The following is a 70,184-nucleotide window of genomic DNA, read 5'->3' on the forward strand; positions in this document are numbered from 1 at the left end:
ATGCAGTGGCGTGCACAGACATTTTGGGGGACAGGTGCTCAGTGAAAAATAAGGGCACTTTATGCGGCATGTAGAACTGACGGCTGCCTTATTATGGCAGTGTGAGATTTAAAAAATAAATAAACATTACAGGCACATGTTGAACGTTATATGCTATTGTTTTATTTCCCACAGAGCTGCTCCCCTGGGCTGCCTGCTGTAGCTCCCTTTCTTTTTCCCTTCTTATCCTCTCCTTTCTAGGCATTATGCTGCAATTGGTAAATAAAAAGAGACCAACAATATGAATAAGACTGTTTGGTTATATTTCAACAAGGCACAGGGCTACTTTTTCTGCAGGCAATTGGGTATAGCCTGTTTGTCATTTAGCAAATACATTACTGCAAGTGTTAATTATGTAGGCCTAGCCTAATGTAAACCTACACAATAGCCTACTAAATATTCATCTTAAGTAAGTATACAGATAGATTCACATGCTGTAGGATACCAATGACAAACTCTACTGGTGGTCATCATCATGTCATATCTATTACTGATTTTGGGTAGCGTCTAGCTTGTGAGCAGCCGATAATTTATGCCCAGCTGTGTGGCGTTGAGACCGGCTACTTCACAACAGAGACAAATAAATGCAAGTTGCAGCTTGGCAACTGAGGCGCGTTCACACTGCTTTTATTTTGAAAATTGACCGGATTGTCTCGTGTTTCTTTGTGTGAAAAAAACGAACTTTCAAAAGGGCACTTGCTTGGTCCAGAGGGCAAGGGCAGGTGCTTTAGCACCACCTAGTGTCTACCTGTGCACGCCACTGGCATTATGTTTTTGTCTTGTTAAGGTCGCAAATGAGAGAATGCGGTTTTTGTTTTCTTTATTGATTGATAGTTTTGACTTTATTGAGTTGGTTGAACTGACACATGATTATTAATGTGGGTGTGTACATGTATCGTGATTGGGTGTTCAATAAATCACCTTGAGTGAGCACAGCTGCGGCTGTGTGTTGCAAGTCAGTAATGTTGCTGCGTCTACTCTGTCAACAAGTACTGATAACTGCAGTAAAAGTACTGATAACTACTGTAAGAGTACTGATAACTGCAGTAAGAGTACTGATAACTACTGTAAGAGTACTGGTAACTGCAGTAAGAGTACTGATAACTACTGTAAGAGTACTGATAACTGCAGTAAGAGTACTGATAACTGCAGTAAGAGTACTGATAACTACTGTAAGAGTACTGATAACTACTGTAAGAGTACTGATAACTGCAGTAAGAGTACTGATAACTGCAGTAAGAGTACTGATAACTACTGTAAGAGTACTGATAACTGCAGTAAGAGTACTGATAACTGCAGTAAGAGTACTGATAACTGCAGTAAGAGTACTGATAACTACTGTAAGAGTACTGATTACTGCAGTAAGAGTACTGATAACTGCAGTAAGAGTACTGATAACTACTGTAAGAGTACTGATAACTGCAGTAAGAGTACTGATAACTGCAGTAAGAGTACTGATAACTACTGTAAGAGTACTGATAACTGCAGTAAGTGTACTGATAACTACTGTAAGAGTACTGATAACTGCAGTAAGAGTACTGATAACTACTGCAAGAGTACTGATAACTTCAGTAAGAGTACTGATAACTACTGTAAGAGTACTGATAACTGCAGTAAGAGTACTGATAACTACTGTAAGTGTACTGATAACTACTGTAAGAGTACTGATAACTGCAGTAAGTGCCATTCTGGTACCAATGGAAAGCGCGTGGCCACAAATGGGGGCGTAGCCGAACTTTCAACGAAAGAGCACCTAAGGGGAAAAATGAGCACCTGATTGTTTCAGATCAAAGGGTTCCCAACGTCCAATCACAATCAAACCGGTATGGGCGGACTTAGCATACCTGAAATAGGGGGGGTAGTCGAACTTTCAAGTCCCTCACTTATTCACAGCAAAATGAGCAAGCATTTCAAGCATTTCAAGGGTGGCATTTACCCCCTTATTCCCTAACCCTAACCCTCTCATTCTCTACCCAAAGAACTCTAAACTGGAACCCTGCACTCACCCAATCTAACAAAAGAAAGCTTGGAATATAAACTTACTACCCCTCCTCAACTCGGACACAACATCACATATACCTCTTTGTCCTTTTATTAAAAAAACACACACAGCCGAGGGGATATTGAATTACATGCGCCGGCCCGTACCTTGCCGTGGTTCTCCATTCAACTGCGAAGCCGTTGGGCGACGCGGGGAGTTCCATGTGAATTTCAAAAACCTAACCCAAACAAATACGCCAGAGAGCTAAACATGATTTCTGCCGTGTTTGCGTTTTGAAATGTTTTTTTTACATGAAGCTTAAGCTAAGTTACTACTCATTCTATTTCACATATTCATACAATGATGCTAGAGGAGCCACACGGCACACAAGAATAGGAGCCAGACGGCCAATGGCCGTTGGCGCAGCACCGCGCCGACGGACAAAGGGGGCAATGTGGGGTTAAGTATCTTGCCCAAGGACACTTCGGCTGACTGGAGGAGCCGTTATTCGAACTGCTGATCTTACGATTGGGGGACGATCCCATTACCTCTGAGCCACATCCACCCCACCGCAATTGACTGATGACATGACGGCTGTGTCTGTGTGTATTAGGCTATCTGTCTTTCATAGAGAACCGATGTTAGATGCATGATATGCATATGTCACAGGGTGTAGTGTGTCTGTGTGTGTGTGTGTGTGCGCATGTGTACGTGTGTCTCAGGGAGACGCTGATTGGCGCAGCGAGCCCAAGCCACCTCCATCCAGGTGATTGAGGGAATGCGAACCAGGTGTGCGACAGGTAGAAAAATAGGAGGAGAGACGTCAAAAGGAGCGGGGAGGAGCAGACGGGAAGACGGGGAACTCGAGAGAACCACCGGGTTTCAACCAGCCTACGGCTATGGAGACGGGGAGAAGAGAACTCGAGAGAACCACAGGGTTTCAACCAGCCTACGGCTATGGAGACGGGGGAAGAGAACTCGAGAGAACCACAGGGTTTCAACCAGCTTACGGCTATGGAGACGGGGAGAAGAGAACTCGAGAGAACCACAGGGTTTCAACCAGCCTACGGCTATGGAGACGGGGAGAAGAGAACTCAAGAGAACCACAGGGTTTCAACCAGCCTACGGCCGGATCGACTGAACCCAAGAACGAGAAGAAGCTCGGTAGCTCGACTGCACCGGGAAGGAGCAGCACGGAGCGACCATGGGTGCCCGGCTGTACGGAGAGGGGGACGCGCTACGTGGGAAAAGCGGAGGGATGAATGTGCGCTTTGGTCTACCACTAATTACGCCAACTCGCCAAACTGCTGATTGGGTCGCAAGACTTTATGTACCGTATACCGAAACAAAAAAAGGGAAGGCCACTAGTTATTTGCATGTTTATTTTGGTATATTCTATTTTGGGATTTTCCCAAATAAAGTTTGTGTAATTTTATTGTCATTTATTATTTCAAGCATGTGATTTATTTTGGTTTTACTAGTTGGCCACCCTCCTTTCTCTCTTGTGCCCGCTAGAGCAAGACGCTGCACGTGGCAGTAGACACCAGGCCCACGGTAGTAAAGGCCACGCCAGATTGGACTTTTAGGCACCTTGCATATTGGACCCTGGGACATTGTTCACCCTATCGGTTTAGGGTTAGGGTTTTAGTTTTGTTTTACATTATATTTTTACTGTTTTTATAATGTATTTGTTCTCTTTTAAAATATAACTTGTCTCCTGTCAATTGGTGTCTGTGTGTTGTTTGAGTCAGTAAATCTCCACAGTAGAATTTTTAATTTTTAGTAGGCCTAGTTTAGTTTTTCTTAAAGAAATCTTAACGAGCCACCCTCACGGGTGTGACACATATCATGCATGCATACATACAGACACTTGGATATTTCACATGATGCATACAACAAACTTCCGTAATGTGATGCGGATTATAAATTTAAATAGCACACACAGACATTTTGGACAATGTGTTTATTAAGGGGAATCACCAAGCGGTTACCATCACCACGGCACCCTACAGGGTTTTCAAAATAAAAGCCCCAGAACGTAAGTACATCTTAAGAGGCAATAATGCTATTGGCATTATAAAGATATACACATACAGATTGAAAGTCATCAAGGCAGTGTATTTACAGCTTTTCAACACACCTTCAAATATTCCACATCATTGATAAAATATTGGTAATATTCAACTCTTCAAGGAAATTAATCTGAAAACCATTTCTTCTATTTTACTTTCCTTGCTCACATTAAAGCCAGAAGTGCAGTGTATCATTACGTTTCAAAAACAATCATCCTAAAACCCATCCTAAAATGAAATTAAGAAAATATTTATACAAACACTGTGTACAGTAAAAATATATGCAATCATCTGAAAGTAGTAAGACTACATTACACACTTGCTGTATACATACTTTTGCATACCCCTATAAATTACAATAGTATCTCATTTTGATGACTTATATCATGTGATGGATTATGCTTTGATGATACTCATGCTTGAGATGTTATATGACCGCGTTCTGTGTTGCATAGCAGACCCATTGCACTGTGTTGGCATAACATGCAATGCAACTACAATGCACCACAGCTCTAGCCAGCATTTCCACTCTCACTTGGTACATTCGTTAGATCGTTGATCAAGCTGTCGATTTTCAGCTGTATTGCTGGTTTGAGTGATTGAATGATCCACTCAATTTGACCACTGACATGTGCGTGATAAGGCTCTGCAGTCCAACCACCCGGTGTACTAACCAAATACTTGTGGAGAGGGCAATTGCACAGCTCCTCAAGGTGAGAAGATTCTTAACGGTCCAACAGCTCTGCTAAGTCTTCTGCAACCGTAATGATATTAGGTTAATGTGATGCTTGCCAAGGTATGAGCAATGTGTCTAAATTCAGCACACTGAATACACACAATAGCACTACACAATCTTACACCAGCAACCAGCACATGGTGCATCAGTAAAACAGGATTGTTATCACAATTACCACCAGATTTCTGTCTACAGATAAAATGCAACCTAATAAATATAATACACTTCTAGATAAACCTATTCAATGAAAAATTATTTTTCAGTGATCTACTTGAAAACATTAAAGTGACCATTTACCTCTTGATGGGAAATCCACAAGCTCTTTTGACCAATACGACTTTAAAGAGATAACAAAGTCTAATTTTAAATCCGCACATGCTGAGTCAAACGGGGGATCCTGTGCACTAGTGTATTCCAGTCCACTGTCCAACAGACACACCCCTCTTTCTCTTTTTGACCGGGAAAACGCTCCAGTGACTGAAGCTGAGTGTGTGGGGCCATGTTGTGGGATGAGGTGATTCCTGAGGACCAATGGGGAAGCCCCTGGTGTGGGGCCTATGGGCCTCCAGAGGGTTTACTGCAGGTCAGCTTCAGCTATTACCATCTGAAGAGGGAGCCAGGCAAAGGATGGTATGGCAAGAGGAGGAATTGAAGTGGAGGCAGCACATAGTAGTGCAGCGAGTCCTGATTACATGCTGCAGGAAATAAGAGGTTGCAAATGAAGACAAAAAACAAGGATCAGGACACACTGCTAAGGTTTTATTAGAGTTCATGCATAAGTTAAACAACACAAAGAGAAATGAGGCAACTCAGAAAAGTAGCAGTCACACAGCACAGCCTCCCTTATCAGCATTATCCAGTGGTATACAAAGACTGAATTGTTCCTTTAAAGAACAGGTCTGAGATGACTGGAAAACTCCCGAATACACCAACATTCGGTTCCGAATCACCGAAAGAGCTCTCACAGACATAAACCGGTTGATCCTGGACGGTATCAGGATAGTACCAATATGTATTCTTTAAAACACATATTTGTCAGCTTCTTTTCCCCCCTCATCAACTGAGAGAAAAAGTGTCTGCGTTACAGAACAGGTGACACACACACACACACACACACACACACACACACACACACACACACACACACACACACACACACACACACACACACACGGTGAACACTAAAACAAGGTAACGGAAAGAGAGGGGACTTTCCCTTCAAAAATGTGCAATGCTGATGCTTTGTCAAAAGTGTCCAAAATAAGTGACTCATGTCTGCTTTGTCATGTCCTTACCAGTCACAGTGAAACTACTGAAATATGTATCCTTCATGAGATAAATGGGAGAACTGTTGTGATCCTCTTATAGTTACGAATCAGTGATGGACTGCAATTAATTATATGTCCATATTTTTTTTTTTACCATATGGACAGATTCAACCAACAAGAATGTCCACATAATAAATACAACATAAGAAACATAACCAGCAGCAATGTATAAAAAGGGAAATCTGAACTCCAACAACAAAAACACACACACACACTATGATGCCAAATTATCATTCTGTTCCTCAACATTTCCCATTTTCCCTTTGCACAATAACATGATTTAAAATACTGATCTGAAGAAGAAGAAAAATAGCTCTGAATAAATTATTTCTACACTTCTGCTCAGTTATTTCCAAACAATTACCATTAATTACATCTGGTTTAGTGTTAGCTGATTTACAGAACAGGTTAAAAATGTAATGCGCCTGTCAAAGTGCACGCTCGTTTTAAGCTTGTCGCAATTGTGTTTGTGAAGATGTCAGCATAAAGAAATGAAGGAGAAAATGCACAAATATAATGCGTAAACAGCTTTTGTGGTGTGACATTGAATTTGCAATACATCCCTGGATCTTAAGCTGTGAGTTGTTCAATCAACGGCGGGACTGGATCATGTATAGACATCCCGATTATCAGAGAAATGTCCTTCTACATCCAGCAGAAAGCACAATTTTGGTCCTCTAAACTCAATTTGATAAGGCAAATCATACAGCACACAATCTACTCAAAAGTGACTTAAAATCTACAGTCAATGAGTAAAAACTCACCAATGACAGCATGTGTTCTGCTAGCATTAAGACCAACTCTGACTGGGATTCTGTTCAAAGTAATATTTCCATTCCAAGTATGTGTCCAGTCAAAAGCGGCTTACATAATCATATAATTAGACAGCATTTTTTCAGCAGATGGAATTAACTACCTGCAAAAACTCAAACAGCAGATTTAGATGAAGACAATCTCAGCAAAAATAATCTCAATAACAACTGGGGATACGTTTGACAAAGAAAAGTTTACATCTGATTTAGAGGGTAAAGAACGCATTTGTTGATTTGGTTCGCAATCATGCAATCACAAAACCTATATTCCCTTCTTCTTCTCCTTCCTTTTTAATTTGTTTTTGCGGATTATCAGATGTGTAGTATTCCCTTTTCTTGTGAAAAAGTGAGGTGAGGTACATCCCTATTGTCAGAGGAGCTGGAAGATAAACCCTTTTCAGAAAAAAACTACATTAAAGCAATATCTCTTTTATACATCTGTAGCTTAAATATACACCTAATAAATAGACTAATAAACTTGCCATTTGCCATTTACAGATTTACAATTCAACTCAGACTGACTTGCGATGCTGCTGCCTGTAATGGGCATTTCCCCGCAGCAACAACCAAAACAAACGTTTCTGTTGGGGTTTCTTTCAACGTAAAAACTTAAATGATCAAGTATGACGGTGTGAATGCATGCATCGAGGGTTTTGGGTAAGAAATTGATTTAATACATATGACAAGGACAGCAGCACTCTTTTTATTTTATAAAATGTTCTATTTTAGGATTAGCTGCATCATGAAGCTCTGCAGTCCACAACAGGCAGAGGGATATTCTTCGCACATAAAGAAGAACGAACAAGCGGGCTGCCTCAGCCTCTAACACCGATCATTATGCGAGTTAGATCATCGACTGGCTTGTCAAAATTGGCCACTCGTTTGGTATTGCCTTTCCTCTTGAGAAATGAATGAACAGCATGAATATCTCCCATATTTAAGGAGAGCATGTACAAATCTCTGTAGTGTAAAGGAATAGTGTTGAATCGTAACGGAGGAGGGGTGATTTAGTGTCAGGTCAGTCTGTCCTCGAGTGATGCTGCTCAGCTGGTTGGGCCTTAGGCTGGGGGATCAGAGGTCGAGAGGTTGAAGGTCTACATGGCGAACAAAGTGTCCTCCGGCCTGTCTGGCTTCTTGCGGCTGGGCGTGCCTTGCGCCGCACCCACCTCTCCACTGGGGGGTGATGGTAAGCTGGGGACCATCTCTGCAGCTTTGGCTCTCTCCTCAAGGAACTTGTCGAACTCTGGAAGCATCGGATCATGGGAAGAAAACAAACAGGAGGAAAATAATGTGAATTTGAAAGGAGATGTGGTTGAAACGTAGCTGGAAAAAGAAGGAAATCTACTGAGAGGAATATTACAGGAAAGGAGATTTATGACTTACCTTCACTTGTCACGCCTTCTTCACCTTCATCTCCTTTCTGTAGTTAAACAAAGCCAAATATGTCAAAACCAGGAGATGTTTCTGCTCAACCTAATCCACTGCAAACCACCACAAACCAAGTAAAGTTCTAACCATGTGCATGTGCATTGTCTTTTTAAACATACTCACCGGTTTCATTATATAACAAGGAGCCACTGACTTGTTTTTACCACTCACCCAAAATTGTGCAAATAATTTTGGAAATAATGATGCACTTTTTTTTGATGCCCATTTATAGAAAATACTATATACAAAACAAAAACAAACAAACAAACAATCGACCAGTTGCTCCCCAACCAAAAACCTGGATAAAACCACTCAATAATGCAACACAATCTCATACATTAATGTAAAATGAGCATTCATTCTTGTAATGCTTCATGGGTTAGCCCTAACCCTAACCAGATAGACAGATTATAGACAGTAGTGTGACTGTTAGTGGTAGGAAAGCATGACCTCACACTGTATGCCACAACACATATCTACATTCAAAAACTCATGCTCATTTTACACAATTTTGTCATGTCAGGTTGTCCCAACAACACACCCTTATTAAGTCAAAGTGAACGAGGATATTAATGCATGATTGGTCAAAAGTGAGGAAATATAAGACAAATGTGTGACTTCCTGAGATAAGGGAATACACCAGAATGAAAAAGGAAAGAGAAAGCGATAGAGAACTGCAGGCAGAAATAAAAATCATGATGGGCTCACCACATCAGTACTTAGCCACTCCTCTATGTCATCCATTACAGAGGACTGGCCTCCGACAACCTATGGGGCAGCGTCAAGATCGCCGCAGGTGGCCGGGGGGGTGGGGGGGCAACAGCAGAAAATATGACTTAAATATAACCCAAATGCAACTTAAAGTAATGAGTGAAGAATAAAATTATAATAAAGAAATGAAGAAATGGAATGGAGTTTAATATTTGTGGATTGTGTGGCACAGCACACTAAGTGATGATAGTGAGTCACATTGATATCGAGGAGAATCCGCTTTTACATATAAAAAACACTGATTACATCACACAAGCCCATTAAGAAGGCAATAAGATGAAGATGAACACAGCGAGCAGCAGCACATCCAAGTTCAGCATTTGACAGTCCCTCCAGGAAGTTTTTCTCACAATCGCAACTATTAACAAAAATTCAACCAATCCCCACAAATTTTGCGCAGACTTGCAATTTTGTCCAATCCCTGTACCTTTTCTGCAAATTTGAAACATCATCACTGAAGCCATCGCTTGACTGGCACTTTTCTCAAACACGCCTGGAGAAAAGCTACAGACACGACAACAGACCATGCCAGAGGCTGCTGCATGCAGATCTGTTGCAAGTGCTGAATCAAACAAGGTGAGTTCAGATGGAGAGAGCATAAAGCAATAATACAATAAGCATTACAATTTTAAAAACAGTGTGTGCTACAGTGGAATGGGTAACTTTTGATCTTTACTAACAAGTTATTTTTTTCCTTAAGATTTGTGTAGATTCTGTTTCCACTTAAACTGCAGTCAACATTCCACTCTCTAAAAGTGACCCTGCAATGCAAAGTTCCCTCAGGGCAAATGTAATGGAAGAGCCATTCCTGGATTTCACCAGATTTCAGATTATTATTTTTAGCAAGTACTGAAATCCTGAGCTTTTTTGGTAAGATTACATAGAACACACTAAATACAGTTGCAACTATTTTTGTACATTCACTTGCTCCTGCGTGTTTTTGAAAAAATAAACTTTCACCGCAACTTTTTAAAAGAAAAAAACTGCTGCAAAATCAGGCATTGTAGGCAGCAACAATCACCAAAAAGCCAGCGAAATCCTGGAGGGACTGATTTGAGCATTTCACACAGTCGATCACCCACAGAGCAGATAAAACAAACTGGTCAGCTACATTTGACTGCCATTCATTCCCTTTCCAGCTCGACATTGCAGTAGAGTGAAAGCAGGGTTAAAGCTGCATGTCGCACATGCAAACACACACTCCAAATGTTCTTTGAGTGGTTAAGAAAACACTGACTGAAAATTAAAGCCAGACTGGACATAAACGCCTAAACTCACCGCTCCTGCAGTCGGCTGTTGGACATCCAAAGTGGGAGGAAGATCCTCAGAGGTGTTGTTGTCTTCTGCTGGCATGCTGAGACAAGAGGTAGAAATGGCCTTTCAGAATTCTGTTTTGCCTAATTTTTCATATTTGAAAACATGGCTTAAGCTGAACAGCCAATTAATTGATAGAAAGACAATTTATCTGCAAAATGAATGTGAAGTAAACCATGCATTTCTAATGTGTCCTTACGGGTTGCATGGTTCAGGTAGAGCTCCAGTCCTGGTCTGAGCAAACACATCAAAGTCATCCTGGCCAAGTGGAGGCTTACAGCTAGACAGAGAACTCAAGGTACTGCTCACGCTGTCAGCGCCCATGTCTGGAGGGAAAAACAGTTGATGTCCAAAGCATAATTCCTCTGATATGACCAAGCTAATGGAATACTATTCCAATATTCATGTTCCAATGATGGTGCTCAAATAGAGGTCAAATGCAGAATCCACTGGGGACAAAGTCAAGTCGACAATGTTGTGATGCAGTGAAAAATGATGAATTATGTTTATTCACTTTCTTGACAAAAGTTTGAATGTAAAATCAACACCACTTCTATTAAGCTATGGCGCTTGAGCTGGAAGTCAGCTAAACATACAAACTGGAAGCAGAAGCTAACCAGGTGCTGTGCAACATTCAAAGTTTGGGCCACCAACGCCTCGAAAGCTTAGTAATGACCAGGTTGTATCTGGAAATGTCAAAATGACACGTTATGGTTTTGTAGTGGCTTCCTCACGTCTCTGCTGGTCTCACACTGATATCAGGGCTAGGCACAGTTTTGCACTTTTGGACTGACCCAGGCTAGCAGTGTTTCCCTCTCTTTCCAGTCTTATTGGTAAGCTAACCTAATTGATTCCAATATAGCAATAGCACAGTCATGAACGTGGTATCGGACTTTTATATAATTCTCAGTAAGAAGGTGAACATACTACTACTACCCCTTGTGATCTCAGAGTGAGCGCTTAGCTTATGTCTGAGATAGTGTATACGTACCAAGGCCAGCCAGGCGGGAGGCCAAGGTGGCCGGGGAGGAGGGCCTTCCTGCGGGGGCAGTGATGGGGGGAGGCAAGCTGGTTGGGACTGCGTTCGGCATGTTGCTGACCACCGCTGGGGAACCTGGGCCGAGGTCTATAAGGTTGTCCTCTGTAGCCTCACTCAGGACCTGGTGAAGAAGATGATGAGACACTCTATAGCTCTCATTTCCCATAGAAGCTAGGAGAAGGATTCAGGGTTTCTGGCTCATACACAGCAAAATAATCCTTTTGTGGAAGTCTAAGGAAAAGGCAGGGTTAAATACTATAGCGTTCCTTGATTATGTATGAAAAAAATAAAGGCAAAAAAGAGGGTACGCTATGTGATAAGGATGAGTATAATCTTTGAACATGTTGGTTAGCTTCAGGAGAGCATGGAAATGTCTGTAACTGAGGATAGCATGAAATTAAGTCATCTTTGGAAAAAAATGGTTTCTTAAGGGGGACCAAAGAATATTGCTCTTCATTAGAGACATATGCAAATTTTAAAAGCGTTTTTGTGATTGTGTTGTCAATAAACATTGAAAGGTACTGTTATCCATGAAGTCAAAACAATCCCCTTAAGAAGGTAGAAATACAGCAGGGAGGAAGGAGGGAGGACTACATCTTTGGGCTCTGGAGGAGATAATATACCAAGACCAATTTGCAAACAACATGGCAGCAGTTCTAGGGACATTGCAAAGCTTATATCACTGTCAGTCTACTTCCAGGTTGTAGCATATAATTGGCTGTTGGGGCTGCATAGTCAAAACATGCTAAATGGGGGTGACAGATTCAGGTGGAGGTGGGGTCCATATTATTTAGCCATGTTTCAACAGTCGCTGTTGGGTGACATCATTTAGGGTGGTTGACAATATTTTCATACTTGCCTGTGTCAGCTAGCCACAGAAACAGAAGAACAGAAAAGAACAGAAAGGAAGAGACAGTGATTACCATTAACATGCCTGTGGAGGGACACAATGTAATGGCATGATGACTATGGAAGATACAGCATGCCTTATTAACTGGAAACCCAATGAAGAGGTAAGTATGTTCCAAGCGTCCTTGCCTCACACTTTTCATCACATTCCTGGTCCATGTAGATTTTGTTGTATAGCTATAGTATAAGAAAATATGAATATATATATAATATTTATATATAATATTTATATATTATTATATTTATGAAAAGATTATGATGAAGATTTTATTCCCGTGGGTAATGGGGGCGGGACTAGATAAGCCTTGGCTTCTCCCGCTTTCCCTTTCGGCCATGTGTATTGTATTATTTGAACAAAGATGAAGTGTGATGATGACGATTTAATTGACACGCCCAAAATAAACAAATAAACAAACAAATAAATAAATATTTGGATGAGTGAGTGAATACTTTTGGCAATATAGTGGGTGGACGGACGGACGGACAGACAGATGAGATGGAAACAAGAGGAAACGGACACAATGCATGATGTAAACAAAAAAGAAAGACCACTATTGGAAGTGGCAGGCATTTGATGCATATTAAGTGCACCTGTTAAGGGAACATTGCAAGGCAGGAATGTATTTTAGTTCAGACAAAGCCAGAGAAATGGAGGCTGATCAGGAAACAGTGAGGCTTGCGTGTTAGATACAAGTAAAAACAGGAAAATACCAGTAAAATAAAACAATTGCTTCTATGTATTGCTGAAGATAGGCATTCACCAACGCGGTCGGGTCCTTTGGATAATGAAGCCTGAAGCACACCTACTGCTGATTGTATTTAATTCTGGCATGGACAACACAAGTGGAGGTCTAAATACAATCAGCTCAATCCCAGAAAATGCAATTTACTATTACTACAATATTATCACAGTCAATGTTTCCCCCTACTGGAGTTAAATGCAACAGGCCTTCTCTGGCTGTATTGTAGAAAAACAATGTAAAAAGAGAGAATATTCAAAATAATTGACATTTGCTTAGCATATTATGATGAAAGTAAATGCATTTGTGTTGGGTTGGGTTTTCATTTAATTAGGCATGCACACCTGGTAAATCACTGAAAAATAATGGATAGATAACAGTGAAAGAAATGGCAAGGCCAATGTGACATGAAAGTCCACATAATCGAAACTGAAAGGTGCAAACATTAGAGATTCTGAAAACGTGAGCAGAAAATAAACACCACGACATGGAAGAACTAGCTCATCAGTTTGAGACAGTTAATCCAGGAATTTCAAGTGTGATCCATCATGACCACATGAGTTACTAACTGTGGACTCACCCCATTGTTGACACTTTGAGCCAAGGACCTCCCAGACCTGAACCTTTCATACCTGAGGCAAGAAAGGACAACAAGAGAGAAATGACATAGAACACTCTCAAAGTTTACCTAACCAAATCTGTGCAAACATACAGTGATGTCAGTCAAAGGATGAGTTTTGATGAGCATACTTTCGTTTCCTCCAAAAGATGACCAGCATTGTTTCTGTGTGTTCTAACCTTTCGTAGCGTAGGAAAATGTTATTAAGGTCGTCATTGACGTGGAGCAGCTCCTCAGTAACTGCCTCATTGGAAACACAGGAGATGAGCTCCATTATCCTCTGCTGCATGGCTCTACAAGTCCTGTTCAGCTCCTAAACACACATCCACACAGGACAAATAGATGAAACCACACATGCATGCATGGAGGTCTCAGGTTACTGTTCTTAACGATTTGTAAATGTTGTTTAAACAAAAAAAAATACTATTTATTTACACGCACGCACGCACGCACACACACACACACTTCCTTGCCTGTAGTAACTCATAGTCTGAAGCATCCTCCTGTCCCGGGACCATCTCAGTCAACATCTCTGACATCACCTTAGTGTTTCCTCGAACAATGTCTAACTCACTGCGCAGCCGGCAAATCTGGATGTAGTGGAGTGAAATTCATCTACATTATTATTATTAGGCAAACTAGTGTTTATATCCATAGAAATGATTACATTTGCAGCCAATCATAATGCCACTAAAACATGTGTAAAAGTGATTGATTAAAAATGTGCTATGGAGAACAATAAACAGACAAAATGATTATAAATTATATGATAATTAGTAAAATTACAATAAACACATAAACTGCCCAGGTTACTACAGAGCGACTAAATATTTGAACCACATGTTCCGTTTCAGCGAGTTTAAGGCAGTTACATTTTACCTGTTCAGGTGTAGGATTGATGGATCCAGAGGCATGAATGTTGGGGACCTGAGGGGTGGTGTAGGCTGGTGGGACAGCAAGTGGTGTGGCCTGAGGAGTGGGGCTGAACTTATGTAGGGCCGAGTCGCCCTCTGGAGCAGATGCCAACTAGAAGCAACAGAGAACGGGAGACAAAATTACCTGGGAAGATAATCACACTACACTTGGTCTCTCTGTACAAATGCAAGATGCTTCGTATGATGTCCTACTCGTTGAGGTGTATGTATAGGGGACAGGGTCTCCAGGTCTGACATGGGGAATTCGATGCCTTTCCTCTTTAGTTCTTCGTAGATTTGGACCACACCTGTAAGGTCTGGACTGCTCCTGAATGCATCAGCCCATGCCTGTAGAAGTAAAAAAAGAGTTAAAAGGAAAGAGAATGATAGACTGGACTGAAAAAATAAACAATCATCAAAAAGAATGTTTTGGCCATAATTTACATAAATTACAACAGCTAAAACACCTTAAAAAAACAAGTGCATGAGGACTCTGAGGGTGTTCTTTTTCCATTTTCGTTTTCAAGTTGTTTGAAAAGAACAAAAAGCTGATTGCAAATCATTCTCTGACCGAGGCTGGTAAAACTTTGGCTGGGATATATCAACTTAGAATTCCTTTCAACTAAAATGTTGTATGGGTTATTAACTGTGCACACATAGTCACTTTTACAAAGGTACACACATTAATAAACCTGAGAGATGAGACAGGTAGTTAGGGAGTTTCTTAACATGGCCACAGCTTGCTGCCCAACTAGGTATTACACATCTTATTCAACTAAATGTCAACAATACTCTTGCTGTTGCTCTTGAATACATTTTCCACTCCCTTGCTGACCCTCCTAATGATGAGATAAACAGGGAACAGTTACACTCTCCCCATTTCTACCTCACAACTACCGTAAACCTCCCCACTCGTAGCTCCAGTCTGTAACCTTTAGTCACATGCTTATCCTGACAGAAAGAAGAGCAGCCTACATGAGCCGAGCAGTGTTACCCGAGCTATAACAAGTAACTAGAGCTCCTCCTGTCTCAAGCCCTGGATATACTGTACTTTACCCGAGGCTCTGCCTGAGGACAACAGGACTTGTTTTGCACTGTTACACACCCACACGTACTTGACTGAACACCTATGCTGCAAACCCCATGTCACCTCTCATTAAGTGACTCCAATCAGAAACAACACCGGTCTTTCACATTGATGGACACTGTACAGCATTTAAAAAAAGAGAGAATTTAAAGACTCAACACCTGCAAATGACCTATTAAGCTCTATGACATCGACTGACTATGCTAACGTCATACACAACACAAGGCAAAACACCTACACTTGGTGCAGGCAATTTCACCGGTATCGTACCTGAATCAGGGCGAGTACTTTATCTTGAACGATTGTAGGTGGGTTGTTTTTAGGGGAGATGATTTTAACGAGCACGCCATCGACAAAGTCCCTGCTGGTGACCAAAGCATGAAAACGATGACCACAGTTCTTCACACCTGTCTCCAGGACCTGACGGAGGTTGAGAAGAATGGTCAATGGATGGACCTGCATTTATATAGCGCCTTTCTAGGTTACTAGCTACTCAAGGCACTTTACATGGTCACCTTTACCCGAACTAGACTAGGCATAGCATAACATTTTTAATATTGTGTAGCTGCCCGTCTCTGGGCCACTTTTAACTTACCGTTAAGGTCAACATCACTTCCCTATAGTTCTTGTTGCCATTCAGCCTCTTCTTCACTGCTCTAATGGCATCCTTTGGCCTGCACACACACACACACACACACACACACACACACACACACACACACACACACACACACACACACACACACACACACACAGTAAACCAACAGCTTTTTAACAGATTGGTAAAGTAATTTCAAGCAGAACAAATTACCAACAAAATGACCAAGAACTTAATGATCAGGGGACTTTAAGGGGTATTTTATATGGCACCAACAGGATGATGGACACAACAAAAAGGTAAATACCAGATGCCAGTACACGTCAATGATTCTTTGACTTTTCACAATCTCTGTATTGAAAACGTGGCTGTTCAACTCCAAGTTCAAACCCTAACCCTTAACTCTGTTTACAGGCCACTGATATACAGTACACTGCACCAGGCTAGGAGCACCTAAGGCAGTTTACGACCAACTAATCAGACAAGACCTGGACTCCACACACAACCGTCAACATGCAGTACTCGTTTAATGAAGGAATGAGATAAGCAATGAGGCCTTGCATTTATCCACCTCACACAGAGAGAGCTAGGTTTCTTCTTATGGTATGAAATGGATAAAATTGAGAGGAAAGGGGCCGACTCTAGTAGTATATCCTGCTACAGCACTGCAACATGTTAACAGCAGAGGAACAAAGAATAAGCCAGTTAATCAATAACATATATGGATATTCATTGTTTTTTCCCTGGGTACTCACCCATCCTCTGTTTCGTTGATGATGTCACATATTTCCATGTTAAGGGTCCAGTCTTCGTTTTGCAGAGAGCCATCGGTGGCTCTCTCTGGAAAAACACAAGTAGCGTCGGTCAGTTTAGAAAGTAACACAATATAATAACCTGTAAAGCCGCGTCAGTAACACAATATAATAACCTGTAAAGACGCGTCAGTAACACAATATAATAACCTGTAAAGACGCGTCAGTAACGTAATAAATAACCTGTTAAGACGTGTCAGTAACATAATAAAATAACCTGTTAAGACGTGTCAGTAACATAATAAAATAACCTGTTAAGACGCGTCAGTAACATAATATAATAACCTGTAAAGACGCGTCAGTAACGTAATAAATAACCTGTTAAGACGTGTCAGTAACGTAATAAAATAACCTGTTAAGACGCGTCAGTAACATAATAAAATAACCTGTAAAGACGCGTCAGTAACGTAATAAATAACCTGTAAAGACGCGTCAGTAACACAATAAAATAACCTGTAAAGACGTGTAAGTAACGTAATAAATAACCTGTAAAGACGCGTCAGTAACACAATAAAATAACCTGTAAAGACGTGTCAGTAACGTAATAAATAACCTGTAAAGACGCGTCAGTAACGTAATAAATAACCTGTTAAGACGTGTCAGTAACATAATAAAATAACCTGTAAAGACGCGTCAGTAACGTAATAAATAACCTGTAAAGACGCGTCAGTAACACAATAAAATAACCTGTAAAGACGCGTCAGTAACGTAATAAATAACCTGTAAAGACGCGTCAGTAACACAATAAAATAACCTGTAAAGACGTGTCAGTAACGTAATAAATAACCTGTAAAGACGCGTCAGTAACGTAATAAATAACCTGTTAAGACGTGTCAGTAACATAATAAAATAACCTGTAAAGACGCGTCAGTAACGTAATAAATAACCTGTTAAGACGCGTCAGTAACGTAATAAATAACCTGTTAAGACGCGTCAGTAACATAATAAATAACCTGTAAAGACGCGTCAGTAACGTAATAAATAACATGTAAAGACGCGTCAGTAACGTAATAAATAACCTGTTAAGACGCGTCAGTAACGTAATAAATAACATGTAAAGACGCGTCAGTAACGTAATAAATAACCTGTTAAGACGCGTCAGTAACGTAATAAATAACATGTAAAGACGCGTCAGTAACGTAATAAATAACATGTAAAGACGCGTCAGTAACGTAATAAATAACCTGTTAAGACGCGTCAGTAACGTAATAAATAACATGTAAAGACGCGTCAGTAACGTAATAAATAACCTGTTAAGACGCGTCAGTAACGTAATAAATAACCTGTTAAGACGCGTCAGTAACATAATAAAATAACCTGTTAAGACGCGTCAGTGAAACAGAGCAGACACATTATCAAACGAGTGGCGGCTAGCTAACTGTTAACGTTAGCTAACGGTCACGTCTATCACTTGTCCTTAAATATATCAGGAATTGTATTTGTTAATGATCTAACACGGAACTGATAACTGATAAACACAGAAAACGGGCCTTTAGTTTGTTAACGGCACTGCTAGCACAATGACAACAGATGTTACCGTAACTACTGGCTAGCTAGGCGGCTACCAGTCCAGCTGTAGAGAACTCATTTGGAGACGTTAGCACGCTCAGGCTAGCAAGCACGTAAGCGAATATCGCACAACATAGATACATTTCCAGGACATATGCGTCCTTCTTCACGTGATGTCACTTCCTAAACATCTGGTACATACCGACGCAATGCCCCACTGGGGTACTGTAAGGATTTCCCAGAAGGAACTCCATCTTGCTCTACAACAAACAAGTCAATCCATGGAACGATGACTGATACATGAGGAAACGTCCATGACGTTCCGCCCATGAAGCAACGTGATTGGCCGAGAAATCCGGACCTTTAGCGTGATTGGGCAGTTAGAACACCTTCATAAGCGGTGGGCTATTGTAAATAAAAGGTACCAAAGGTTGCATCAAAAATCCCAGAAGACTGTTTTATGGCTCTGGCACTCATTCTGAAGAGAGATGATGCGGACATACAATATGCAAATCGAACAATTAATTTTGACAGCAAAATATATTTACTTGTTTGGGTTTTAATTCACAATATACTTAACTGTTTTTTTGCTTACAATAGGTAGAAAGGACACAGAACACATGAGACACTTACTTTAATTCAAACTGCAAAAGCAACAAAAAACGTTTAGCTTTGTACATGACAATATGATGTCTACTTTTCGTCAAAATTCAACATTTTGTAGCAACCGAACTGTGCAGTGGAGATGATACTGATGAATATGCCTTCTGTTTCCATCACTCAATCTTTCAATTCATTAACCACACTAAAAATGCCAAAAATACATACAACATAGATAATGATGGTCTTGATTACCGAAAAATTATTTTAATGCAGTATGTTTCACCTTTTGCACCTTCTGCAGTGTACTATTACCAAACAGTTTGCAGTAATCAAATTGGGCACACAGAGAATGCAGACATGGAATTAACATTCAGCAGCCTAACAGACACAACATTTGTCACTGTTCTCTTGAAACCATGCACATCGTCCAGAATGTCACGGATGATGAAACTCAGTGAGAGGTGGCACACTTGGCAGCTTCCCCATGATAACACTGCAAAAAGACAGTCGATGTTTTTTTTACTGGAGTGAGTTGACTCTTTAACAGATCGCAGACAAAGCAGCTGTCACTGCTAAACAGAACAAACGGGATGTGTTGCATTTGTCTGAATCAATACAGAAGCATGGACATACTGAGTTGCTTGACGTGTGCCAACTGAGAGTTTAATGTTTGAGCTTATCCTTTTACGTCCTGCAGAAGTTTGCGTTTAACAGTTGAACTCTCCGATGAGAGGTGAACGAAAAGAGCTCCAGCTGCAGTTCGCGCCCTCAGCTCATACATGTCGTAGTCGTGGGCCCACTCCACGTTTCCCCAGTGTTGAATCTGTGCAGGAGCAAAAAACATGTTAGAGAACACCAACAGAGAACATTAAGACTGCCTGCAGGAAAAGCCACATTAGCTTTATTGTCACACTGAAGGAATCTAATTCAACAGCACAAAAAATAAATATGATTTATTATGAGCAAAGCATGTTGTAGAACTTCTGTAAACAAGTTTAATCGAGCCTACGAAGATTAAAGTCCGCTTCTGCGTTGCATTGTACGTGTGCGACCAGTTTAGGATTTATGGGGACTTTGATGAAAAAAGAAGAGGGTTTCCAAATGCTTTTTGAGGGTTTTTTATCATTTACAATTAGCTTCTTTAATGAAGCAAATGCAAACTTTAGGGAAGCAAAGAATCTCTTTGCAAGAGAAGTACCAGGATTTCTGGGAAACGTGGTTAGGAGTAACATGATTACTCAAAATAACCTTGTCACAAAGATAGAGGCCAATTCTCATTGGTTAGGAAAGACATATGCTAAACAACGCCATCAAGAAAAAGGTTGCTGGGGAAACCCTTCTGCTTCTACCTGGTATTCCTCCTCCAGTCTGGAGAGCAGCACAGCTTGTTCCACACTCAGATGTCTGTCTATCATCCCCATCGACAGCACAACAGACTTCAACTGGGTGATCACATACTCAAGCCCTGCACAGGAGAATTCATATTACTGTATCGCTCTGTCCTACTACTATTAAAGCTTATCACAATACTGTTTACCCAGAACACAATTAATATACATATTTACAATTACCACACAACCAAAACAAAAACGGTTACAAAAAACTATAATCTTGTCATCAGAGTATGTATGAAAATATTTAGCACTACAGTTTAATCATCCAAGTCAAGCCTGTTTCAGAAGTCCACAGATGTGTTAAAAGTGCTCAACTTGGATCAGTTTGGAGATGTTTTTACCTGTCAGGGACCAGAAGTTGTAAGAATTCAAGTGTTGCCGGAACACGTCTTTGGTCGCCTCTGGGATCTCAGGACCCAAAATATTGGACGAGGAGCCAATAGTGACATTATATCTGCAAATAGGAAATAGTTAAATATAGAAGTTACATTTACATGGTTATACATCACCATATACTGCTTTATAGTGCCTTGAGGATGACAAAAGCTAATGCTGCTGTTACCTGTTTTCAATCCAGTGCAGCACAGGGTCCCACTCATTCTTCTGTAGCTCAACCAAACCATAGGGCTCATCTACTCTGTAACTGCACAAAATAAACACCATTGACATTTAAAGCCACAACTGCATGCAAGTCACCTAAATATATTTGCAAATATATCCCCTCTGGTAGTGTTGTACCAGACAGTATCCGTCTCCAGGAACTTCAGGGCAGCACTGATAATCTGGTCCTTGTTACGGTGGGTGGGATTGTCCAGTGCTGTGTTGCACAGTGTAGTCTGCAGGAAGAGTGCAATCACATTACTCTTTCAGTCAGTTACATTTTGAGTTAAACATCCTTTATCAGTGACGGGGGAACTAAAAACATGGCAAGAGATTCATGATAAAAACTAATGCTAGCAATTAGGGGTGTGAATCTTTGGCTTCACAGCGATTCGATTAACGATACAGTAGTTGGCGATTCGATTCAAGGACGTTTTTTTTTTTGTAACATTTCGATTCGATTCTGTAAACCACGATTCGATTCAGTAACTTGTAACCAAAAATCTATATCCATGAAATAAAAATGCAATAATGCGAGTGAGACTATCTGTATTCTTCTGAAAGATGAAAAAATAACATTCATTCTATAAAAAAGTAGTCCTACATAATATTTTGTGCTGAATACTAAAATGTAATTAAACATTGCTCAGTTATTTTTTAACATTATTCAATAGGCTACATGCTGGCAGGGGAGAGAGTGTCTTAAACGTATTAAAACATTAGTCATAATTAAGAATCACGATTCATATGATTAAACGCATTTATATTGATTATTGGTGAAGCTAAAACGATTCATTCTATTTATTTATTGTAGCAGATCGATTTAGTTGAATCTATAGGACTGACATTCGCTTCATCGATTAATCAAATTAATGGTTACACCTCTACTAGCAATGTTTTCTTCCTGAGAATCAGATCAGTTACTTCGTCTGTGTCCACCTGGTTTGCCAGAGTACAATACATTTCTCATGCTTCTCATACATTTTAGAAACCGTGACCTAGGGCTAATCTCATTTCTCAATTTTTGACTCCTCCTCCCTTGTTTGAAGAACTATGAGCGAAGATGCACAGGTGTAACCTTTGTGTCTTTTTGGCCTTGACGTTTAAAACAGGCACTCACATCTCAGAGGGGAGGGACTATGATGCAGGGAGAGGAGGTGAGGAAAGGAACTATACGGCCAATTTTTCAATAGCATAGAGCTCCAAAGATGGTGTATGTAATTGAAAACACATAATCAATACGACTGTGTCAGATCCCGATGATAGGAACCTTTAGATTGTCTCCTTTTCCCAGTCAAAGGTCGTACCAGGTGCATAGTGTAGAACTTGAGCGTGTCCCTTTGAGCATCCCACTCGGTTGCCACAGCAATGGCCAGGGCTTCATTTGGCACCGTGAACAGCTTCCCTCCAGGAGTTTTCAGTTTTCTTCCGTCTAGGTTTATCTCATATAAACTACCTAAATGAAAAGTTACAAGTATTGTACATATTAATACTACTAATTAGATACTACATACATACTAATTAGCAGGAGAATGACAGATATGCAGAAGCTGTTATCTTCATATTACCAACAAAGAAAGCTAGGTGAGACACCTCCACAGTGAAGAGCACTTATTTCCTCACCAAAATCACGTGGAATCCCCAAATCAATCAAAGACCTGACATACTCGAACTAGCATAGTGACACTTACCTTCACCTTGGGCTATACTGACATCTTGATAAAATCTTTTTCTTTCTGGAAAAGCCAGAACACAACACGGTTAACACGCGGCGCACACCGAGGTTAAGTGATATCATGTATTTATTATACATTATGTGTCTTACCTGCGGTGGCTGTGGAGTAATTCAGAGAGAACTGAAAGTGAGGAATTCTTCGGCCAGAAAGGATATTTCCAAACTGACACTGAAGTCTAACAAGGCTTCTTAACATAGCGGCAGTAATGTGAAGATGTAACGTTAAAGTTTAAAGAAAAGCTGGCCGACATGCGAGGCTATTCTGACCGAGGTTCGTTAGTTCAGTAAATGCCACATTCTATACGGTTTGATCTCTTTTCGTATTAGCAACAATGATTGTCTATACTGCGCGGACCAACAGCACAAAGTTGCTATGTCTCTATTTACTGCCGCACATTTCTTCATTAGCTTTCAGTTAGCATCCCTGTGTTGGTTCGCAGGCGTGTGACCTTCTGTGCTTGAACCATAGAGTAGTTTGCATAGCTGGGAAGTGTAGTTTTGATAAGTGCTTCTACGCACCAACACCACCGAAACAAACTACAGCCAGATCGTCCCATAAAGCCTTCCGCAGGTTGAACCAATGAGCGTGAGAGATGTTAGCCAGGTGAAACCAGTTGGCCAATGAGAAGGGCAGATTCTGCTCCTCAAAGTCCACATACTTTTCTGGAGGCTTGGCGCCTGGTAAACTAAACTGTGGAGGAATCTGGGGGCTTTGAATGTTGGTGGACCTCTCCAGTCCTGTCCCACCTCTCCGTAGACATCGACAGAGTCCATTGCTCGGACGGCAATTGACTGCTATCGGTGCCCAGCTAGCGAAGCGGGAGCCATGCCCGTCCCCGCTGGATACATCAGCGACTCCACAGCCGCGGCCTTCGCATCCTCGGCCTCGCTTATCCCACCGCCGCCGATAAACACCCAGCAGCCCGGTGTTGTCACCTCGCTGCTGTACAGCGGCTCCAAGTTCAGGGGCCACCAGAAGAGCAAAGGGAACTCTTACGACGTGGAGGTTGTTTTGCAGGTGAGGCTGCGAAGCGGATATTTTGCGAATCAGGCCAGCTGTCAGGGGCATTTGATCATCTGTCAAACGGGGGGGTTGGTGATTGACAGCTGGGAAGCCAATGAGCCCTGGCCTGCGGTTGAGTAACTCGCCCAGCTAGCTGTGGATGTAGCAGTGCCTGCGACTGTTAACTGGTGACCCCTTTCAACCATGAATAAACCGTTTATAGAGGTTTACACCTACGGTCAAATAGAGGTTTAATATCGTGCCTTCTGCATTTGGTGGAAGAGCTTTACAAACCTGCACGTCTGTGGGTGACTGTCCAAGAGGATATTAGTTATAATCTCATATCACAGCATCGCCACTTACAGTCATTCGAATGTCTAAGAAACTACAGATATTAATTAAATGTCAACCTTCCCTGTTGTTTCTTGTGTTTTTCTTTTCAAGCATGTCACCATGGACGATTCCTACTTGTGTGGTTACCTGAAGATAAAAGGACTGACTGAGGTGAGAGGAGTAATTCCCTTCTATGGATCCACAATCTTTTAAACTGGGTCTGACTCATTATGTTTGTTTGTTTTTTCAAAAGACGGCTAAAATACAACCTATGGTGTATTTTAGACAGATTCAGCTGTCCTACTGTACAGAACTTCATATCATAGTGTACCTAATCATATAAATTCCACAATATGACTGTGATTGAAGATACAAAAATTCATATCTGTATATTTATATACATTTTTCAGAAGTGACTGTCTTTCTTATAATCTATTTTGGGATGAAACATTGAAGTGAATACTCATACTCTCTCATACAAAGAGAAAAATATAATAATAAATAATATACAAAATATGATGTATCAGAATGGGTTCACCAGAGCAAACAAAAACACAGCCGTTCTGTTGCATTCACTCTCACAGGAATACCCAACTCTGACCACGTTCTTCGCTGGAGAGATCATCAGCAGGAAGCGGCCGTTTCTCACCCGGAAATGGGATGCAGATGAGGATGTGGATCGTAAGCACTGGGTAAGGCGAAAGCTTCTGCACAATCTACACAAGGTCTCTACAGCCGGCTGGTTTGCTGTGACATAATTCTTTCACGTTTTGTTCCCAGGGCAAGTTCCAGGCTTTCTACCAGTGTGCAAAGACGTTCAACTCTGATGATTTTGACTATGAGGATCTGAAGAACTCTGACTATATTTTCATGAGGTGGAAGGTAAGGTATTGCCTAAACTGAGTGTGGCCATATGTTGCAGTAACTCACCTCTGAACTGCAGCTGCTGCTATTTCTCACCCTGTCTGTCGCTGCAGGAGCAATTCCTGGTCCCTGACCACACAATAAAAGACATCAGCGGAGCTTCCTTTGCCGGCTTCTACTACATATGCTTCCAGAAATCCACAGCAACAATTGAGGGCTACTACTATCACAGGAGCTCTGAATGGTAACACAACACAAAACAACAGTAGTTACTATGCAGAGTGGAGTTATTTTACCAATAAGCATACTTGTTACTGGATCAAAGCCAGAATAGCTGGAAAATCTGTGTTGGGAAAGTCCTTATCAGACAATATTTCCAGCTTTCTGCAGCTTCTGTCAAGATGCCCTTAATTTAAAACTTCCCAGATGCTAAGTAGATGATGTCTGTTAAACTATACATGGATGAAGCAGAACAATCTAAGCTTCATTTGTTGCATTGTATCTTTGGTGTTTTCATTGTAATTTATTTTTGCAATACTCTCAAATCTCTCTGCACGTAGTGGTTTGGCTTTTGTTACAAAAGACCTCTGAGTAAATTCCATTTTGTAATTTTTTTTATTATTTTTCGAACCTTTGATCACAGATTATCCATTTTATTTTGTTTCTCAAAAGTGACAAATTATTATTATATTATATTATAAGTATTAACTGCAATGTGAATGTTGTTAAGGGGTCGACTCTGTTCTGCCTTTTATCACCGCCGGTGTGAACTCTGCAAATCACACATAAGGAAACCGCTGAATTGAGCAGCAGTCAAGACTATGAATGGTCCTCATTTCACTTGGTTCCTCAAGTATACTTAACTATTGGCGTTGAAACCAGGCCACGTAGCCCATCACGCATACACATATACTAACACACAGTGTTGTTATCCTGCAGGTACCAGTCTCTAAACCTCACCCACGTTCCCGAGCACAGTGCAGCCATCTATGAGTTCCGGTGACCCCGGTTGGTGTCGTGGGTCTTTTTTTGATGGACAGAATCTTAAGGCAAAGCAGAGGTCCGCAGATGCTACTGAGGATGGCAAGGAGAAGGACTACGGATGAGAATTTGGGCTTCGGAGAAGTGCAAACTCTTACATGTTCCCAATAAGTGGATGGACAGTGGACTGACCAGTGGATGGGATATCGGACAAATGAATGTATGGTTGGGTGAGAAGGTAGGAAGTGCGGCTGTGCACCCTGGCCTTGTGAGGTTAGAACCAGCAGCTGAGACTGGGTGTGGCTTGTGTCGTGTACCCTTTTTTAATTTGTTTTAACGTCTGGTTTTTAAAAACACTTGGCGCGGTGTCTCAAGACACTTTGTAAACGGAGTTGGGAATTGCCCCTTCTTCTTTCGCCAAGAGAAACGTCTCCAGCTCTCACCCGGCCGATGCTGAGTGAGACACATAATCACATCTGACTACCGTCGGACAAGGATTCCTCTGAGGAGTCCGCTCTCATAAGCACGAGCTCTAAAGAAGTAAATTGCCAAGTCTGTGGAAGAAAGGCAAGAGAGAAGTTTGGGTTCATGATTGATTGGAGCATTAAGCCTATAAGCTAGAATGGCAGTATTTTTTTAAAGCTAAGCTGGTTCTTTGTTTGTCTGCCAAGAGGATATTTTGTTATTTTTCTCGAAATGATGGACGCAGAATGACACGAGTGACGCGCAAAATGAGCTTTTTCCACCCATGTTCATACAACTGCTCGGGACAATATATTCACATGTGATTGCTGTGGATCATGTTCTATTCAGTTACATTTGCACAATGATGAAACTATGTTACTAATGCTTACAGTCAGGATTTTACACTTACGTGCCCTAGTACACAAGGTGGCAGGTCAGGATTTTTGACTAGTTTTTAGGAGTTTGACTGTGCGGAGGGAGTTCGGAGCCAAAACAATCGCATAAAAGTATTCAAAAAGAAAGTATTTTTACTCTGCACTCTTGCATCAAACAAAGAGCTCTTAACTCTCCCACATGTCATTAAATTACGCTCCCCACTATTAAGATCCCTACATTTCTGTCCCCCTCGACTATGCAACACTTTCAACATAGCACTCTCCAAACGTAAAAAACTGGAAGTTTTTAGAGACAGAATTTTATTCTATCTTTATAGTATATGGGGAAAAAAGAAAATCTATCTTCATTAATGGAAATATTTTTGTTAAATTGCCTATGAAAACTCTCCCTGATCATGTTCCCCTCCCATGTGATTGTGCCATCTTTCTAAAGCTTATCAGAGTTGTATCTAACAGTGTGTTTGTTTGAGATGAGCCTGGATTTGATTGACGGTGTGACTGCAAAGAGTGGATTAAAACAAAAAAGATGATATCAAAAAGCTTTTCACTGTCTTCCTTGTTTGACCAATATATGCCATCGTGTTTAAGGTGATAGTTTCATGACACACCACACGTTAACTAGGAAGATGTTCACTCATTTTAAAGGACTCAATGAAACATCATTGTATAAATTAAAGTAGTTAAAACATTCTTTCCTCTAATAAACTTTAATGTAAAAAGGAAACTGCACTTTTTAGCCTGCACTGCCCTCTGCTGTGTTCATACAGTCTTTGTTGGTATGAAGTCGACACAATGTGACACAATGACTGCTAATGTGCTCACAATAAGCAGCTATAATGTTTACCATGCTCACCATCATAGATTAGCATAGTAGCCTTTGCTAACTAGCACCAATCACAAAGTACAGAGGGTGATGGGAGAGCCGTTCATTTCTCAGGTAGTTCACATCAAATGATTCTAATGATTGTGTTAGAAAAGTCAGTATAATTCATCCTGAGGGCCACATGAACATCCATCCATCCATCCATTTTCTACCGCTTATCCTGTATTTAGGGTCACGGGGGGGCTGGAGCCGATCCCAGCTGTCATTGGGCGAAGGCAGGGTACACCCTGGACAGGACGCCAGTCTATCACAGGGAGACATGTAGAGACAAACAACCATTCACGCTCACATTCACACCTACGGGCAATTTAGAGTCACCAATGAACCTATCCCCATCCTGCATGTCTTTGGACTGTGGGAGGAAGCCGGAGAACCCGGAGAGAACCCACGCTTACACGGGGAGAACATGCAAACTCCACACAGAAGGAACCCGGGCCGACCCGGGAATCGAACCCAGGACCCTCTTGCTGTGAGGCGAGAGTGCTACCCACTACACCACCGTGCAGCCCCCACATGAACATACATAGCAGATTTCATGGCATTTCTTCCAATAGTTGCCGTGACATTGACCTCAAAACCAATGTCGACCACATGTTGGTGCCAGAGGATAAGGCAGGGATCACTGAAAACTTTTTATGCCAATCCACCCAGTAGATGATGTGATATTATGTGAACTGGGTCAGTGAAATGTTTGGCCTCTTGGTGGTGCTCAAGGCAAAATCATCCTCCGGGCATTGTAATTATAATGGCAATCCTTAATAATATTTGTATATACATCACTGCATCTGCCACAACCACAGTCCTGCCAACTAATTCACATACAGCTATATTCCATTGTGTTAGTTTGGCACGGAGACAGTCACTAAAAATAGACCGCTATTCAAAGACAGGAACACTTTGTTATTACTAAAGTATTTTTGGAATGCTTGAGCCAATTAAGTACCGATGTCTGCATGTCCCTGGATGGAGGGCGGTTGATGGCGACGGTTGATGGTGAAGGGGCAAACGTAGGGGGAGAGAGAGGGATGGGCATGCAACAAACATCCCCAGAGGGGAGCAACCTCGGCTGCAAAGCCAGTTGTTGCGTTTACAGCATTATTTCCATCTTCAAACTGTGACCCAGTTTTTATGATGCTATGTTCTTTATGCATTTTGTGACATAGACATAGACATAGTGTATTGTATTGTACATTAACTGTTGCCATGTTTTTATTGTCTGTCTTTTATGTATTTCTAGTCCCTATGGACCTCTGATTGTGTCCTTAATAAAGTCTTATTATTATTATTATTATTATTATTATTATTGTATTTTGAGTTTACAAAGTGTGATTTTGAGCATGAAATTAACCGTTTTGCCAATTGTGTATTGGTGAGTTAAGAGTTTAGGTGGTTATGGTTAATGGTAATGGTTAAAAATATTGAAAAATTGTCATAGTAATCGTAAAAAAAACTGTAAACCCCATTTCCTCGGAGTGTCTGAAGAACAGGTGTGTCAGTTGTTCCTTCCAAAATGACTGATTACGGTGTTGTTTTTGCGCTTAGATCCCTGGACCTGATTTCCTGGCACTCAAGGTACAATCACTGGCTCATTCAGAGCTGCACAACTATTTCCTTCTTCTCGTGATAACCTTTCTCAGAAGCTGCACGCCCTTTTCCCCAATGCCTGCACCTTCTTCTGTGCAGACTGCTTAAAAGCCTTCACACCACGCCTTGCTTTTCAAATGCATATGTTCCCAAAACAATTCCAAAGAAAGTGGTATAGTTTAACGCTGCACGTTATGTTCCACACTGCCTCGAGATTGCACACATAGTCTAATGAGTAATTCCTTGGCTAGAGGCCAATCTGTGCTGCCAACACATTCTCTTTTGGTTTTTAGGGATATATCCACATGCTCCTGCTGAAGAATATGTCTGTTTGTTTTATTATTATTTTAGTTCGTGTGGTTCTTCAAAAAAATGGTTAAAAATGGTTCAGCGCTTAATGTGTAGTTGAAAGCAAATATGAAGTTCTCTTAGTTATTTCCAGATCCATTAATTATCTTGTTTGGGCTTTTGCACCCTCAGGAATTTGGAGGTTCTCTCAGTTATTTCCCGGAGATCATGTCATAAATGTGCTCTGTCTGATGCAGGGCTTTTGCAGCCTCAGGAATTTGGAAGTTCTCTCAGTCATTTCCCGGAGATCCATTTGAAATCTTGCCCCATCTCATGCAATGCTTTTACACCCGGAGGAATTTGGCAATGTTTGCCAGAGGCTGTGGTGTAAGTGTGCCTCATGTCACGTCCTCATTTATTTGCTTTGTGGCTAGTAGTTGAGTAAGCAAGTAATATATAATTAGAGACACGATACAAGTTACTTCCTTCATGACAGATCATGGAAAATATTTTATGCTAAATTAAATTGGTCAACGTTATGAAACTTGTTATGTAACAGTCATTCACGCTTAAGAAGATGCAAAGGAATCATATTAATATGTGCAATATTGCAAGATTATAACGCTCATATTCATGTACCTGTCCAGCAGAAATAGAGGGGATTGAAGGATGTGAGCCGTGCACCTGGGTCATTCTGTCAGTTTGAAGGCAACCCAAACAAAGAAGTGATTGTGAAGAGACTCCAAATCAAACAAAGAAGAGATGCTCTGTGTCTATGGCACTATGTGGAAAATCCTGTTTCTAATAGAGGAAGGGAGGTTTGTTTTTTGAGAGATGGGACTTTTAATCTCAGCTATACAATGATCAGCACACAGAGATCCACTGCATAGCTGAAGTCTGAATCGATCCTCACAAAGAATGTTGAAATGATCCTCAAGAGTCCTTCAAAGTCCAGATGAATGCACAAAAGGCTTGTTCTCCTTTATTTGAGGAATCAAAACCTTCCATTTAATTCTTCCAGTGTATTTTTCCTTCTTCAGAATGAATCAACACATTTACATTTAGGACATTTAACACCCATTACACACAACAATGGATGAAATTGTTTTCCTTATCCCTTAAAACTAGACCTACACATAAAAAGGTGACACCATATAATAATCAGATAGTTACTCCAAACTCTAAAATAATTCACTTTACATTCACATCGTTAATTTACAACAGCCGAACTCTTTATTGACTATATGACCTGCTCTCATCCTCATAGATAAAGAGTGTGAGCCTTAATTCTGGGACGAAACAACAGTGTCTTTTTTCCCAAATACAGTCCATGTTCCTCAACGCATCCCACTCTCTCTGCCTTTGACTGCTCGTCAGCAACATATGCATGGTCCTCTTGTCCAGGGAGGGAAACCTCATGTGGCTTTACACCCAGGTGTTGACATCTCCTCAGGTCATACACAACGCTGGACAGTCCCGACCTTTCACACCGTAACACTGTGTGTATATGTGTGAGTATGTGTGTGATAGAATTCTGGCACCACTTCAGACGAGCGCTCCGCGCCCACGTCTGATGGTTGGTCGGGATAGCCCCCTCCGACTCTAGTCCTCTCATGCAATCCTCACTTTGAAGAAACACCTGCTCCCCCCCAACACACGCACACACACCTACACACACACACACACGCACACACACACATGTACGCCTTTGCAGTCTCAACAGACACACACACACAGCTCTCCACACTATTTCCTGATAAGGGATATTGCTGCCAGATGACAAGCGTGCAGTGATTGCACGTGTACAAGTTTGAATTATGTTGATGGATGAGTTGAGGATGCTGGAAATGCCAGGAATCTATTGATTGAAGACAACATCTGATGTAATACATTCTTGAGAGAGTAATAAGATGCTTGCTTGCCTCAAAGCTTTTTTAAAATAGGTGCATTAGGAGAAAAATACCCCTATGGGTCAGCTTTCCCAACATTTTGGGAAACGTGCTTTTTATTGTTTTTAGTTACAGTTCTATTCCGTAAATCTTCTCGTTAGCCTGTCGCTGGCTGATTCACAATGTAATTAGATTGTTTACCAAAATGTCTACCCATCCCTTTGAATGCAGTGACACTGCTGATTATTTGTTTGTTGAAAAATATTTTATAACATATAATTATTATTTAGCTGCGGAAGGGGCAAATATGAGAGAAATGTAAAATAATTATACTTAAAGACAAAATTTTAGGTCAATCATTGTTATTTGTGTAACCCTTTATGTAAATAATCATCTGATAATGACTGAATTAAATGAAACCTGCAATTACATCAACTGTGGAAACATGAAGCATGTAATTATTCTTTTCAAGACGTATGTACTTGTATCAAGTTTATGATCTTTCTTCAGAAAAAAGCTACACCCTTCTGACTACGCCTCGAGACGTTTTGCATCCATTTCTCAAGCCCTGAGGTGATTTCACTCCGGCTCCGCCTCCATTACATGAGGTGTATATAATCACAGCAGACTCTCTGATCTGGCAGAACAGCAGCAGCAGCTCAGCTGGACAGTGAAGGCCGATAAAGCAGATATTCATCCTGAGAGCTGAGACACAAACAAGCGCACGATGGCTGGTGAACAACGCTTTGTAATCAGTGCCCGCATTATTGGAGCAGTTCACAGGGACACACCCAAACTGAAGGTGAGTTTAGACCTCAGACGTTCTTTATTTGAGGGGTTGTGCTATCTTTGCTGTTCTTGTGTTCAGGTTTCTGGTCCTTCATCCTTTATTTGTCTCTCCACAGATGTTCATGATATCTGTGTTATGGTCTGACGAGACTGAAGTTATTGTCTACAGGTCCTTCCAGGATTTCAAGAAATGTCATGTAAGTCCACAACAAACTCCCACTTTTATGGTCAGAGTGCCGTTTTTAATTGAAGGAAATGAATGAACACATTTTCCCCAAACAGAAGCAGCTGAAGAAGAGGTTCCCCCACATGAACCCTTTCCGTAAAAATGACAGAGTGATCCCCAAATTTAGAGGTGAGAATATTTCAGCTGTGTGTTACAAGATGTATTTAAATGGTCTCAGTTTGTGCATTTGCAGCCAGTAATTAAAGGAATAGCCAACCAAAACAGCTTAACATCACTACCAACATGGTGTGTGTCCCTTCCCTTCATCTGCATTAGTGTAATACGTGTCTTATGTGTTTCTCTGCCTTATCATTGTTGAAAGAACTGGAAACATTTAGAAAAGGCCATGGAGATGAGATTTAGCTTTCATAAGAAAACATATTGATCAACATAGTTCTTATGCTCTTCTTCTTCTCAGCAAATCTTGTATTAATCCTGAAACCATTTCCTCTCCTCTCTCCAGGGCAGGCCAGGAGGAACAGCCTCCAGCAGAAAGGCTCCAAGCGATCCCTCCAACGCATGAAGTTCCTGGAGAGCTACTGCCACAAACTGTTGAAGTGTGAGCAAACTGTGACTCAGAGCTCAGAGTTAATACAGTTCTTTATGCCCAAAGACCATGACCTGCAGCCAGACTTCACCAAGAACAGGTAGGTTGTCACGTCAGTGTGTTAGTTGAAATGATTTAGTTTGTTAGTTTATGGTTATGGTTAAATGGCTGACTTCTCTCTCACACAGCGTCATGATCCTGCTGTCTGATGATCTGTCCGATGGCTCAGGTGGAGGAGGGGCTGCTTTTACTCACCAGCATGCAGGCAGCATAACTCACCCGTTTGTCACTCAGACCTACCGCTGTGTGGCTGCTTACGAGACAAAGGATACCAAGAATCGTCCCTTTAAGGTGGCTGTGGACGAGAAACTGGATGTCCTGATCAAGGACCCTGCAGGTCAGAGCTTTAGCTTTCAAAATGAGCAAAGACCTTGAGTGACCTTCACAGTCATCTCTGTTATGCTGAAAGTATTTGTTATTTCCCCTCCAGGTTGGTGGCTGGTGGAGAACGAGGATAAGCTTTTGGCTTGGTTTCCTGCTCCCTACTTGGAGTTATGGGAAGGAGAGGATGAAGAGGATGCTGGACTCCAGCTTGCAGGTGTGTGTTACTTGTAGTGAGCGTTGAATTTCAATGTGCAAGAATACACAAAGAAAGGAGTGATGTCATTAAACAAGGCTGATAACATCATTCTACATGACATTGGTGTGACACCATTACACAGCATTCCTGTGGCAATCAATGCATGACAGATGAACATACTTCATATTACTGTGAAGGCTAGTTGTTACAAACAACCAACTCTGGGGGGCGCTCTTTAACCATTGGAAGTTAACAGGCATCTGTTCCTTTCTCCCAAAACTCCCTTTTTTAAAGACTATCTTTAGCTGTCCAGCTATAACTGAGCTTGTTGTCTTGTTTGTGACCTTTAGGTGCCCTGTACTGTGCTGTGAGGAGTTACTCCAGGAAGAAGGATGACGAGGTTTCTGTTCCCATTGGCTCTGTGGTGGAGGTGCTGAGGAAGTCTGACAATGGCTGGTGGCTCATCAGGTACCCAAATCTTCCTGGTCTGCACTGAATGCCTTGTCAATGTCTTCTAATGCAAACACATCACAAAAGAACTCTTGTCTATGTAGACAATCTAGTGTGGACCATAGTTTACAATTGTTGAACAAAGTTCTTTGCAATCTTCTCTCCAGATTCAATGGCAAGGCAGGTTACATCCCGTCCATGAACCTGCAACCATACAACAACCCACGGGCAGGCCTTTACAGCCTGCAGAGGAAGCTGCACAGCTCCACTCTCAACCTGGCAACCAGCAGGGAACCTCAGGCTTCTGGTTCCCCCAGCACCAATGAAGAAAACAGCCCACGACGGGATTCTGCAGGTCAGTCCAGAGGAGAACCCAGTGTGCTGTGGCGTCTCCACAAGGCCCGATCTCTGGATGTCCTCTCTGAGACCTGGTCGCAACCACAGATGGAGATGGACGCTTCAACCTCAGATGGCCGAGCACGCAGCTTGAGCAACACAAGCACCGAGATCAGCTTCTCCGGCTTGTCCTCTGGCAGTGAGTCTTCTTCAAGTTTAAGAGATGAAGCACAGCCTGAGAGCCGCTCAGGCAGTCCTTCAGTCTCGCCCCAGCCTAGAGTCAGCGATGATGTCAGCCTCTCCAACACTAGCTCTGACAGCTCTGCATCTCTCAGCTCCAAAGCCAGTGAGACAGCCTCAATCACTCCCAGGGTGCCACCCAGACCCCAAACCAAGGAGATCCTGACCCGCTGCACCACCATGACCCGCAAGGCAGCACTGGCCACCAAGACACAGCTTCAGATTCAGCCAGAGTCCATCCACAGCCGCTAGGGAATAACACGCCTGTGATAAATGAAGTATTCAGTAACATATTTAACCTGTTTAACCCCAGTCAGTCCCTGTATTTTGTGCAGTATTGTTTATATCTCTGTTATATATTCATAAGAGAAATCGAGTTTAAGATGATTGAATGGTGAATAAAATAGTGTAATAATAACAACAATAATAATGTAGCTTCAGTGAAGCATTAGAAAGAGCAGGTACAAGAAAATGTATGTGACATTGTCATGCAGTAATAAACAAATATACTCTTCTATGTCTTGAAGCCACTTAAGGGTAAATTTAAGTGGATTGTCGGAGTTGAAGAGGAAGTAGAAGTTTTTCCTTAAAATTGTATTGTATTTTATCTCTCATTACTAACTGTTTATCACAGTGTTTAAGACGTAGAAATCAGTTCTGGGAGTTCTGAACTGTTTGATGAAAGCATTTATCACTTGATTATGATGCACCTATTATTTGCCTTATTATTCACAGCAGTGATTTTACTGTTGACTCTGTTGTATGTTATCTGAATAGATTGAATGCCAGTATCAAGGTAACTTAATTAATTATTACCTCCCATTTCTGTTTTCTTCCTCATTGTATGATTATGTATATTGTTATCCTTTTATTTACAGAATGTGTTGTGTTGTAACCTGTTAACCATGCAGCTTCACAATGAGTACGTTTAACATGAGCATGTGAATAAAAGCTGATTTACACTAAGTGACAAGATGTCCCTGTTTAACGCTCTGAGAACCACATAGAGACCTTTGTCTTTTGCCCTATAAAATTGTAATTTTTTACACTATCATCAAGTTATACATATCCCCAGAATCAGCACAACCTTAGCTACCTGTGTGTGTCACCCAATAAAGACTTCTATACACTAATAAAATAGTATAATTAAAAAATGACCTTGAATTTTTACACATTTTATCTAAAAAAGCACTGCAAACCATTATAAGGAAAGAAAAGCTCAACATATAAAGTTGCACACACTTGTTTGGATTTTTCTAGAAGTTATTTGAAGTTTCTTGCTCCTTCTGTCTAGAAATATGGACATTCTTTTGGGTAGTGTCCATGGGCGGGTTTTTTTTGCCAGGAATTGTCCTTTCCTCTCCCTGGCCTTAATATGTGTGTATGTACTTCTTATGTGTCATTTATGTTTTTAACTTTTTCTTTCACTACAACTCACAGTGTCTAAATTAGACCGTCCGATTGGCTGTAAAATATAAAAATAAAATATGCATAAACATATCTATACGTAGCGAGATGGTGGATGAGAACTTTATTTTTTATTTAAGACTTTGTGTGTTTGGGTACCCATGACACCCATGATGGGACATGATAGAATAACTGACGCAATTAAAAAGAGCGTTGCACCAAATGTTATGAATGTTTCTCTTCAAACATGATGGTGTTGGCAGTGTCCAGTGTGATGGTATCTGTGTGTAAAAACATTACTTGAGGACTTTGAAGTACATCACGTAGCACTTCCTGAAGGTTCCCGGTTACTGTGTGACACACACACACACACACACTTTTCTCACACTTAACACAACAGGAGAACAACATGCCGTTAATGTTCACGAGACATCATCATCAGTCAGTTAGTTGTCTAGTCGTGCAGGTTTGTAGAGACAGTCTTCCAATGCAGAAATCACAAAACGGTTGGATTGAAACATGCCCGTCGGGAAAGATCATACAATAGAACAATCAAAGTATTGTATGTCCATCAAAACGTGGGTCATGATTCACCACGAAACACAATGCACGTAAATGGTGTTAAATTATATCTGACAAAGAGAAGATATGTACTCCAGGTCAGCCACAGTGCTCGGGGCTTTCCCTGGTTTCATCACCACCCTGGTTTTTTCTACCCCACCAGCCTCCAAATAAAGGGATTGTTTCCGTCTGTGTCTGCTACAACAGCATTCACGTCCCTGAAAAAGTGATATCGTGCCTTGTGTTCCTGTCACAAACTCTGTGAGCCAAAGCCACCAAATCACCACAGAATAAATGAATGTTTAGTTCACCATCATTTACAGTAAATATGACTTTTTCATCATTCATTGGCCACAGTAAAAGGAAATGCAGTTCACGGTAACTGCTCAGTTTTTTTAGGATCATCACCACCATAAAAACAGATTTATTATGAGAAAGACACGGTGGACTTGGGTGAATAATTAGTCAGGCACGTGCAGACAGCTGTGTGTGTGTGTGTGTGTGTGTGTGTGTGTGTGTGTGTGTGTGTGTGTGTGTGCGTGTCAGTTAGTCAGTTACCGGGAACCTTCAGGAAGTGGCAGGGGTTGTACTTTTGGTCAGTCCGTAATAGTGAAGACTGAATTAGACATTAGAGCTGCCTGTAAAACGGTCTGCAAAACATCCAGTCAACCATGTATTTGCTGATGATCTGATAACCAAATTATTGACTTGGCTTGTGTACAACATACTTCCTTAAAGGAATCACATGAACAGGAAACACAAACTTCTATACCCAACAATGGTACGTTAAGCTGCGATATCAATACAGTGCATTCTGGGACTTTAAGTGGGAAAAAAAGATGTTTTAAAAGTTCAAGCTCTTTTTCAGATTTCCTCCCATTGAAAACTTTGAAACTTTGAAACCCCCACAGTTAGTCTGCCTGGCTTTGGATGAGCTTTTTATATTCTGCAATGTTTTCATTTTTAAATTACTCCACTACTAGAATGACTTCCATACGGTGGCACATTGCTGTCACACACTTAAAAAAAAGGCTCCGTATCAAGTAATTACGTGAAAGTTTCTTGTTATAACAATATCTTTTTCACATTTTAACAAGATAAGTATCATGTTATTACATGAAATGATCACGTTATTGATATTTTCACGTTTTTACACAATATTTATCATGTTATTACATGAAATTATCACGTTATTTCATGATATTGACATTTTCACGTTATAACATGAAAGTCCAGTCTGACTTGCTGGAAGTCGCGCTCTTCCTGCAGGATCAACTAAACCAATATGGCATGTTGCCAGTGGCGTGCACAGACATTTTGGGGGGCAGGTGCTCAGTGAAAAATAAGGGCACTTTATGCGGCATGTAGAACTGACGGCTGCCTTATTATGGCAGTGTGAGATTTAAAAAATAAATAAACATTACAGGCACATGTTGAACGTTATATGCTATTGTTTTATTTCCCACAGAGCTGCTCCTGGGCTGCCTGCTGTAGCTCCCTTTCTTTTCCCCTTCTTATCCTCTCCTTTCTAGGCATTATGCTGCAATTGGTAAATAAAAAGAGACCAACAATATGAATAAGACTGTTTGGTTATATTTCAACAAGGCACAGGGCTACTTTTTCTGCAGGCAATCGGGTATTGCCTGTTTGTCATTTAGCAAATACATTACTGCAAGTGTTAATTATGTAGGCCTAGCCTAATGTAAACCTACACAATAGCCTACTAAATATTCATCTTAAGTAAGTATACAGATAGATTCACATGCTGTAGGATACCAATGACAAACTCTACTGGTGGTCATCATCATGTCATATCTATTACTGATTTTGGGTAGCGTCTAGCCTGTGAGCAGCCGATAATTTATGCCCAGCTGTGTGGCGTTGAGACCGGCTACTTCACAACAGAGACAAATAAATGCAAGTTGCAGCTTGGCAACTGAGGCGCGTTCACACTGCTTTTATTTTGAAAATTGACCGGATTGTCTCGTGTTTCTTTGTGTGAAAAAAACGAACTTTCAAAAGGGCACTTGCTTGGTCCAGAGGGCAAGGGCAGGTGCTTTAGCACCACCTAGTGTCTACCTGTGCACGCCACTGCATGTTGCTACAGATTTATGCATTTGAAATGCATCCCAGCTGGCTTGGTTGTCACTGTTCGCTGTCTGCTCAAGATTCTTGATCCTCAAGGAGTGCAGCTGAGGTTAAGACGCGTCTAAGACGACGTCTGCACAGAAACCCAGGCCTGAACTTCTTGTGGCATGTGGACTGGTGGTATATGCATTAATGGCGCAGTGGATGGATTCTGGCATATGGTTATATGGCTACACGCTTATTCCACTAACAGCAATCCAAGGGTGATTGCTGGCTACTTTATTGATGAGGTCGACAGCAGGGGGCGGCAATCCTTCCCGTATCTGAACAGATCTGGGCACTGAGAATTGTGTAGTGGGGCAAATGCAACAGTTTCTAAGAGGGACCCACAATGATGGAACATCTTATCTTGAAATAACGTGATGATTTAATGTAATAAAGTAACAAAAATCTTGTAAAAACATGAAAATATCATATCTTGAAATAACATGATATTTTCAAATTATAACGTGAAAATATCATTGTCATGAAATAACGTGATCATTTCATGTAATAACATGATACTTATCTTGTTAAAACGTGACAAAGATATTGTTATAACAAGAAACGTAATTTTTTTTTTAGTGTGACAGCAATGTGCCACCGTACTTCCACTTTATAGGCTACCGATATTATAATTGTAGTGTTGTAGTGTTGGAATAACATTAATGATTGATAGAAGGACAGGTACAAATACAAGTTCAAAACCATAAAACTGTTTCCCAAAAACATTGTACACAGATTCATTTATGATGGAGGAGATGTGAGGGTGCTTGCCAAATGTTGTCTGTAATAATGTTTTTGTTTTTTTTAGTTCCTTAGTAGGGGATATACAGATAAACTTTATATACTCTACGTATTACAACTTCTAAGCTTTGGATAGTTGCTATAGCAACACAATCACAAGCGCTTTACTTCCATTCGATAGCACATCATTTAGCAGCAGACCAAAATGCTGTGCAAAGGCAGCCTCAGGAAAGAAAGAAAGGAGGCAGGATTGAGGGGCATAAGGGACTGTTATTTATTTTCAGACCTCTGATCACTTTATGCATAACCCCCCCCCCCCCCCCCCCCCCCGGCAATAAAACTTATTTTAACATGACCTTGCAATCGACATGGCAGAATTAATATGACCCCCCCGAACTTCACAAACACTGAGTGACAAATGGTCAGTTATTAATATTACACATCAATAATATCATGTGATGAACATCTGCTCCAGTCACTAAAACTCCCGACTGTGCGAATACAAGTTAATAGTTGACTGATTAAAGAGCATCCACCAGGGATGGGACAGAGATGGAAGTCATGCTGGTTGCAGGTGCAGCAGTGCTGGAGATTTTGACATGAAATGATGAACAGGTGCTGCCCTCTAATGGTGGATGATCAGTACACATGTTCAACTGTTCAAAGGTTGAGTCGGTGACTTGCCCTTTCCAGAACCTTCTGCTTTATTCAAACTAGTTTAAAAGACTCACTAGGATTACAATATGGGATCCAATCAGACACAATAATCAAAAGTAACTTTATCACAGTGCAGCTTATTTTTGTTATCATTTCAGAAACGTACTACGACTAGAAACACAGCTTCACGAAGGAAAACAATGTCTTCAAACCCAATCTGGAATATTTCAATTAAATCAACTTGAAGTTAATGTATTTTTAAATGAGTCTCAGGCTGAAAACATTGTGACCAAGTATCATTTAAATACATTACACCCATACTTGCATAGATGTGCCACTTAGCAAGCTAGTATTACATTTTCACATCAATAAAGATTAAGCCAGACTAACTTATGTAACTCCATCTTTTCATTGTATTCTGTCCATTCAACCTTTAAACCTTAAAAAATATGACAATGAATATGACCCTGAAGTAAACAAGTGGCCGCCATGATGAGAGCCGTTCGGATTCTCTAAATGCAAAGGAAAGGATCTCCAATGATCCTTTCAGATCTCCTTTAGGATGCAACATACCTTCCTTTACTAAAGGAAAGGATCTCCGATGATCCTTTCAGATCTCCTTTAGGATGCAACAGACCTTCCTTTACCAAAGGAAAGGAGATCATCCCGACCCATAATTCTATGCGAGAGCAACATTTAAAGTGCCGCACACCTCGGCGTTCATGAAAACAAACAATATGTGCATTTACATATTTAACAATGACTTTCATGCAGACATATAGTAATTGGAATGGTGTTGCTAAATGTGTGTGGACAGTGATAATAATTGAATGGTATTTTTATTTATCTAAATCATGTTACAAATGTTGCCGGAAACGAAACTAAAACCACAAATGAAATGTAAACACAGCAAACGGTCAAACAGGAAGTGCAGACTCACGTCAATCATCCGCGGGCGCGTTATAATGACGTAGCTTAGTGAAAGTCCGGTCGGTCGGATTCTCTGAGCACCGCGGTCGACTTTTCCTAAATATTTGAAATAAAGTTTGGAGAAAAAAAAGGAAAAAAGGAAAGAAAAAAAGGGGGAAAAAAGGAAAAAGGAAAAAAGAAAAAGGAAAAAAAAGGAAAAAAGGAAAAAGAAAAAAGACTTTTCCTAAATCCTATGAGTTCTCCTTCCAACTTTCCTTAAACCCATGACGTTTTCTCCAAAGGTCAAGGAATAGGGGTTAGGACCTATTTTTTGACTATTCCCATGTCTGTGGCCACATTCCCGCGCTAAATTCAAAATGAGTCAGCAGCGGTTGGTCTGCCCAGGTGGAACTACTCATGGAAGCTTATGCTGCGTTTACTTGTAATCGGTTCAAACTGCTGAGTCAGGCTCTCTCTAGTCTAAAGTGTTTGACCGGCGCAGCCAGGTACATTTCATTACTGCGGACTCACTGGGACACGGGATCACATAGAACCAGTATGTATATTCCTGTCCATTCAAAGGCTGAGACCAGAGTTTAAAGTAATACATCATTTATTCCTCTTACTAAACCAAAAGAACCAGACAAATGTGGAAGGTCAGTGATCAGTAATGTTTGCATGTGTGGATTTGTTAAAGTGTCTTAATCAAATAAAGCAATAGTCATGTAACAAGGAAGGCAAGAAGTGAGAGAGCTCCATCTTGCTGAGCTTTTATACCTGGAGCCACAAACAGGCTCAGGTGTGGCTCATCAGCTTTTAATGTCCTGCAAGAGAAGGAACAGGAACACAGACAGCCCCCTTGTGGATATGTGATGCTCCTGCATATCCTCAGAGCTAGACACAAAAACAGTGGCCAACCATATTCTCCGGAACAGCCTACCAACCGAAATGTGGTTCTGAAAACATTTTAGGCGAGAAATAAGCTATGCAGTTGTTGAATCTGTCTTTGTATTAGATCGACAACGGTCAGCCGCAAGCTCTCGGAAAAAGATTTCCGAGAGCTTGCGGCAGGCGGCGCCCCTCGAAACTCGCCGCGACACATTATCGGTGTAAATGGGTGTCGGTCGGATTTCTCTCTCACCCCGACTGCAGTACGTCCCCGATCCCAAACTGCTCGGCGATCGCTCGCCACAACCTCCCCTCTGATGCTGCAGCCTCAGCCAAAATCACGTGAGAGCCCTGCTCCGTACCTGAACTGCCCAGGGCAACAAGCGTCCGCTCGTAGCTTCAAATGCGGAAGTGGGTCGGGACGAGGCGTGAGCAGGAGAGTGAGCGAGGATTGGATCGGAAAATGCGGACCGCATGGCTACTATTGGATACATTTCAGCTCAATTGACAAATCTTTCAAATCGTAGACCAGAGCTTTAATTAACATTTACTCATTAAAACTGCTCACAATACAGAAACCCTTTTAATCGCTGCTGAAGACCTCTTTCATTAGGATTTTAGACTGACGTGGGTTTTTCTTTTATTCCTATTATGCACACATTATGTTTAGTGAACTCTTCTGTTCTTGTTGTTGCTTGCTTTGTGTTACAGTTTTGTACGCTTTCTGTTTTCCAAACATTGTTTCCCTATGCTTGCACTCATTGTGTTAACTTAGCAGTACTACAGCAGGAGTTGTCATCTACCTCTCTCATCAGATTTGTCACATATTCACAAAATAATTGCTGGCGTTTTTTTTTTTTTAAAGCCGTAATATCCTATCTACAGCGATGGCTGTGGTTGAGAATAACGCAGATAGTGAGGCCAGTCATTATAAAAGTCACCAGACAGGCTTCATGAGAATAAATTCAGCCTTACTATGTAATTATGTAATTAAGGGTTTTGACCTGGTGGGTGTGGTAAGAACTTAGTGAACTCAGATCAGGACCAGAAGGTGTACCACTGGGAATTAAAGGAATATTTCAGGTTATTAATAATTGTTAAAATAACTTAAGTTAAGACAGAAAAAGAGAAATTACTTGATAATAGCATATTTAAATCCAGCAGAAACCATTTTTTTGTGTGAATTATTGTGCATAGTATTCAGGATTAAGTAGGTTGCAGCACTATATTACTACAAATCTAGCAATTGAGACCATAAACTTATGTTTATGTAGAAGGCTCAGTAGGGTCCTACGCACCTAGCACTGCTAGAGGCCAATCTATAAAAGGGGAGACACTTTCCATCTTCTCTCTCTTGGTCTTTGGCCCGCAACCGTGAGGCATACCTACCGATCAGAGCATCAGTCCACACCTGAAGGAGAGGAGCTACCTGGTCGCCTCACCTCCTCCCATCAGTTGCTGGCGCAGGTACCTTAGGCGTAGCTTCAGGATCAGGACGACCTTCTTTCATTGCCTTAGCATTTTGCTTGCTGTGTCTAGACCGGTTTCATGGTTGGAGTGGGGCCCTCCTCTCCCTCAGGTGTGGACTGATGCTCTGATCGGTAGGTATGCCTCATGGTGCGTTCCAAAGCATTTAGCGGCTCCATCCAGGTTAATAGTTCATTTGTGATTTGACATATTGACTTGTTAGTTTGTATGACAGGAGCTGAGAAATACATTTGTAGCCGCTTCCCAGTGAGCGTGGGAAGCAACAACCTCCAGCCATCCACGACCTCCAGCCATCCATGACCTCCAGCCATCCACGACCTCCAGCCATTCACGACCTCCAGCCATTCACGACCTCCAGCCATCCATGACCTCCAGCCATCGCCGACCTCCAGCCATCGCCGACCTCCAGCCATCCACGACCTCCAGCCATTCACGACCTCCAGCCATTCACGACCTCCAGCCATCCATGACCTCCAGCCATCCACGACCTCCAGCCATCCATGACCTCCAGCCATCCACGACCTCCAGCCATTCACGACCTCCAGCCATTCACGACCTCCAGCCATCCACGACCTCCAGCCATCCACGACCTCCAGCCATTCACGACCTCCAGCCATCCACGACCTCCAGCCATCCACGACCTCCAGCCATTCACGACCTCCAGCCATCCACGACCTCCAGCCATCGCCGACCTCCAGCCATCCACGACCTCCAGCCATCCACGACCTCCAGCCATTCACGACCTCCAGCCATCCACGACCTCCAGCCATCCACGACCTCCAGCCATTCACGACCTCCAGCCATTCACGACCTCCAGCCATCCATGACCTCCAGCCATCCACGACCTCCAGCCATCCATGACCTCCAGCCATCCATGACCTCCAGCCATCCACGACCTCCAGCCATTCACGACCTCCAGCCATTCACGACCTCCAGCCATCCATGACCTCCAGCCATCCACGACCTCCAGCCATCCACGACCTCCAGCCATCCACAACCTCCAGCCATCCACGACCTCCAAGAACCTGCTTTCTGGACCTGCCCCTGGGGGGGTGGATTTGAACGTGGGGAGATAATCACTGATGTCTTGTGCTTTTATCGAGTTCAAAGGAAAGTGGGAGAAGTTAGATGTGGGGAAAGGAATAGCAGAGATAAAACAGTAATATCAAGTCAGATTTGGACAAAAATCCCAACCTCCACTGCGCTTCACTGCAAGTCACCAGAACTCACGTAAAACATGTATTGATAAGGTATGTCAGCCTCCAGGGAACATTTTGTTTTAGCTAGATCTAAAACACAAAACTGGTTTTGCTTTGAACATTTTGTTTTGGCTAAGAACTGGTATTTGGGCGTGTCTTTGAAAATATGTAAATAACCATGGCCCTAAGAAACAAACATTGATTAATATGTTTGGTTAGGCCTATTTGCTTTAATACACCCAATGGAACTGTGAAAGTTCTGGTTGAGATCTTGAAAAAACATGCCATCAGTTACACAGTTAAAAGAAATATTGAAGATAGAAAAGCTAAAAGACTCAGAATGTTTGTTAAAATGTTTGTTCGTCAGGTTGTTGCAGCTGGGCGGCTCAATGATGAGAGGTTATCTGGGTTAGTCCTATCCCTGCTGCAGTGGTGTTTTTGGTTTTTAACTCAAACGTCCCATCCAGAAGGCCAACTGTGTTAATGTGTTAAATCTCCACTCTGGAAACATCCTTTAGATGAGCAACTGTACATTATATTCATGTCAGTGAAATGCAATGATATTTGGTCATTTTTCACAAATGATGAAGCAATGATTTCACATTTTGTACAGCATGCTAACTCACTTTCTTGCTGAGAGTAGGCACTAGATGAGAACATGATATCATGCTAATACAATATTCTGCATGAAGTCTGACTGAGTTGGCAATTTGTCTGACAGGAATCCAGCTGAACCTGTCTGACCTGCCTATGGTTTTCAACCTGCCTCCGTTACATGAGGTGTATATAATCACAGCAGACTCTCTGATCTGGCAGAACAGCAGCAGCAGCTCAGCTGGACAGTGAAGGCCGATAAAGCAGATATTCATCCTGAGAGCTGAGACACAAACAAGCGCACGATGGCTGGTGAACAACGCTTTGTAATCAGTGCCCGCATTATTGGAGCAGTTCACAGGGACACACCCAAACTGAAGGTGAGTTTAGACCTCAGACGTTCTTTATTTGAGGGGTTGTGCTATCTTTGCTGTTCTTGTGTTCAGGTTTCTGGTCCTTCATCCTTTAGGTTTGGTTTCCTGCTCCCTACTTGGAGTTATGGGAAGGAGAGGATGAAGAGGATGCTGGACTCCAGCTTGCAGGTGTGTGTTACTTGTAGTGAGCGTTGAATTTCAATGTGCAAGAATACACAAAGAAAGGAGTGATGTCATTAAACAAGGCTGATAACATTGTTGGGGATGTAGCAGGAGCAGATTTGGTTATCAACAGCTAATTATTAATGTCAATATGATTATCGATATTAATAATTATATTTCATATATTATTATGATATAATCATGAATAAACGGGGCACCACCCTGGGATCAGGGAAAAGATAACCTAAAACTGTATTCAGTCTCAATATAAAAGGTTTTACACTCACATGCCAATCATCGTGATCATTGGCATAGAATTATGAAACAATCGAACAATTAAAAAGGCGTGAAATTCAAGCACTAGCCTTCACAACCTGCTGTTATCCAGTGACATATACACAACAAGCACAAGAGACCGCTAGTTATAATATAATAAGATTTATTAAAACCAGTAATAATGATCACAATCAATAACACTGCAATTAACAAAGCCTTATTACCTAACTACCTAACACACAAAGCTAAGCTTAAAAAAAGGGAGATACACACGTGGAGTGTGTGTGTGTGTGTGTGTGTGTGCGTGTGTGTGTGTGTGTGTGTGTGTATAGAGAGAGAGAGAGAGAGAGAGAGAGAGAGAGAAAGAGAGAGAGAGAGAGAGAGAGAGAGAGAGAGATATGGCCGGGCGCGACCACCAGATGGAGCTATTCCTCACAGCGTTCAGGGGCGGAGCCACTGACGTCCGATGGGGTAGCGAGAGAGAGAGAGAGAGAGAGATGGAAAACAGCTGGCGTAGGACACGTGTGGGGCGGTGTATGTGTGTGTGTGTGTGTGTTAGCGGGACACAAACAAAGAGAGAGAGAGAATGCACGCACAATATTCTGAGGCTCAGGAGGCGTGTAGCTATCACATGGGGCTCGTGAATGAACTGGCGTTCATTCAGCGGAACCCCGGTCTTTTAACTGATAGTAGACGCTTACTGGGCTCGCGAATATGGCTGAGGTTGGTCAAAAACACCGTTACAGGAATCAACCCAGCGGCGTGGGTACACAATCAGCATTCAAATACAGCAGCACATAAACAACGGACTTGACGGTCCGTGATCAAAACTTAAAACACATTAACAAGAATTACAAGCATGTCCTACACTATCGAATCTCTGCTTCTGCCCAGACTGATAGCCTCTTACTTTTGTCGATGTGAGATGCGTCGATGTGAGGGTTCCGTCCCGTGCGGTGATGGCGTTTCTTGACGCCGGCAACGGACGGTGGTTCGCGAGTGCTCGTTCAGCGCCGGATCAAATTAGTTGAAGAAAACCGTTAGTATTTCTTCCTTCTGCAGGCAACAATAAAAATCGCGGGGCTCGGCGATTTAGTCAGCTGATTTCAGACAAAAACGGGTCGTAGTTATCCGTTCTGCTGGCAGCTGGGACGAAGAAAGTGTTTTCTTCCTTCCCCGGGTAAACAGGAGAGTCGCGCGGTTGCAGCGGTCTCCTCAGGATCCAAAATGATAAACAAAAAGAAAAATGAAGCAAGTAGAGAAAAAGAGAGGTAAAACCGTCTGTTGCTTGTCCAGCGAGTTTGGGGGAAAGACTGCGGCCTAGGACAAAGGAAAATGCTGCAGACGTAACGTTCACCTCCCGTTGTAACGTGTGTTACGGTGGAGAGAGGAAGTTCTTCAGGCGGCGCCGGATTATATAGCTCACGGCTGCTCCCGGGGACCCCCTGGGGTACCTGTGGTTGTCAGCCAATAGGGCACCAGTTGTGTGACGTTGCACTTCGCACCCAGGTGAGAAGTGAAACTAAAATGGTGGTTGTAGTTTTTTTATCTCCTTTGTTCCTTTGTCCTGACCGCATGTGAAGGCTTTTGTAGGCCGCATTGTGTAGTCCTAATGGTGAGGTCCCAACAACATCATTCTACATGACATTGCTGTGACACCATTACACAGCATTCCTGTGGCAATCAATGCATGACAGATGGACAGACTTCATATTACCGTGAAGGCTAGTTGTTACAAACAACCAACTCTGGGGGGCGCTCTGAACTCTTGTCTATGTAGACAATCTAGTGTGGACCATAGTTTACAATTGTTGAACAAAGTTCTTTGAAATCTTCTCTCCAGATTCAATGGCAAGGCAGGTTACATCCCGTCCATGAACCTGCAACCATACAACAACCCACGGGCAGGCCTTTACAGCCTGCAGAGGAAGCTGCACAGCTCCACTCTCAACCTGGCAACCAGCAGGGAACCTCAGGCTTCTGGTTCCCCCAGCACCAATGAAGAAAACAGCCCACGACGGGATTCTGCAGGTCAGTCCAGAGGAGAACCCAGTGTGCTGTGGCGTCTCCACAAGGCCTGATCTCTGGATGTCCTCTCTGAGACCTGGTCGCAACCACAGATGGAGATGGACGCTTCAACCTCAGATGGCCGAGCACGCAGCTTAAGCAACACAAGCACGGAAATCAGCCTCTCCACCTTTTCCTCAAGCAGCGAATCATCAAGCCGCACAGGCACTCCGGCCGTCTCTCCCCAGCCTAGTGTCAGCCTCTCCAACCCTACCAGCCCTCTGCTTCTCTCAGTTCCAAAAGGCAGTGAGATGGCCTCAATCACTCCCAGGGTGCCACCCAGGCCGAAACCTGAGGAGATCCTGACCCGCTGCACCACCATGACCCGCAAGGCAGCACTAGCCACCAAGACACAGCTTCAGATTCAGCCAGAGTCCATCCACAGCCGCTAGGGAATAACACGCCTGTGATAAAGTATATATTAATTTTTCAGTTGAATGGACTCAGGGAAAATTGCAGATAAGAGCCATGAGGAAGAATACAACTGATTTGATTTTTTTTTTTTTTTCTCATTTTACTATTTGAAAGCAGTGATCAGTAGGATCATAGCACAATAATGCATTTTCAGTTTATAATGCATGCACTTTTAATTATGCATTTATCTTAATATTAAGAAACATATTTTGTTTTTAAAGGACATTTACTTTTTGCTGTTTGCCTGTTGAAAATGTTTCCCTTGAAGTTACTGACAGAGCCATAACAAAATATTGCTTTATTCATTTAATGTACAGGACATGAGATTTTTCTTTGAAGGAAGTTCGTTTTTGTCTGTTTGCCTGTTGAAAAATATTTTCACTTGAAATTTCTGACAGATCCATAAGAAAATATTGCTTTATTCATTTAATCATTAAATAATATACACTGTGTTAGGTCTTGGTTCAATAGGCTATGTGCAATCATTTCAATATGTTTTAATAAACATTGAACCAGTCGGGCCCTCGGCTTGTAGCAAATTTGTTTTTTTGGCCCTCGGTGTATTTGAATTTGACATCCCTGAAACCAATCATAGGAAGAAATACGAAAATATACAAAATATCTTTGTAATTGCTTCTACATGCTCACACATGTTTGTTTGAAATATCAACCTCATCACCTGGAAGAATACTGTGAAGTGCTATTGGACGATGTTGTCATTGCTTCTTGGTACATAACGGCTGGTGTAGTTGCAACAAAGCGATGCGCTAGAAAGCACTATTTGTCTGAATGGAAAATACAATTTCACTACTCGATGGGGTTAATTCCTACACACTGTGTTTTTAATAATGCACAATACCTGAGAGGTTATGGTTATGACAAATACATACCCGCTTGTTTCTTTGGTATTCAAAAAGACATCTTGTTCTTTTATTGTAAATTAGATTTTATTGACGTTTGTTTAACTTACAGATGATGAACAGGTAATAAAGCAGTGGCTGTACATAAAGAACAACAAAATAAATAATCAAACAAAGAAAACAGAAATGTAAGGAAATAATGTATTAAGTTCAATAAAAAATAACTGTTCCGACAGAAAACTGGTGATATTTTCCAGTCTGCTGTTTTCCACACCATTCAGATTCACACTGGCATTCTGTCTATTCTTTGAGGTATTCTTTGCTGATGTTTACAAAATAAACTTAAATGTAAATGCTTCAACTCTGCAACTCCAACAATCCACTTTAATTTGCATTAAGTGGTTTCAAGACAAAGGGGATTATTTGTTTCTTACTGTATGAAAACATCACATACATTTTCTTGTATCCGCTCCTTCTAACGCTTCACTGAAGCTACATTATTATCGTTATCATAGTACCGTATGATATTCAGCATACAATTATCTTGTCATGGTTGCTTTCTCTTCAAGCTTTCATGTGACAAGAATTCAAATTGGTGATATAAACAATACTGCCCAAATACAGGGACTGACTGGGGTTAAACAGGTTAAATATGTTACTGATACTTTATCACAGGCGTGTTATTCCCTAGCGGCTGTGGATGGACTCTGGCTGAATCTGAAGCTGTGTCTTGGTGGCCAGTGCTGCCTTGCGGGTCATGGTGGTGCAGCGGGTCAGGATCTCCTTGGTTTGGGGTCTGGGTGGCACCCTGGGAGTGATTGAGGCCATCTCACTGGCTTTGGAGCTGAGAGATGCAGAGCTGTCAGAGCTAGTGTTGGAGCCGCGGCGTTCATAGAGGCTGAGATCAGGGCTGCTGCTCCCACTGTTGCTGACACTAGGCTGGGGAGAGACAGCCGGAGTGCCTGTGCGGCTTGATGATTCGCTGCTTGAGGAAAAGGTGGAGAGGCTGATCTCGGTGCTTGTGTTGCTCAAGCTGCATGCTCGGCCATCTGAGGTTGAAGCGTCCATCTCCATCTGTGGTTGCGACCAGGTCTCAGAGAGGACATCCAGAGATCGGGCCTTGTGGAGACGCCACAGCACACTGGGTTCTCCTCTGGACTGACCTGCAGAATCCCGTCGTGGGCTGTTTTCTTCATTGGTGCTGGGGGAACCAGAAGCCTGAGGTTCCCTGCTGGTTGCCAGGTTGAGAGTGGAGCTGTGCAGCTTCCTCTGCAGGCTGTAAAGGCCTGCCCGTGGGTTGTTGTATGGTTGCAGGTTCATGGACGGGATGTAACCTGCCTTGCCATTGAATCTGGAGAGAAGATTTCAAAGAACTTTGTTCAACAATTGTAAACTATGGTCCACACTAGATTGTCTACATAGACAAGAGTTCTTTTGTGATGTGTTTGCATTAGAAGACATTGACAAGGCATTCAGTGCAGACCAGGAAGATTTGGGTACCTGATGAGCCACCAGCCATTGTCAGACTTCCTCAGCACCTCCACCACAGAGCCAATGGGAACAGAAACCTCGTCATCCTTCTTCCTGGAGTAACTCCTCACAGCACAGTACAGGGCACCTAAAGGTCACAAACAAGACAACAAGCTCAGTTATAGCTGGACAGCTAAAGATAGTCTTTAAAAAAGGGAGTTTTGGGAGAAAGGAACAGATGCCTGTTAACTTCCAATGGTTAAAGAGCGCCCCCCAGAGTTGGTTGTTTGTAACAACTAGCCTTCACAGTAATATGAAGTATGTTCATCTGTCATGCATTGATTGCCACAGGAATGCTGTGTAATGGTGTCACACCAATGTCATGTAGAATGATGTTATCAGCCTTGTTTAATGACATCACTCCTTTCTTTGTGTATTCTTGCACATTGAAATTCAACGCTCACTACAAGTAACACACACCTGCAAGCTGGAGTCCAGCATCCTCTTCATCCTCTCCTTCCCATAACTCCAAGTAGGGAGCAGGAAACCAAGCCAAAAGCTTATCCTCGTTCTCCACCAGCCACCAACCTGGAGGGGAAATAACAAATACTTTCAGCATAACAGAGATGACTGTGAAGGTCACTCAAGGTCTTTGCTCATTTTGAAAGCTAAAGCTCTGACCTGCAGGGTCCTTGATCAGGACATCCAGTTTCTCGTCCACAGCCACCTTAAAGGGACGATTCTTGGTATCCTTTGTCTCATAAGCAGCCACACAGCGGTAGGTCTGAGTGACAAACGGGTGAGTTATGCTGCCTGCATGCTGGTGAGTAAAAGCAGCCCCTCCTCCACCTGAGCCATCGGACAGATCATCAGACAGCAGGATCATGACGCTGTGTGAGAGAGAAGTCAGCCATTTAACCATAACCATAAACTAACAAACTAAATCATTTCAACTAACACACTGACGTGACAACCTACCTGTTCTTGGTGAAGTCTGGCTGCAGGTCATGGTCTTTGGGCATAAAGAACTGTATTAACTCTGAGCTCTGAGTCACAGTTTGCTCACACTTCAACAGTTTGTGGCAGTAGCTCTCCAGGAACTTCATGCGTTGGAGGGATCGCTTGGAGCCTTTCTGCTGGAGGCTGTTCCTCCTGGCCTGCCCTGGAGAGAGGAGAGGAAATGGTTTCAGGATTAATACAAGATTTGCTGAGAAGAAGAAGAGCATAAGAACTATGTTGATCAATATGTTTTCTTATGAAAGCTAAATCTCATCTCCATGGCCTTTTCTAAATGTTTCCAGTTCTTTCAACAATGATAAGGCAGAGAAACACATAAGACACGTATTACACTAATGCAGATGAAGGGAAGGGACACACACCATGTTGGTAGTGATGTTAAGCTGTTTTGGTTGGCTATTCCTTTAATTACTGGCTGCAAATGCACAAACTGAGACCATTTAAATACATCTTGTAACACACAGCTGAAATATTCTCACCTCTAAATTTGGGGATCACTCTGTCATTTTTACGGAAAGGGTTCATGTGGGGGAACCTCTTCTTCAGCTGCTTCTGTTTGGGGAAAATGTGTTCATTCATTTCCTTCAATTAAAAACGGCACTCTGACCATAAAAGTGGGAGTTTGTTGTGGACTTACATGACATTTCTTGAAATCCTGGAAGGACCTGTAGACAATAACTTCAGTCTCGTCAGACCATAACACAGATATCATGAACATCTGTGGAGAGACAAATAAAGGATGAAGGACCAGAAACCTGAACACAAGAACAGCAAAGATAGCACAACCCCTCAAATAAAGAACGTCTGAGGTCTAAACTCACCTTCAGTTTGGGTGTGTCCCTGTGAACTGCTCCAATAATGCGGGCACTGATTACAAAGCGTTGTTCACCAGCCATCGTGCGCTTGTTTGTGTCTCAGCTCTCAGGATGAATATCTGCTTTATCGGCCTTCACTGTCCAGCTGAGCTGCTGCTGCTGTTCTGCCAGATCAGAGAGTCTGCTGTGATTATATACACCTCATGTAACGGAGGCGGAGCTGAAAACCATAGGCAGGTCAGACAGGTTTAGCTGGATTCCTGTCAGACAAATTGCCAACTCAGTTGGTTTCTATTCACGGTGGGAATCGTCACCTCACAATTCGATTTGATTATTAAACGATTCTCAATGCATCAAGATCCTTTAAATGCACTGATATTTGGCAATTTTTCACAAAACACATGACTGAATGGCCTTCAGTCAATCAAAGAGATATAGCTTCATATCCTTGATTTTATAATAAATGCATATTTTCTTGACCATCACTTATGTACCATAAGGATATGCGGGTATGGGAACAATGTAGGATATTTTCATTTTGTTATGAAATTATGACACAAAGTCTTATTTCTCAGGCTAAATGATCAATCATGCATTGCTATTAATTGATTAAAAGTTAAAAGTAATCAATTGCATCAGCTATTTTTTCCCAGGCACATGTGCAAACCTTTTTCCGGCTTGGGAAGGGAACTTCAAAAGCAAAATTCCGTTGCCACGTTCTTGTCAACTTTAAATGTGGAGCAATAGAAACCATGGTGACATAAACGGACATGGTTTGTGCAAGGCCCAGAACAGGAGGTCTCTGCAGCAGGTGACTCAAACCAACCAAAACATCATTGGCACCCATCCAGCAAGAATCAGTGAATCAGTGAGAAGAGGCGTCTGTAAAGCATCTTAAAAGACAATCCCACCCAGTAACTGGCGATACAGAAGTGTCTTCCCACCACATACAGAGCAGCTTCTCTGTTCAGGCTGTGAGACTCCTCTACTCATCCTCATACTCATACATAAGTACAACAAATCAGGCTTTTGCCTCATTAGGCTTTACTTTAAACACTCTCCCTTATATCTAAAGTAATATTTACCTAAACGTATCTTTGGTGAACAGAGACAATACTTGTACAATAAATGTTTTTAATACCTTCTTTCTGATGCTGTCACAGTATGAAAATCACAGGCATAAATAACAAATATGAATGATGGCTGAATTCCATTTAGCTGTTTCAGTGTCAGGTTACTGGTACTGTTTCACATTAAAAATAGCACCAAATATAAATAGTAGGAATGTTTCTGGTAACAAATAATAGTGATGAAAGTGCACAGAAGGATCTGTAATAACATTACTGAAAAAGCACATCTCGTGCCACTTCCTGAACGTTTCCAGTTACTGTATGACACATTTACACACACACACACACACACACACAAAGAGAGAGAGAGAGAGAGAGAGAGAGAGAGTCATTGTATATATAAAACCAGTTTAGGCATTGTAAAAAGTGTGCCGGTAGTTTACATAGAGGACATAGAGGACAACACGTGCCAGGAGCCGGGAATTGAACAACCAGTTTCCTGATTGGAGGATGACTCTCTCTCCCACCGAGCCACAGCCCAATGGAGAAACAAAAAGCACTTCTATGTTCTTATCTATTTGATCATAGCACTGTTGTACTTAAGGTATCCTTGCTGAACAGCTACTACTTTACTCAGACGAGCACCTAACACTTCTATTGTTTAGCTCTTACTTAATCGGCAATGATATGTTGTGGTTTCTTTCTTTGGACAAATGTACTTATTGTAAGTCGCTTTGGACAAAAGCGTCTGCTAAATTACCTAAATGTAAATGTTCTAAATAAACAGCCCCCCCACATTGTCGTTAAAACACAATTAAAGGTTGTTGTATGGTTGCAGGTTCATGGAGGGGATGTAACCTGCCTTGCTATTGAATCAGTTTGACATTAAAAAGAGATATAAAGTGTGGGAATGTTTTCTTGTCACTATATGTGAGTACTAACATTACTGAATGACTTAAAGAACATCCCGTGCCACTTCCTGAAGGTTCCTGGTTACTGTATAACACACCCACATACAGTCATTGTTATATATAGATCAGGTTTGCTGATGGTAAGAAGTGTGCCGTCAGTCAAACTATTCTCGTCAGCAGCATGTGTCACTGGGAATTCACCCCAGGGTGTCTTTCTCACCATTAACTCTTTCTTTGTGACCATAATCGTATCACCTGAATACCGTACGTGTATCAAAATACAATAAGGTCAAACTGTTCCATTAATAGATACCTAATATAATGTTATTGAAATGCCATTAAAAACATTACAGATTAAAAGGTCTCCCTGTGAATCTGCCAGTTCTTCTACCCATGGCTACTCCTTTCCTGGCAGTTGTTGCCGGATTGTTCCATCTCTTCCAGTAATAACTACATTGTACCACATTGGTGGTTCCCACCTACCATGGCATATTGGTGCAGTCGGCTTCGGTCAGAGGTGCTGCAGGCAGCCGATGTATATCTGCATTCAAATGTTTGTTCACTCTATATAACACACAAGACTTGAAACAAATTGAACACAAGGAGAGGATGAATTAAGCTTAGGCATTTATTGAGTAAAAATAAGGGAAACCTTGCAGAGGCTCCCGCAATACATAATTAATTTCCGGGTGTGTATTTGGTACTTGCTGATACTGAGTAGCGATATGAGTACATAATAATGCCATTACAGTTCTAACAATAACTCTTGGTACAAACATAGCAGTTTTCGGTTGGGAGATATATATATATATATATATATATATATATATATATATATATATATATATATATATATATATATATATTTATATATTTATATATATATATATATAAGCTATAAGCTATATATACAGTGGGTACGGAAAGTATTCAGACCCCTTTAAATGTTTCACTCTTTGTTTCATTGCAGCCATTTGCTTATATCAAAAAAGTTATTTTTATTTCTCATTAATGTACACTCAGCACCCCATCTTGACAGAAAAAACAGAAATGTAGAAATTTTTGCAAATTTATTAAAAAAGAAAAAAAGAAATATCACATGGTCATAAGTATTCAGACCCTTTGCTCAGTATTAAGTAGAAGCCCCCTTTTGAGCTAGTACAGCCTTCTTGGGAATGATTGTGAAAGTTTTTCACACCTGGATTTCGGGATCCTCTGCCATTCTTACTTGCAGATCCTCTCCAGTTCTGTCAGGTTGGATGGTGAACGTTGGTGGACAGCCATTTTCAGGTCTCTCCAGAGATGCTCAATTGGGTTTAGGTCAGGGCTCTGGCTGGGCCAGTCAAGAATGGTCACAGAGTTGTTCTGAAGCCACTCCTTTGTTATTTTAGCTGTGTGCTTAGGGTCATTGTCTTGTTGGAAGGTGAACCTTCGGCCAGGTCTGAGGCCCTGAGCACTCTGGAAGAAGTTTTCTTCCAGGATCTCTCTGTACTTGGCCGCATTCATCTTTCCTTCAATTGCAACCAGTCGTCCTGTCCCTGCAGCTGAAAAACACCCCCATAGCATGATGCTGCCACCACCATGTTTCACTGTTGGGATTGTACTGGGCAGGTGATGAGCAGTGCCTGGTTTTCTCCAAGCATACCGCTTAGAATTAACGCCAAAAAGTTCAATCTTGGTCTCATCAGACCAGAGAATCTTATTTCTCATAGTCTGGGAGTCCTTCATGTGTTTTTTGGCAAACTCTATGCAGGCTTTCATATGTCTTGCACTGAGGAGAGGCTTCCGTCGGGCCACTCTGCCATAAAGCCCCGACTGGTGGAGGGCTGCAGTGATAGTTGACTTTGTGGAACTTTCTCCCATCTCCCTACTGCATCTCTGGAGCTCAGCCACAGTGATCTTTGGGTTCTTCTTTACCTCTCTCACCAAGGCTCTTCTCCCACGATTGCTCAGTTTGGCTGGACGGCCAGGTCTAGGAAGAGTTGTGGTCGTCCCAAACTTCTTCCATTTAATGATTATGGAGGCCACTGTGCTCTTAGGAACCTTGAGTGCTGCAGAAATTCTTTTGTAACCTTGGCCAGATCTGTGCCTTGCCACAATTCTGTCTCTGAGCTCCTTGGGCAGTTCCTTTGACCTCATGATTCTCATTTGCTCTGACATGCACTGTGAGTTTTAAGGTCTTGTATAGACAGGTGTGTGCCTTTCCTAATCAAGTCCAATCAGTTCAATTAAACACAGCTGGACTCCAATGAAGGAGCAGAACCATCTCAAGGAGGATCAGAAGAAATGGACAGCATGTGAGTTAAACATGAGTGTCACAGCAAAGGGTCTGAATACTTATGACCATGTGATATTTCAGTTTTTCTTTTTTAATACATTTGCAAAAATTTCTACATGTCTCTTTTTTTCTGTCAAGATGGGGTGCTGAGTTTACATTAATGAGAAAAAAAAATAACTTTTTTGATATAAGCAAATGGCTGCAATGAAACAAAGAGTGAAACATTTAAAGGGGTCTGAATACTTTCCGTACCCACTGTATATAAGCTAAGAGCATGTCACTTAAAGGAGAATAGTGCTGGTCCACCTTAAATGTCAGCCCACCTTACCTACGGGGTTAACTCCATTCACTTTAACACACAGGAACTTAGCTTGTCTAGTCTAACTGTAGCATGTATTCACCAACAAATAGACGGTACACACACTGCTCTGTTACATTCACTCTAGTGTTACTGTTGACTCCATACTGACTTAACGTGTTAACGGCTTAATGGATTAAGATATTAAGATATAACCCACAAGCTCTGTATTTGTGTTTTCTAGCATCTTCTAGTCTCCCGCTCCAGCTCAGCGAGGTCTTTGATCCGTTCTGTACTGTCTGATCTGTAGCCTACAACACCTGAGAGGTATGGGGTGCCGAATGTAAAAATTCAGTCACACTTTCCTAGCTGATTTTCCTCACATTTGAGGTACGAATTAAATGGTGAATCTAAATGCTAAATGCTAAATGCTTAATTTAAATGCTAAATCTAAATGCTTAATCGAAATGCTTAATCTAGATATAGATTTAGCATTTAGATTTAGATTTAGATTTAACATTTAGATATAGATTTAACATTTAGATTTAGATTTAGCATTTAGATTTAGCATTTAGATTTAGATTTAGATTTAGATTTAACATTTAGATATAGATTTAACATTTAGATTTAGATTTAGATTTAGATTTAGCATTTAGATTTAGCATTTAGATTTAGAATTAACATTTAGATTTAGACTTAACATTTAGATATAGATTTAGCATTTAGATTTAGATTTAACATTTAGATTCACCATTTAATTCGTACCTCAAATGTGAAGAAAATGAGCTAAATGTGATTAAAGTGAGTTAAATGTGAGGAAAGTGAGCTAAATATTCAAAATATATCAGCTAGGAAAGTGTGAGTGAATTTTTACATTCGGCACCCCATATTATAAGGTTCATGGGCGACTTAAAAAAGAGGACATTTGAGTTTACTGAACTGAAGGTGCCAAGTTGCCTGTTGGCATTGCTTGAATTGACTGTGATGCTAATAGTTTAGCAACTAGCCTACCTGAGGACAATAGGCTGGTTGATAAATCATTAGCAGGCTAACAGATAGCAGATATCACTGAGTGACATCTGTAGGGGGGAGGGCTTATCTGAATGAGATGCAAATGAGCACCATTGTGTTTCCTTTCTAGCCAGGTGAGGGGAGGTGAGGTGAGGGGAGGTGAGGTGAGGGGAGGTGAGGGGAGGTGAGGTGAGGTGAGGGGAGGTGAGGGGAGGTGAGGTGAGGGGAGGTGAGGTGAGGGGAGGTGAGGTGAGGGGAGGTGAGGTGAGGTGAGGGGAGGTGAGGTGAGGGGAGGGGAGGTGAGGTGAGGGGAGGTGAGGTGAGATGAGGGGAGGTGAGGAGTGATTTGCAAATCTTTTAGGCCAGTTTTCTCAGTGAACGGTTTTCAGAGAAGCATACATTCAAATGGCCACAACTTCGTCAAATATCATTTCAGATTATACAGATTTCCATGTGTTAGACATCTTTGGAACACTTAGAGACTACACTTTTCAGAATCTGTGAATAACTCTAAATGCCCCGAGGCCGACTTGTTCCTGGTTTTGCCGTGGCTGGTCACACATTTGTTAAGGTGTGGCAAACAATGGGTTTTAGGGTGTGATTTGGGGATTATTGTAATTGCTCAGCGATAATGGAGATTTTCCATTTGAATAAATATTTACTAACAAAGGAAATATTGTCAGCCCAGAAGTTGAAATAGAGAGTTTAGTCTTTTGAAGCCCATTGGAAAATGAAACATCATCAAGTTAGTTGAATATATATTTTTATTGATATTTTTTAAACATTGAAATTGAGAGGTATTTATTCAAGTATATGCAATGACTGCAAAAATATAATCTTTGTAAAATCTCTGTAAAACAGTTCATAGGGAAATGTAAGATTTAGGAAATGCGTTTCATATTTACTATGTATGGGAGGAGAATAAAACTGGCAGAGGTTTTAGGTTTTATTTAATAATGTTCATCATCTCAATACCAACATTGAGCTGTAAACGTCAAAGCAGCAATCATTTATTGGGATGATTCACATGAAAACATTTGTAAAAGGTATCACTTGTAAAACAGCACAGCCTTTCAGAAACTCTACAGACATAAAGGAGTTATAAGTCTTCCTAATGCCGAGAGGCAAATGTAGAACTGCATGGTCTGCTATGATTCTCTTCTTTTCTCACTGTGAATAAAAATGATACTGAATCCACTTATAGGGTCCAGAGCTCCTTTGTTCAACACGAGGCACTAGTCAGTCTGCCCCAGAGATCTCAGGTGGGATTCTCTCTATGGACTCTGTGGAGGAGCTTTGGGACCGTTGGGACTGAGAGGGCGGGTGCTGGGCGGCTTGAGGTCTGTCCACCCCAGAGTGCATCATGGGTAAATAGATGTCATCCATGTTTGGCAGTACAAACACTTTCTGGAGCAGAAAAAACATGATTGTGAGGAAAGCTGAGATGACGACAGCATTGTAGTAGTTTTTTGATTTGCTTATTTATTATTTTACCTGGAACTCATCCTGCAGTTTCTTTTCAATCCACTCAGTCACATGACAAAAAGTCACCTCCCTCTCCCCTAGTTTGGGACGGACGTGCAAATCCAACTTGGGGGGCATGCAGAAGCTGTACCTACAGAGCAGACCATAACAGAATTACATCTGTCACAGCTGTATTCAATTACAGGAGATGAGGTGCAATTAACTGGACATATATATATATATATATATATATATATATATATGTCCAGTTAATTTTGTCTCTTTGTCACATGGTTAGGTAAAAAAAAAAAAAGATTTCTTTCAGATGTATCATTATCTGATTTATTTTCTCAAATTTCAATATAAGTCTCAAATAAAGTTGGGGTTTTAAAAAGAGCAATTATTTCATGTTAACATTTCAAAATAATTTATTTAGACTTTTTTTTTTAAATTGAGACATTATCTTCAGAAAGAACATCTCTCAGTTGAAGCCACAACCTCCAATATAGAGCATGGGTGCAGTCGAATAGTCAAAAAATAAGGTCCTAACTCCTATTCCTAACTCCTATTCCTTGACCTCTGGGTAAAACGTCACGGGGTTAAGGAAAGGCGATAGGAGAACTCAAAAGGATTTAGGAATAGTCGACCGCGGGGTTCAGAGAATCCGACCGGACTTTCACTAAACTACGTCATTATATCGCGGCCGCTGATGATTGACAGCTGATGATCGGCACCGGCGATTGACGTGCGTCTGCGCTGGAGAAACTACAATAATGGACTACAAAAAACGCGTCGTCCACTTCTCCACATGTTGGTTTTATAAACAGCTGGTTCACTGACCGGCTTCAGGTCCAGCAGCTCCTCCTTTCTGTTTGACCGTTGTTTTATTTACTTTTCATTTGTGGTTTTAGTTTCGTTTTTGTCAAACATTTGTAAAATGATTGAAATAAATAAAAGTATCATTAAATTATTATCACTGTCCACATATTTATCATCACTATTCCAATTACTCTGTCTGCATGAAAGTCATTGTTAAATATGTAAATGCACATATCGTTTGTTTTCATGAACGGCCGACGTGTGCGTCACTTTAAATGTTGCTCTCGCAAAGAATTGTGGGTCGGCGTAATCTCCTTTCCTATCGCATAGGAAGGTCCGTTGCATCCTATGCTAAAGGAGCTCTGAAAGGAAGCATTGGAGCTCCTTTCCTTTGCATTTAGAGAATTCGAACAGCTCTTATCATGGCGGCCACTTGTTTACTTCCGGGTCACTTCTTCAGTTAGGAACCTTCCTAAGCAAAAAAGACTATTCGACTGCACCCCTTGTGTCCTAATAATGAACAGTGGAGAAAAAACTTCCTGAATGCATCTGTATTTACCATATCCTGTCTGTAGGGGGCGGTGGGATGTTGACGACCAGTGTCCCCGACAACTCTGTCACCTCCACAGTGAGCAGCAGGGGTGTGTTGGACATTTCCTCAAACTTCTTCTTAATGAACTCGTTCTCTGCTGCCCTCTGGAAATACTTGGATTTAGTGATTTTGTCCACAAATCTCAAAATCTTCCGTCCAGTTTTTCCGCCCCCTGTCCTGTAAAAACGGATTAGAGGAGAGGAGATTTAGTTTTCAGATGCTGAAGCTAAAACCTGAGGAGAGTTGAGAGTCTGAAATGTAAATGAAGGAAAAGGAAAGGAAAATTGACAGCCATCAGGAGTGTGATGTCAGCGCACTTCTCACTTTCTCCCCTTTTAAGTAGCTGTAAACGTAAAAGTCTTTTAACACAAAAAGTACTTAGTATTGTACTTAAATATACAGCATTGTGGACTCAGAAAACACGTATACATTGGCAGGATTTACCCATCAGTAGCTGGTGTGGATCCCTTCTCCCCTATTGGAGCTTGAGGCTCAGAGACAGGCATCTCTTCCTCATCAGATGAACCAGCGCTGGAGGACTCCTCATCACTGTCTGCCAACACGCTGACGATGGGCCTGCAGCTGGGAGGAGTGGATGCACACACTGTTAGGAACGGGTGGAAGGTTAGCAAAATGATGGCATGCATGGATGCCATCATTACTCCAGAACGAATCGTTGTTGGCATTACAAGAGTGAAGTTTGATTGACGTATGGGCAGATGCGTGTGCTATATGAGGATGAATCTTGCCATTTCTGTGTCTCGGGGAAACAGATTAACAAACAGTTTTCCATATCAGCTTCAGATGCACCACAGACAGCTGATGTAAAGCTTTGCCTGGGCTGTAATCCCCACCCCTCCAGGTCTATGACAGGCAGGTCTACGCTAACCAATGGATCTCTGCTCTGTAGATCTGAGACTATGTGTGTGTGTGTGTGTGTGTGTGTGTGTGTGTGTGTGTGTGTGTGTGTGTGTGTGTGTGTGTGTCTGACCGTGGGCTCCTGGTTTCAGTCGTGGAGTCTGCATCCTGGCCGCTCTCTTTACACAGCTTGGACAGGTTGAACTTGGTCTGCAGGGTCATCTGCAGGGCACCAGTGTAGACCAGCTGCAGCTCCACCCACAGGCCTGCAGGGGGCAGCAGGAAGAGGTCGATGCCACACCACAGAAATCAAGACAACACACACACAGCTAAATGTGGACACACACACTACTTAGTGAGCAGATTAAACAGCTTTTACAGTGATTACCAAGCCGTGAAATTAAATGTATAACAAATTAGGACAGATTATAAAACCCTTTAGGAGTTGAAAACAGGATAATTGGTTGACGGGCGGTTGTGTAACAGCGAGTGGAGAAACAAAAGAATCATGAGGTCGCACACATAGAGTCATGCTGACACACTTTCCCCTTGTCATAAGGAGTGCTGTCTGCCAGATTGCCTGATTTTAAAACACACACACACACACAAAGGCCATAGCAAACTGTCATGGCTCTCCTGCGACGTGAGATTACAGGATAACAGTGTCTGATCTGATGCTCTGCAGTACTCAGCTGTAATCACACAAGCAACAACTCATCACTCATCTCATATGTGTTTTTGCCGTGTTTGAACTCCAGTCTCTACTTACCTCTGTGGTTGACCTCTGGTCTGGAGGGAGTGGAGATTTGCGGCATAGAGAGGCCCATATCCAACTCGGTCAGAGTCAGCTCATTCATAAAGTATGGCAGCTGTAAAAAACGATGTAAACATAAAATAAGTGATGAAAAAGGCATCACACATATAGTCAGCCCTTCCTGTGACTTGGAATTGACAGAGGAACTTTCAATAAAACTGCTCGCACTCTGATTTTGCTCAGTTTCTTCTGGATCTTGCTGGAAACCATGTTGGCCCAGTGCTTCTCTCGCAGGAAGTCCCAGAAGATTCGACCGATTAGAGCGTTAGCCCATGCAGTCTGGCTCGCCCCAGGCTCTGCTAGATCACAGGTGCACTGCACAAAAGACAAACGAGTAAGAGCTGGGTCAAGGACAAGAAAATTGCAGGTTAATACAATTTAGAGCTAAAAATATAATGATTGAAATAATTGCCTCATTTCTGAAAAATGCCACAATGCTATTTCATACAGGTCATTCCTATTGCCCTGTGCTACTTAACTCCCTGCACAGGCAACATGTAAACTATCCAGCTATAGCTTCACTTAATTTGCATCACTTCATTTTATCTGCAAACATGACTTACATATCCTTTGATGGTTGGACTCGTCTCTGTGCTGCTGCCTCCTGGACTGGAGAGGGGGGTCAACCCCTCTGTGGCCAGGAGACGAGCCATGTAGCCGGGATAATCGAGCAGAGAGAGGCCCCCGTTGCTACTGGAGGCCTGGTTGACGGGAGCTGCAGGGGTGCAGGGGACTGGAGGAGTGAAAGGGGCGTCCTCGTCACTGCTGCCCACTCTGCTGGAGCCTCTGCTGCTTGGGACATTACCTTGAGCAGGAACATTCTGTGCCAATTCTGGGTCACATGGGAGAATAAGTAGAAATCAATAGAAAAGGATTTAATTCCATCAGTACAGCAAGGGTCACATCAGGTGTTCCACTTTCACAGACCAATTTGAAACTACTATGAATGAAGCTTTGATTTAATTAAATTTAATTTTCACTTTCTATTGCAGCCTTCCTTTAATAGATTTTAATGTGAAAAGAAATCTTTAGGAGGTATTGACATTATACAAAATCTTCCATGTGAGCTTGTTGTTACCTTTGGCAGGAGCCAGGCAAGTTGTGTTATTTCCCCCCTAATTTCCCCAGACTTAATGCTATGCTAACGGCTGCTGGCTCTGGCTCAACAGTACAGTTGTTGCTGTTTTTTCTTATGCCTTTGCTCTGTCAGGTCACGAAACAACTGTGAGATCTGTGTGTTCCTCGAAAAGGGATTGGCTTTGAAATGCAAAGAACTGGAGCATGTAATCCATAATCCACACATGTATAGCATTTGTATAGATGCCTTATATGGAAGCCCTCTCTTCCCTAATGCATTATTAACATGTCTGATACCCGATTTGGATGCACATCTGCCAGGCCTTCGGCTGTCCTTCTCCTTTTGGCTCTCTGTATCTGTGGATGCAAACAGGAAGTGACGAAACCACTCTTCTTTTTCTCTTCCAGTACGGCCAAAGAGGTAAAGAGTGGTGGGAAGGTCACAGGCATCTTTGGAGGAACTTTGTTGTGGACTTGCCGGGTGAGCTCCAGGCTCTTCTCCCCAACTCTCCTCCTCCTCCTCCTCCTCCTCCTCCTCCTCCTCCTCCTCCGACCTTCCTCCCTCATCCTCCTGGGAGTTTGATCCCCCAGCCAGTTGGATGCAGATGGGATACTTTGGATTCCACATCCTCTTCCAAGCCAACACAGATGGCAGCAGGAATACCTTTGGGGAACAATGACATAGTTTTGTTGTGTTGAAGTAAAGGCCAACTGTTAAAACAGAAATGCATTTATAAACTGCTGGATGACCCAAAACTACAACTAAACAACTCCAAATCCAATATAATATATTCAATCCACCAAACACCATCACCAGCCCCATCAGCCTTGGTCCACTCCACTATCCGCCATAAGCAAGTTTCTCTTGCTTTTGATGTGTATAGTAAATGTGTGAGGATTTGTATGTACTGTTATTTCTTTTACTAAAGCACTTTGTAAACTTGTTTTTAAAGGTGCTACATAAATAAAGTTATTGTTATTATTTATGACTTATTCATTCATTGACTAAATGGTTTCTTGCCAATTGCTTTTATTTCAAATATCCATCTTGAAATTTCTTCTCTCAGGCATTCCATCGTCCTTAAATTAATTATTCTAAATACTATGCATTCATTAATTTGACAAATTTGGAGCTCTGCCCTCATACAATATGAAAACGTCACCAGAGTACCAAATTATAACTTCACTTTCTTTTGTAAATCCCATAAAACAAAACTATATAACTGCCTCTGACAGAACAGATATCCCCATAACACAGTTACTTATTCATCATACTTTGCTCTTGGCGAGCTGAAAGGAGCGTGACTTGACAAAGACGGCCTCGTGGACTCTCTCATCATACGTAGCCCTGCGGCTGATGTTGTTACGCGGGGAGTCCAGACGGAGACAGGAGCCCTCCAGGGCGGCAAACACGGAGTTAGTCAGAGCTGGGTGGTAGGTTTCTGGGTCGTAAACATGTATCTCATTCATCCAGCCCTGAAAATCAGAAACGTGTTAATCTGATTAACACCACACACTTTCTAGTGACAGATGATCTGGAATTGTTCCAATCCTGAAAATCACGTTATGTTTGTAATCAGCCTCAAAATGAATCATACAGCAGCAAAAAGTAAATGTGATTAGATGCGTCTCTTTGTTGGGCCAAACGATCAAACATGATACATTCTTTTCTGTGGATTTCAACATGAATTATTTTTAACATAAACAAATGGGTTGTGGAACAATTGCAATGCAGGAGATGATGACGAGTCAACCATAAGAAATCCTACTTCTGGGCATTTTGGGAAATACTGTCATTCACTTTTGTTGCTCATTAGCTCAGCTAACTGAAGCGGTGTGTGCAAAGTATTAGCTATTACTGGGGACTTTCAAGAATTACTTAACTAGATGTCTGTGTACTAAATAAACAAGATATAATGTGTTCATAAGTGAGTTTTAGAAGTTCTGGGTGAGGTGCTAGGTGTATTTTTGTTCTACGGACAGGGCCAAGCTAACTTCTGAAACTGACCTGGGTGGTAGCTGTGCTCTCCAATCGCCCCCTCAAGCTCCACCAGGAGGAGAACAGTAATTGCATTCAGAACATATAAGGTAGTTACATTCCACTTTGCGAGGCTTTACTCTTGTGAAGGAAACAGTCAGCAGAAGAGCTGAATTGACTTGCTGACTTGACACTGTTCTTTAAGACCAAATTAGAATAGGTGAAAACTACTTACATGTACTCTTTTTACTATATTTGGAGCAATTTGGAGTTTTGAAGTTTCTAGTTTCATTCTGATTGGAGAAACACAAGAGTGGTATCAATCTTTTCGTCTTATTCTCGATGAGAATAGGTGAGATGGAGATAGGAGAAATGTGACACTTTCCTCGTTAATGATTCATCAGATTTACCTTGAGGGTGCCAGGCTCAGTGCTGGCATTTCCACCTGTTAGAATGCCCCGAGTCTGTGCTGGTCTATATGGAGGAGCTGGGCGGCGAGACCTGGGGGAACCCATCCTTATGAGCAATAGTCCTAGTAAGAAGCCCAGTGCTAATCCCAGAGCCAGGCCGGAGAGGTAAGGACTGAGCGGTAGGATGAAATAGCCATAGGACAGCACTGCCACACAGAATAAACTCATGCGTGGTAGAGGATGAGGGGGTTGAGAAACGGTAGACGTCCTAACCAGGGGTGGTGCAAGGGTAGGTGATTTCCTTGACTGCCTGTGAGTCTCCATAGTTAATACTTGCATCACGTCACCGTCTGTACATATTTCCAGCTCCTCATCTCTGTGACGTCTGTTGTGATGCACGGGGCAGGAGCTACACTGGATACTCCCAGGATGTCTTACAGAAGGCCAGTCAAACACAGGCAAAACATTAGCATCTGTTTTTCTAGTGTTCCTAACGGGAGACTCGGAGAGAACCGTGTCTGTGCTACTGTCACGCCCCAAACCTCTGGGGCTAACCTGATGAGTACCCTGGCTCTTACATTGGTGTTTGGGGCTGCCTGCACTCTCCTCTCTCATGATTTTACTGAACATGCTACTCAGAGGCTCGTGCACGGCCTCTGAGAGCTTCCTCTTGGTGTCCTCTAACTCCATTTTGAAGAAGCCCCCTCTCAGACCCTCGCCACTAGGGGAGTGGGAGATGGGAGAAGGGGGTGCGGTGCGAGAGTCCCCACTGCTGCGGGTTTTTGCTTGGGTGAGCTGCTTCCACAAGTGGAGGTTGAGGCGGGAGTCTGACTTCGACTGCGACACCTCTGGCTCCGAGTGGGAGATCTCTGTGGAGATGGACTTTACAAGGTTGAGAAGGGGCTTAGGCCTGAGGGTGGACCCCTCTTTGAGCTCCAGCTCTGTGGAGAGAGACTTGACCAGGCTTGCCAGGGGTCGGTGGGTGGGTGAGGAAGGGCCAGGGGAGAGAAAGCTGAGACCAGTGGCAGAGCAGTTGCCCAGAGAGCCAGGGGAAGAAGGGGAAAGAGGGACGTGGAAAGCTTGGGCCTGCAACTTGCTGTCGTCCTCAACAGAAAGCTGCCTCTCCTTGGAGAGAGATATAGATGGGTAGTCCTCATCGTGGTCAAGGGAGAAGATAAGCTCACTGTCATCCAGACTGTCCCATTCTCCCTCCGTCCCAGTCAGCTGGATCACAATCCCTCGAGGGAGATGCCTCTTGGTCCCAGAGACTGAGGAGAGGCCAAGAGCCGGGCTGTGGGGCTCCTGGAGGGGTCTGCTCCCTCCTCTTCCTTTAGCCTTGCTTCCACTCTTCTCATTGTTTCCACTCTCTGCCATTTCTTGACTTTACACAGCCAAGGCACCTAGTGAAATAGAATAAACCAAGAATACGTTCAGCTACATCATTGAGCCTGGTAAAAGCAGCGAGGGGGAATGAGCCATGGAGAGAGGAAGAGCATCTTTTCTACACTTACCAGTGCCAACTCCACATTAATGTGTGAATTCCACGTTTAGCTCAGGAAAGTTGTGGAAATCTACATTAATCTGAAGATTTATGAGTAGCGCTGATCCAAATAAGCACCTCTCCCATAGCTATCACTCCTCATACTGAATGGGTTTTAGAGGAATCCAAAAATAGACCCCACAGACTGTCTCCCCCAAATGTTGCATAAACTAGTGCAGCTCAAGCTTGGGTCTAATGTCTTTTGGGGCCAAGTAGGCCTAGATGTAGTATTTATTCATTCTCTGTGCTTTTTGTGCATGTGGATATGAAATGAAAACCCATAGTTTGAGTAACAATGCAGCCTTTCAGTATAAAACAACACAAGTATATTGTCTTTGTCAAAATGACATCACTTAGTCTCTGAAGTGATGTTCTGCACGCCATCTCCCCAAGGAAACAGCTCCAGTCTGATCCCCTACAGAGCTAACTGTCAGCGGAGTCATGACTTCTCCCTCTGGTGTCTTCTCCAGCTGTTTATGTTACTCTGAATTGAATAAAGACGGAGGATTCAAATATGCCCCCTGTCGTTCCCCCATGTGGCTTTTGTGTAACAGCAGCATTAACAGACTATCCATGCCACCGCCTACTGACAAAAATGATGCCTCAACACAGAACAGAGGCATGTGTAGCCTATAGCTGTCATTTTGTGGGAGAAAAGAGCAGCTCTGCACACAAGGACACTGGACACAAGCTGGGAAACAGCAGGCCCAGTAGGAGCCCTTTCATTTACCGTCTCTCTGGGTCAAGTGCCCTGCTCTTTATGTAAGTTAAACCCTACCTCTGAATGTTACGTAACTGCATTACGGCGCTGTGTGGCACAATTTCAACCAATTCCACAGCAGCTGGTGGATTCTGACTAATCTGCTCTCACCCAAAATGGGCGGCGGGGAGATAAAGCTCACAGACACATGCAGCCAGGCGACATTAGACCTTCATCACAGCTTTTCATAGGGTTGGAAGAGGGACCAGGACCTGCTACAAAGTGTCAGCAAACACACTCATGCACATCAGGCAGGCTAAACCGCTGTTAAGCTAACGGTGTTGTGTCCAAGCTTGTTCAATGACAACACAACAATGCTGCCATGTTGCTAAGCTAGTTTAGATGTTGCTGTATTTGAACTACAAATGCTGCAGTATTTTTGTTTCACCAATCCAAATGTTCAAGTCCTGTCTCGTGCTTTACTTCCTGTCTAGTTCCCCTCCTTGTTTCTGTCCCAGCTGTGTCTGATTGTCTCGTCAGCCTCTCATCACCTCAGCCCGCCCTCGTGTTTCCCCACCTGTCTCTCCTAATCAGCCTGCTGGATTTAGGCTACGTTTACATGATGACGGTCTGAACAGAAGATGCAAAAGTGGCGTTGCGTCTTCACTTTTTATTCCGCATTTAGACGAGTGTGTTCAGGAGGAAATCTGCGTACATACGTGATGCAAATGTGTGCGGAACTCGATTGGGTATGCATGCCAGGTGGCTAGGTGATGCTGTGATACACTATCACACAACACCGCCACGTGACGTGAGCAGATCTGAGCAGAGTTTTGCGTCTTGGCAGTGTAGACGGAAATGCTACGGTGGAGCGTTTCAAGTTTTCCACTCTGGAGGGTGGTTTCAGATTTTTGCATTTTTAAGCCCCAAAAACGCTGTCGCCGTCTAAACGAAAGGCACTTCCCATCAAATATTTTGTTGTTTTTACCCACAGGCGTGTAAACGGGACCTTAGTCTTTCTGTCTCGGTGGTCTGTTGTATCCCCGGATGTATCCCCATCTGATCTGTCCTGTCTGACTGCCTGACTGTTTGTCCTGATCTGTCTTGCCTGCCTGCTTGTCTGGCTGCTTGTCCTGCCTGTCTGCCTGTCCTGTCTGCCTGCCTGCCTGTGTGTCTGCCTGCCTGCCTGTCTGCCTGCCTGCCTGCCTGCCTGCCTGTCTGCCTGTCTGTCTGCCTGTGTGTCTCCCGGTGTGTTTTGGATTACTGTTTGTAAGTTCTGTTTATCTGTTTGATTATCTTGTTCCTTTAGTTGTTGAGTGTTTTTGTCCTTGTGGCCGTGAGTTTGGGCTTTGTTTTTTATTGAAATAAACCTTTTGTTTTTTGGGTCCATAGCTCCTTTTTTTTAGTATATCCGTGACAGTAAATGACACTAACGTCAT

The 70,184-nt window shown here is 42.1% G+C and overlaps 6 protein-coding genes across 9 annotated transcripts in view; 2 read left to right on the forward strand and 4 right to left on the reverse strand.

The window, feature by feature from the left end:
• Nucleotides 1-5,566: 5,566 nt before the first annotated feature.
• Nucleotides 5,567-19,046, reverse strand: tom1l2b (target of myb1 like 2 membrane trafficking protein b). 2 transcript variants are annotated; one of them, XM_084039858.1, is made up of 15 exons: nt 18,911-19,046; nt 17,143-17,227; nt 16,385-16,463; nt 16,060-16,209; nt 14,916-15,050; nt 14,668-14,814; nt 14,262-14,378; nt 13,968-14,101; nt 13,750-13,801; nt 11,473-11,641; nt 10,681-10,807; nt 10,446-10,521; nt 9,105-9,164; nt 8,352-8,388; nt 5,567-8,211 (listed from the first exon to the last, which is right to left on the reverse strand). In XM_084039858.1, the coding sequence occupies exons 1-15, from the start codon at nt 18,960-18,962 to the stop codon at nt 8,063-8,065; spliced, it is 1,569 nt and encodes a 522-aa protein (XP_083895984.1). In that variant the 5' UTR covers nt 18,963-19,046; the 3' UTR covers nt 5,567-8,062. The 2 variants fall into 2 exon arrangements, with proteins under 2 accessions (XP_083895984.1, XP_083895985.1); XM_084039859.1 differs by lacking the exon at nt 9,105-9,164.
• Nucleotides 19,047-19,254: 208 nt separating this feature from the next.
• On the reverse strand, nt 19,255-23,460 carry atpaf2 (ATP synthase mitochondrial F1 complex assembly factor 2). Of its 3 annotated transcripts, XM_084039867.1 has the most exons (9): nt 23,131-23,460; nt 22,993-23,041; nt 22,613-22,757; nt 21,444-21,541; nt 21,268-21,348; nt 21,047-21,159; nt 20,661-20,776; nt 19,945-20,134; nt 19,255-19,804 (listed from the first exon to the last, which is right to left on the reverse strand). In XM_084039867.1, the coding sequence occupies exons 1-8, from the start codon at nt 23,234-23,236 to the stop codon at nt 19,988-19,990; spliced, it is 855 nt and encodes a 284-aa protein (XP_083895993.1). In that variant the 5' UTR covers nt 23,237-23,460; the 3' UTR covers nt 19,255-19,804; nt 19,945-19,987. The 3 variants fall into 3 exon arrangements, with proteins under 3 accessions (XP_083895993.1, XP_083895992.1, XP_083895991.1); XM_084039866.1 differs by having other exon boundaries at nt 19,256-20,134; nt 22,613-22,761; nt 22,997-23,041; XM_084039865.1 differs by having other exon boundaries at nt 19,256-20,134; nt 23,131-23,459.
• Nucleotides 23,461-23,675: 215 nt separating this feature from the next.
• On the forward strand, nt 23,676-27,608 carry LOC311032816 (glucose-induced degradation protein 4 homolog). The gene is made up of 6 exons (XM_084039868.1): nt 23,676-24,058; nt 24,488-24,547; nt 24,961-25,068; nt 25,157-25,258; nt 25,354-25,484; nt 26,180-27,608. The coding sequence occupies exons 1-6, from the start codon at nt 23,867-23,869 to the stop codon at nt 26,241-26,243; spliced, it is 657 nt and encodes a 218-aa protein (XP_083895994.1). The 5' UTR covers nt 23,676-23,866; the 3' UTR covers nt 26,244-27,608.
• A 4,767-nt stretch (nt 27,609-32,375) lies between these two features.
• On the forward strand, nt 32,376-35,859 carry LOC311032811 (NADPH oxidase organizer 1-like). Its single transcript, XM_084039861.1, has 8 exons — nt 32,376-32,527; nt 32,631-32,711; nt 32,797-32,869; nt 33,204-33,387; nt 33,476-33,684; nt 33,778-33,885; nt 34,218-34,335; nt 34,485-35,859. Exons 1-8 carry the CDS (start codon nt 32,453-32,455, stop codon nt 35,143-35,145), a joined length of 1,509 nt encoding a protein of 502 aa, XP_083895987.1. The 5' UTR covers nt 32,376-32,452; the 3' UTR covers nt 35,146-35,859.
• A 14,405-nt stretch (nt 35,860-50,264) lies between these two features.
• On the reverse strand, nt 50,265-53,083 carry LOC311032810 (NADPH oxidase organizer 1-like). Its single transcript, XM_084039860.1, has 8 exons — nt 52,932-53,083; nt 52,748-52,828; nt 52,590-52,662; nt 52,072-52,255; nt 51,775-51,983; nt 51,574-51,681; nt 51,124-51,241; nt 50,265-50,974 (listed from the first exon to the last, which is right to left on the reverse strand). Exons 1-8 carry the CDS (start codon nt 53,004-53,006, stop codon nt 50,311-50,313), a joined length of 1,512 nt encoding a protein of 503 aa, XP_083895986.1. The 5' UTR covers nt 53,007-53,083; the 3' UTR covers nt 50,265-50,310.
• Nucleotides 53,084-58,881: 5,798 nt separating this feature from the next.
• Nucleotides 58,882-70,184, reverse strand: part of tex2l (testis expressed 2, like) — a 13,031-nt gene continuing 1,728 nt past the window's right edge. Inside the window, exons 2-12 of the mRNA XM_084039857.1 lie at nt 66,506-67,905; nt 65,393-65,593; nt 64,415-64,781; nt 63,604-63,872; nt 63,209-63,355; nt 62,996-63,095; nt 62,360-62,492; nt 61,813-61,950; nt 61,336-61,545; nt 59,988-60,108; nt 58,882-59,900 (exon numbers count right to left, since the gene is read on the reverse strand). Of these exons, the coding sequence (XP_083895983.1) occupies nt 59,733-59,900; nt 59,988-60,108; nt 61,336-61,545; nt 61,813-61,950; nt 62,360-62,492; nt 62,996-63,095; nt 63,209-63,355; nt 63,604-63,872; nt 64,415-64,781; nt 65,393-65,593; nt 66,506-67,879 (3,228 nt within the window). The 5' untranslated portion in view covers nt 67,880-67,905 and the 3' untranslated portion in view covers nt 58,882-59,732. The remainder of the gene's footprint in view (nt 59,901-59,987; nt 60,109-61,335; nt 61,546-61,812; nt 61,951-62,359; nt 62,493-62,995; nt 63,096-63,208; nt 63,356-63,603; nt 63,873-64,414; nt 64,782-65,392; nt 65,594-66,505; nt 67,906-70,184) is intronic.

The sequence above is a fragment of the Eutrigla gurnardus genome (assembly GCF_963514095.1).
Source record: "Eutrigla gurnardus genome assembly, chromosome: 22".
Lineage (NCBI taxonomy): Eukaryota > Metazoa > Chordata > Actinopteri > Perciformes > Triglidae > Eutrigla > Eutrigla gurnardus.

Coding starts and splice junctions, on each gene's coding strand:
- LOC311032810 (XM_084039860.1), bottom strand. CDS start 53,006: ATGGCTGGTGAACAACGCTTTGTAATCAGTGCCCGCATTATTGGAGCA. Junction 51,984..52,071: donor CCAGACTTCACCAAGAACAG/GTAGGTTGTCAC, acceptor TCTCTCACACAG/CGTCATGATCCTGCTGTCTG. Junction 50,975..51,123: donor AATGGCTGGTGGCTCATCAG/GTACCCAAATCT, acceptor TCTTCTCTCCAG/ATTCAATGGCAAGGCAGGTT.
- LOC311032816 (XM_084039868.1), top strand. CDS start 23,867: ATGCCCGTCCCCGCTGGATACATCAGCGACTCCACAGCCGCGGCCTTC. Junction 24,059..24,487: donor ACGTGGAGGTTGTTTTGCAG/GTGAGGCTGCGA, acceptor TTTCTTTTCAAG/CATGTCACCATGGACGATTC. Junction 25,069..25,156: donor ATGTGGATCGTAAGCACTGG/GTAAGGCGAAAG, acceptor TTTTGTTCCCAG/GGCAAGTTCCAGGCTTTCTA.
- atpaf2 (XM_084039867.1), bottom strand. CDS start 23,236: ATGTTAAGAAGCCTTGTTAGACTTCAGTGTCAGTTTGGAAATATCCTT. Junction 21,542..22,612: donor AGTTCTACACTATGCACCTG/GTACGACCTTTG, acceptor CTCTTCCTGCAG/ACTACACTGTGCAACACAGC. Junction 20,135..20,660: donor GACTGGAGGAGGAATACCAG/GTAGAAGCAGAA, acceptor GCTCCTGCACAG/ATTCAACACTGGGGAAACGT.
- tom1l2b (XM_084039858.1), bottom strand. CDS start 18,962: ATGGAGTTCCTTCTGGGAAATCCTTACAGTACCCCAGTGGGGCATTGC. Junction 16,464..17,142: donor ATCAACGAAACAGAGGATGG/GTGAGTACCCAG, acceptor GTGTGTGTGCAG/GCCAAAGGATGCCATTAGAG. Junction 10,808..11,472: donor CTCCCGCCTGGCTGGCCTTG/GTACGTATACAC, acceptor TTTTCCCTCCAG/ACATGGGCGCTGACAGCGTG.
- LOC311032811 (XM_084039861.1), top strand. CDS start 32,453: ATGGCTGGTGAACAACGCTTTGTAATCAGTGCCCGCATTATTGGAGCA. Junction 32,712..32,796: donor AGGATTTCAAGAAATGTCAT/GTAAGTCCACAA, acceptor TTCCCCAAACAG/AAGCAGCTGAAGAAGAGGTT. Junction 33,886..34,217: donor TGCTGGACTCCAGCTTGCAG/GTGTGTGTTACT, acceptor TGTGACCTTTAG/GTGCCCTGTACTGTGCTGTG.